Source organism: Gastrolobium bilobum, unplaced genomic scaffold, assembly GCF_033153095.1.
Source record: "Gastrolobium bilobum isolate Gb01-03AN ecotype WA unplaced genomic scaffold, APGP_CSIRO_Gbil_v1 utg87145, whole genome shotgun sequence".
Taxonomy (NCBI): Eukaryota; Viridiplantae; Streptophyta; class Magnoliopsida; order Fabales; family Fabaceae; genus Gastrolobium; species Gastrolobium bilobum.
Window position 1 is genome coordinate 1 of NW_026898839.1, and position 65164 is coordinate 65164.

Below are 65164 nucleotides of genomic sequence, written 5' to 3' on the forward strand. Positions count from 1 at the left end.
GGAAGACCGAAGTCTTCAAGGATACAGAATGAAATGGATTGGGTTGAGTCCCAACCCACAAGCAGTCAAACTAGATGCAGCACCTGCAAGCAAATTGGTCACAATAAACGTACATGTCCTATGAGGATTAATCCTAGCTGAAGCAATGTTGTGCATGTATTTAAGGTCTTTTGTAAGAGTTCATGTATTTTTTGTAAGACATTGTGATGTTACTTTGTGTTACTGTTTAAGTAATTATGTAATTTGACATTTCATTTCTAAGTCCATTATCTAACATTGGTCCATATTGATAGATTGAAACTCATAACTAATACTAGTATTACCAAAAAATGAAATCACCAAGTTTCGGGGAGCGTAAACAAACGGTTTGGGGTAATACGTACCCAATCGCATACGAATCCTGTACAATACTATTTTGTACCTGAAAGTGTGTTCCCCAAGTCATTATATGCGTGTACATTGATATTCGATCGGTTCCGTGCCAAAAAAAATCGTGCAAAATAGAATGGGGTGTCAAAACCAGTTATTTAGTCGAGCAACCCGTATTGGTTTAGTCGACTATACAGTTTAGTCGACTATACAGTTTAGTCGACTAAACCAGTACGGGTTGCTCGACTAAATAACTGGTTTTGACACCCCATTCTGTTTTGCACGATTTTTTTTGGCACGGAACCGATCAAATATCAATGTACACGCATATAATGACTTGGGGAACATACTTTCAGGTACAAAATAGTATTGTACAGGTTATAAACAACGAATGTGCATGTACTGCAAAAATGCAATAATTAAGGTTATCCGAAACTTGTGTTCTTATTTTAACTCTGTTAAGGTCACCTGTTCTGAATTTCATTGGACAGTTTAGACCCGTTGGACTGTGATTAGACACAAATTGAAAACATGAAGGTAAAAGATATTTGTCATTTAATAGGTAAACAAGAAAACAACAATAATTACGTAAACGGTTCACAACATGATGGGAACATCAAATAGTTCATTTCATAACCATAATATTACATAAGCTACAAATGTAAAATAGGAAGACCGAAGTCAATTACATTACAACATACACTAGAAACGTAAAATAGAAACATAAACCCTAAATCTAATCCTCATCCTCCTCGGATGTCGTCTCCTCGTCATCCTCATCTGACACATCAGCCCCCTGCCCTGCAACATCCTCAATCTGTTGTCCTCGTCCAAGCTCTAGGCGAGCAAGCCTATCTTCAACACCCTTGAACCGTCCCTGTATATGTCTAAATCTTTCGTTTCCCTTCTGCACGTGACTCTTCCTCCATTTTTTGTGTTTCAGCGCCATTTTTCCTATTTTCTTCAGCGTGGCGTTTATGCCCTTCATGACATCACGTAATGAAAACCCACCCTCAGGCTCAGCTATCTCCTGCTGGTCACCCTCATCATCATCGTCATCATCATCCTCCACCTCGGGGTCAACCATGTCTACAACTGGAGCAACATCAGGAACCTCAACATCAGCCGCACCTGTGAACTGCCACACTCCTGTTTGGGGGTTCTTTGTCATCTTGCACTGCTCCAGTAGACGTTTTCCAAACTTATGATTATACCCTGTGGTCTTCTTCAAGGTCACATTACCCATGGGAACATCAAAATGCTCCAATATCCTCTGAACAAGACAAGCAAATGGAAGTGCACCTTTGTGTTTGGCCTTATACATCATCCAACACACGTAGTGCCTCCAGTTCACCAAAGTACCATGTCGGATAGCCCACATGATGGGAATGTCATGCTCCAACACCCTGGAATGATTGAACGCTCGCGGAAACAAAATGTGGGTGATGACATAGTGTAGTATGCGGGACTCCACAGTAAGCAACCCCACCGTATAGGCAATGTGTTGCCCACGGACTCTCCTCTGCTCCTGCACGGCATCACCGCGTGTATATCCTGGAAGTATGATCCCGCTGTCTGCGTCATATTCCACAGTCTGCGCAGAATCAAAGTCATACCCCAGTAACTCCAACCATACCGGAGCCGTCATGATGATGTCCACCCCGCAGACCCTAGACCTCAGCTCACCGTGATGGTAGCTGAGATTATGGTAGAAGGCCCGTACATGCAGCTCAGAATATGAACACGACAGTTCAGCCAAGGTCCTAAGATGTGATTCCTCCAACCACCTCACAATGTTAAAACGTTCTTGTTCAAAAAAGGCTGTATCAAGTGATTTGGCCTCACAAATCGGTCGGTTAACAAAGTCACGGACAAAAGATTCATGAACCACCGGGTCATTCTCGAACAAGTATCCGAATGGGAGGTCCACAGCACCGGGGTCTTCCTCTTGTGGCCTTGACGAAGACGAATGGTCTTGTCGTAGCTTTTGTCGTCTCTCATTTCCAGTGCTAGACGATCTTCTACGGCCAGCCACGAGAACAACTGTACCTACAATGCAAGTGGAAACAAAAATCAATGAACAATAACAATATCAAAAAATTTAAAATTCAATATAAAAAACAAAACCTAATCCTAAAATAAAACAGAAATCAGAAACCCAATCCCTAACCCTAAAACAGAAACAGAAACCCTAACCCTCAACCCTAACCCTAACCCTAACCCTACACCCTAAAACAAAACACAAAAACCCATTCCTAACCCTAAACACTACAACCCAACCAAAACAGCAACGTAAACCCTAACCCTAACCCTAACATAACCCTAACCCTACGCCTAAGGCACCACATCAACCCTAACCCTCACCCTCACAACACACTTAGCACCCTACCCCTAACCTAAATCCACAAAACCGCAAACATAAATCAAATGCATGAAGAAAACCAAAATAAAAACTAAACTTAAAACCAAATGCAAGTCAGAATACGTTACCTAAATGTCGATTTCGCAAGGGTGAACCAAGGAAGCTTCAATCGCACCTTCAAGGGTTGAGATTCGGACTTGGTTGGAGAGAGGGGACGGAATGCAGCCTTTTAGTCGATTAGGGTTTGAAAATAACCCCCTTTGCGAAATGGGGGTTTTTTTAAAAAACCTGATCTGCGACATTTAGTCGACTAAATAATGTGCTTAGTCGACTAAAAGTGCAAACAATTTAGTCGATTAAGATGAGTTTTTAGTCGACTAAAATTCGCGTTTCATAATTTCTGAGTTTAGCCCATTTAGTCGATTAAAAGTGCAACATAATCGACTAAATGGGGGCAGGATGGTGGATAGTTCTGGGAGAGGGGCAAATTGGTTATTAATTATTTAATTAGGGGCAAAAGGGTAAAAAAAAACCTGTTCCATCCACTTTTGAATATACTCCTTCAATAAAAATTAAACACCAACTAATTAATAACGAAAAATATTATCTTAAATACATATATATGAAGGTGAATGGCAATAATACATAATAATGTTGTACTAAAAATGAACTCCACAACTTCACGATTTATTTACCTACCTCCATGAATGATCAATGGCCAAAGACCGTAAAAATTTTATGTACTGAGGGTTATATTATTTCATGTTACATATGAGTAACATAACTTTTTACAAAATCATTGATTTTTGTACCTTTCTATTTTTTTTTTTTTAATAAATAATGAAATTTACCACATAATTATATCTACAACATATCTCCTATTGCATGAGAGTAATATAATTCAAAAAAAAAATATAAAGTTTACGCTAGGTTTTACCTTAAAATTTTAGAAGTAAAAGATTACTGCCACATAATTTATGGAGTAAAATTATTAGTTTAATTTTTTAAAATCTTGTTTAATAATCTCTCATTCTTATTAGTGAAAAGAAAGGTCATGTTTTCAAGTTCTAATTTCAAGTTTTTCGTTCTCTCTAAATTATCATTTTTCATACATGCATTTAATGATCTGTCACTTTTAAAACGCAAAAGCTACAAAATGACATTGTGTTTGCATAGATGTAGTGTCAGTCTTGAACGTGCAGTTAGCTTACGAAGTGAAGTTGGGGCAGTGTTTAAAAATTAGGCGTCGAAGTCAGGGTCACGGGTTTAATTAGGGAGTCATGGGATGATTACGCTAATCCGGTTTTAAATATTAAAAAAATAAATATATATATATCCTATATTAAAATATTAAAAAACAAATCACCAATTATTAAAAATTTAAAATATACTTAACATAATTCATCAATTACAACCATAAGTCAATATTACACAACCTATTAAGGTATCAAGATACCAAAATACAAAACTCATATTCTAATGGGGTCACTACGTTGACCCGGTTCTGTCTCTTTTGAGAAGTTCTCTGATAAAGAAAAATTTAAAGAAAGTAAGAACGAGATTTTGGTTAATTTCCGTCAACGACCGTTAGGATTTCATTTGAATGGGTAAAATTCTTACCTTTTTCTAGAAGATTCACGGCAGCGAGGTGAATATTGAAAATGTCTAGGTCGCTAGGAGAGAAGAGAACGATTAGATTTAGGTTTGCAAACATTTTTTTTTATTAAAGTGATATTTTAAAAAAAAAAAACATGCAGTCACCCCCTTGACCCCTCTGACCCGGGAGTCACTGAAATCCGACAGGGTTTTGGGGGTCAGAAGGATCGATATGCATATAGGGTCCAACTTGTGACTCTAACAATCAGAGAAAAAAAGTCAAGGTTGATCCGGGTCAACTCAAGGGGCGGTGTGAGATTTTAAAACACTGAGCTGAGCTAATTAATAGACTATGATAAAAATCAAATGACAAGCAAATTCCCGTTTCGCTATATCTTACGTATCTACGTTGACACTATTTTTTTTTTATTAAGTTACACTCTCAATATTTAATAATTTTAATTTATTATATATTTAAATCGTTAGATATAAATAAGATAATAATCAAAATTTGAAATATAATTTCTTATTCTTATACTAATATAAAATATCTTACCCCTTAATATGAATTTGTTTAAACATGATAACTTTAAGTAAACAATAAAATAACTTTAAAACTGTTTATAAAAAAAAAATAACTTTAAAACTTTACCAGATGGACTCGTTAAAATCCCAAGGTTGTTCTCATTAAGTCTCAATTTCAACAGTTAACACTTATATGGAAAATGAGATAGTTCGGTTCAAGTCCAATAAAAACTAAGAAAAAAAAAAACAAACAAAAAAATTAAAATAATTGATTGAATTAGAGTCGTTTTCGAATATTTAATTCCACTTAAAGATTAATAAATTTTACTCTCATCTCACCCATTAATTTCAGTATATCTGACAGCTGTAATTTATTTAAGATTAATAGTTAATTAATAAACATAACATAATAAACTTTAATTGATGTACAAAAATCAACAGCTGATATGTGGAATAAAATTTATTAATTTTGTACTGGAATCAAAATATCCTTCTTCGTCTCTCACTATATATAATATTTTACTTAAATTATTTTTCATATTATCCGTATTTTTTTTCAGGATATTTTTATTTCACCTTAATTAAAAAAAAAATCTCTTAATTTGGACACGTGTTGTAGAATTCATAATTAGTTGGAAATTATTTTTAGAATTTAAACTTGTGTTTTGAGGAGTTTTAATGAATTTGTTTGAACTAGTATATAATTTATTTGGATAAATTAAATCAGACTTGTATTTGATGAATTTGATGCTTTTATATATAAAAGATTTAATAAAAAAAATCCAATTCAAACCGATTTAAATTAGATTGGATTTACATTTTGAATTAAATCGATTGGATGATATTATAAGAAAATTAATTAGATTGGATGGGTTAAATTTTGCAGTCATCATCAGTTAATTTCCTTTTGTTGTCATCTCAACAATTGTATTAATTCTAACCTAACCAACCATTAATCCAATCGTTAATTCGTTAACAATTTTCTTAGTTTTCGTGGTTGTACACTGGACCAAAACCAACCACCGTATATATATGAGGTTTAACGATCGAGGCTCAGCAGTCAGCACTGGTGCTCTCGAACGAAATAAAGCGTAGTCTTCGTCGTCCTAAAGTTTGGTTGGTTTCGTTTAATCTTCTGTCATGAATGGAGTATGGTCACCCACTTGACAAAAACGTCTTTCTATTTAAATAAGAAAATAAAAAATCCATTTTAAGTTATGAAAAATCATCCGGCGTGGCTCTTGTTCCTTGAGTTGGGCATCTGCTGTAGACTATTCAGAAATGCATTAGGTCAGCTAGATTGTGGATTTGCGATAAATTAAAGAATGACTACGAGGAATAAGTGTCACAAGTTCCTAACCTTAGCATCGACTTTCATTCTTTCTTTCTTTAGTTAAATCATTTATAATGATGAGGTAAAAAATAGAATAGAAGTTTGTAAGAATATTGGAGAGAAGAGAACCTACTCAGGATTGGTATAAAAAATAAAAATAAAGGGTTTGTTTTTTCTAAAGTTACTTTAGACAACTTTATCTGATGTTCGCCGAAACGACGTCGTTTTGGGGCGGAAATCATGGTGTATTTATAATTTTAATTTATTTCAGGGTTATAATAGTTTTTATCATTATAATTTTTTAAATTTTTAACCTCAAAACGACGTCGTTTCGGCAAACATTAGACAAAATTATCTAAAATAACATTAGATATTTTTTTTCCAAAAATAAATAGAGGAACATAAAATCAATTGTTTATTTTCTACAATGATGCTTTTAATAAATAGCAGCATCCACTTTGTATCAATATTAATACCTTGAAATAAATAAATAAAATATATATATATATATATATATATATATATATATATATATATATATATTACAAAGATAATTCTTTAAAAAAAATTACACACTTTTTAAATTTTAATGCAGTATAATTTTTTTTTAAAGGAAAACTTTATTTTCATCCTTTTGTTGTTATACTGTATATCAGTTGAACCCATCATAATTTTAATGGGTATCACTTTGACCCATCGAATGCAACAGAAAAAAAAAAAAAAAACCATCATTCTTAAAATGTCAATTTTATCCTTACTAAACAAAATAGTATGTTATAAATGAAGGCTTTAGTGTTTATAAAGTGAACCTAGATAAGTTAGGGCATGTTTGGTGCATAGTATAGGATAAAGTCTGATAGTATAGGACCTGATAGTATAAGACTTGATTGTATAAGACCTGATTGAATTTTAATACTATCCAGCGTTTGAGACGGTATTATATAAAATAATATCATCTAGTATTTGATAATGCACTGTATAATACTATATAGGATAAAAATAAATATCCTTTAATAAAAAATTTATATAATTTTTCAAAAAATGTCATATGATATTAATTTTTATAAAAATTTATTGATTAGTGTATCCAAAACATTAATTAATTTTTATAAAAATAAAAATATTCAATATTTTAAAATTAATATATTGAAAAATTAATTTTTATTTTAATATATTAATATTAAAATAATATATTAATTTTTGAGAATTACACTGGTCACTGGTCAATAATGTTAATGCACCAACATCTTATCAGGCCTTATCCCTCCCCCTTAGACCGAATTAAGTTATACATCGTTTTGATGTATTAAGGGATCATGTTGTATAAGCTTATACTATATGATGGTCACACCAAGCAACTGAAAATGTCATAACGTATAGTATAAGCTTATACTGTCAGGCCTTATACGTCACACCAAACAGGCCCTTATTTATATTGGCTCTCAAAATGACGACGTTTTGAATTGAAAAATTAAAAAATTACAAAGACAAATACTATTATAACCCTGAAATAAATTATAATTATAAAAATACCATGATTTCTACTTCAAAATGACGTTATTTTGGGCTCACTGTAGATAAATTATCTACATTAACTATAGAAAAAGCGAACTCATAAATGAAATGTGAAAGGTACCCCTAATTATAAATAAAATCCTAAAATATTTTATAAATTTAAACACATAAAATAGATATTTTTATGACATAATTGTTTTATACTCAAATAAAATTATATATAATTTTTTTATTTGTAAATAAAATATATAATATACACCTTTATTAATTACATAATAAATTAATTGAAACATGCATTTTAAATTTGTGGAAAAAAAATATCCATATAAATCAAGCATAAATCAAACAAGGAAATTTAACATAAACTAGAACAATCAGATAATTAATCAATCAAATCATAATAAATATTGAAGAGAGAAATTTAACATAAATGAAACATATATTTGCAATTTTTACGTAATAATTAAACTAAAATAACCTAATAATTCATAAAAATAAATATAAATGCAACTCATTTAAAATTCTGTAAAAATAATAATAAATTACTTATTATTATTAATAATATGAGTATATTATAAAATTTCCATAAACGAAAATAATTTTTAAACTATAAAATATAACATTTACATGCGTTGAGATTTTAACATGCCACAGTAACATGTTTTACTCTTTTAACTTAAGAATGACAATGAATTCTTACATTATTTCTCCTCCAAACCCTTTCATATGTAATATATATTATTTAACTTACTGTTTAGATTACGTACATATTAATTTAACTTGATGTTAATATAATATATTACATGAATATACAACGAAAAAAGTATTACGACATGTAAAATTATAATTAAACTATTATATAATTAATTTAAAATTATTAATAAATTTATAAATATACAATATTTAAATCAATTAATTTATTAATGTTTTGGCATTTATAGATATTTATGATTGAAAAAGATAACATTTTGATATTTAAATATTTGTCAATATATTGCTAAAAAATAATGGTCAATATGATAATTTTATATATGACATATATTTTCCTATCATTTAAATCGTCTTTTTTCATATATATATATATATATATATATATATATATATATCAATTAACATATATTACTTTATATTAGTTGACAGATTATGATATTTTCATAATGATATATACAAAATAAAATAATTTAAATTTTTATTAAATATTTAATTTAAACTATTATAATTGAATATTTCATTTGAAAATCTGTTTTATCCAAAAAAAAACCTTAAAAAATTTAATTCAAATATTTTATTGATTAGAAAGAGATAAAAAATATTTTGACCATGGTAAAATTTATTCCTACAAACAATTCACATACTAGAAGAAAAAACCTTACACATGTTGTTTGATATTTTCACATAATTATCGATCGGTCTATCATTAACAACTTCATAAATGAAATAATCACTAATAGAAAAGTCTTTATTATCAACGGAAAAAATTCCGTTGAAATTATTGACAGAATTTTTCATGGAATTTGTTTTCTGTCAAAAAATTTGACGAAAAACCGATTTCGTCAAAAGTTTTCGACGAAAATCAGATTTTGTCGAAAATTTTGGACGAAACATGAATTCCGTCGAAAACTTTTGAAAAAAATAAATGAAAAAAAATTATATTTGTAGAATTTTCGATGGAATTTAAATTTCGTCGAAAGTTTTCGACATAAAATCAATTCCGTCGAAAACTTCAAAAAAAATAAATGAAAAATAAAAGTTTTTTGATGGAATTTAGTTTCCGTCGAAAACCTTTGAAAAAATAAATTATATTTCTGGACTTTTCGACGGAAATTGAATTCCGTCGAAAACCTTTAAAAAATAAATAAAAATACATTTGTGGACTTTTCGACGGAATTACGATTCTGTCGAAAACCTTTTGAAAAAATAAATGTAAAAGGAATTACATTTGTGGACTTTTTGACGGAATTGAGAAATTATATAAAAAAATAAATGTAAAAGAAATGTTGAGAAAGTTACTAATTAGAGAAATATTGATAACCCTAGTGAATAATCAATAGTATTCTAATAATCAGTCTTGGTAACTTATGTTGATTTCTGTTGACTTCTTATTTCCACGATGCATTAAAACATACATCGTTGAAAGAAGTATGCATGTGCATGTGCATACGTCGAAAATCGTGATAAAAAAATAATTCAAAAAATAAATTTTATTTATGAATTAGTGATAGATATTATATTTTTCGATGTAATTATAAATTAGATTATCGATGTGATTATAATTATAAATTAGATTATCGATGTGATTATAATTATTATTTATAATTAAATTGATTGACTAATATATTAGCAAATTTATAAATAATATTAGGAAGATTGTTGACATTTCATTTTCTTCTTCCTCTTTTTCACAGTATAATAGGCTCTGGTTTGATGAAATCATATTTGTGAAATTATAGAACAACTCCGACTCAAAGAGAATTCTATTTGTCATATCAACACGGTCAGGGCTCACACACCAAAATGACGTAGTTTAATTAAAAATGACACAAAGTTATGTCATTTAAAATGAGACAAAATTATTTCATTTAAAATAACAAATAATTTTCCCTTTATAAATAATGGTCACGGAGGAAGTATATATTTCCAATGACCAAATTATGTTACGTCATTTATTAATAACACATTAACATTTATTTTTTTATTAATTAATATTTTTCATCTGTTTCATGTGAATCTTTTTAAGACTTTCAAATATGATTTTTTTTTTCATTTTAACTTAACATTTGAGAAATTATTTTTTCGAAATAAAATGAGGGCTCCATCTTAATCAACGCGGACAGAGTTTCATCTTAATCAAGCAACAATTAATACACTGGCATTGATATATATATATATATATATATGAAAAATATTTCTCAAACAGTTTGATATGTGTGTGTGTATCCACACACACACATATATATAATCCACACACACACATATCTGAATGTGTGTGTATGTGTGAAAAAATATTTCTCAAGCAGTTTGAGATATATTTATCTCCGTCCATCCAAAAATTATACAAAATATATCTCCGTCCACCGGATAGTCACGAACATGTCCAAACAGCGATGAACGTCATCCTTTTTGCATTTTCTTGGTCTTTTTCATTACAATTTAATTTGAAATACATCGAAAATATACAAAATTGAAATAAAATTCAAGGAGGAAACCTAATCATATGAGATTACCTTGTTACAACCCAGGAAAATACAATGAAATTTCTACCATGTATTAAAGTCAAAACCAAATAAAGGATTGATTTTTAATGAAAAAAATTATAAGATACACATGCAAGATCCATACCATAAACATAGAAACCCTTGGTGCCATATTTCATGAAGCAAAACTAATTACATGAAATTGTAAATTAAAACTAGATCCACATCCAGCCACGCAATTCGGCTTTGATACCAATTGTAGGAGCAATTAGATCATGCGGAAGCATTTAGACCATTGTGGTTTGGATGTAAAGGATCGTCATTGTTTACAATTACCTCTTGTAGCGCATATATTTCAGACTATGTCTCAAGGAAAAATGGAAAGTGTGTAGAGAGACTGATGACTATAAGTATAGAATATATATGGATTCCAAGAAACCCTAACCCTAAATAGAATAGGCTTTAAGTTTCTTGAGCTCTTCTTACATACTAAGCCCCATTGAGCTTTAGTGAAAGAGCAAAACCTAATAACACATTCATCATTCCATATACTCAAAGCTATACAGTACTGTCATTACCAAAACGACACCCAACCTTTGTATATCCCAAACACTTGTAACTCTTACCCCGTAGTTGGTGTTCACTCATAACATAAACAATTTTGTTTCTCATAAAATTGTAAAATTTTACACGTGAAATCATATTTGATTCTAGGTGGGAATAAATATTTTTTCCATATGGCGTTGAGACTTTATATGTGTATATTTTTTCAAGTGACACTTTTAGCAGCGCAAACAGACAGCAATGTTCAACACCACGGTTCTTATTGTCACCAAAGGAAAAATCTGCCATAAGAAAGAAAAAGGATAATTGAAACTAGCAATTCATCCTTTTTCAATACCAACTCGTGCCAAGAAGGAAGAAAAGAAAAAAAAAAGGGAACATTATTCAATGCTCATCTATCTAGTTGTCGGGTTGGTACTGTAGTGGAGTGGGTCTACTAGTACTAGTACTTGACGGAGATTAATGGATCTCAGATTTCTATTTACACTGCTCCATTTTGGGACTTGTCCACATCTTCATATTATATCTCCATTTTGAACCCGTTTTGAGTGTTGGCTTATAAAAGCAAACAAAGAAAAAAGGAAACACCGTTTTTAGTGTGGTAAAAACGAATTGAAATTGCTAGTAATATATAGTCAAACAACTTATTTTACAAATTCTATGGTTTTCCATATGGTCTATTCAAAGGTAGATGCCATGATGCCTTCAAAGAGTCCTGCCCTTGAAAATAATATAAGGTCAAGTGCATTGTAGTTGTGGGCATTAATTGTTTGATTAATGATAAGGTCCCTCGCCGAAAAAAGTAGCATCCCCTTTTGCCATGAAAATTTAGGTGGTAGAAACCCGTTGTACAACACACTGCAACCCCGTAATTGTAATCCTATCAATGCTTGAACATTAATATCTATCAATCAAAGCTATAAGAACTTACCGAAGATATTAAATACGTTGTACTAATAATATTAAGTACGCAGTACTAATAATGTTAAATTATATTGAATATGCCTCGAATTTTGGAAAGAAAATGATAGAAAGAGTATAAATGTAAAGTTAGTACAATAGGCCTACACTTTCAGGACACATACCTGTCCACAACTGTGTTTGTTGAATAAAAAACGATTTACATCAGACTAGATTGTGGAAAATTAATGCGGCAAGCTGGCACAAACACAAAAGGGAAGAATGTGTTGGTTTATAGAAATATATGTTGTGCAAATAGTACAAACTTTGAATAGCCAGTATAAGTAGCCAGGGGAGGAAGAGGAACAAATCACAAACGTGGCTTGAGGGAACACACCCCCAACAACAAAATTTAAATTTAGCATTTTATTAGGTGAACTAAAAAATCTACAAGATAAAGTGAGATAATAAGAAAATATAGGATGAGGACAAATATAAAGAGAACAAGTTGAAGTGTTACATAGCATGGATCCTATTAGAGAAAAAAAAACTGTTAAAATAAAAGATTTAGTATTGTCACTGTTAAACTAAGTTACCGTGATTTCATCCTTTATATTTTTTTGGTTTATGTTTTTGGGAAAAGTGTGTATCATTTTAAAGGATGTAAAGTTGTGTCATTTTAAGTGAGAGAAAGAGATAGATAAAGGAAGAGAGAGTGGACAAAAAAATATAAAGATATAGGTCTCACCTCTTTGTGAGAATGAAATGATATAAGTTGTGTCATTTAAAAGGACAAACACTTTTCCCTGAATTTTTATCCAATTTTGATGCAACACACTACAGAAAAGTAGTTCAGAATTTTAAGGATCTTACTAGAGATTTTTTGCCTTTTGTTATCAAAGCATATTAAACATGACTGCAATAAGCCCATCAAGCTTTTGTATATAAAATGCTTTTCAATAGGTCCATTTTGTGTCATCAATCATTCTGATTTGGAAGCGGCAAAAGAACAAAACTCAATTCTCAAATCTCGATGGTGAATAATGGATCAAATATTTATGGACACAGCCCAATTTGAGTGAGCCCAGTATTACTCAATCTGCCTGCCCAATAAGCAGAACTTGAAACAAATTTGTTAGAAAGAAGGGTGCAGGTGAACAAAAATGGAAGAGTTGGAATGATTGGATTCTCATTTGTATTGTCTTTTTGTAATGTCTCACATCGGTTGGAGAGGGGAACGAAGCATGCCTTATAAGGGTGTGGATACCTCTTCTAGTGTGAGGCATTTTGTGGGGTGTCCCAAGAAACAAAACCGTGAGCTCGACAATATCAAGGTTTTGGGGCTATTACACTTTTCAAAAAAGTAAGTTACAGCTATTTAGATTTTTAAAAAAAATATTTAATTTTTTAAAAAAATATTTGGCTTTTGACTTCTGCTTTTTTTAAAAGTAAAAATTTTTAGTTTCCGAAAAAGTAGGTTTTTGACTTTTTTTTATTACTTCTACTTTTTTTAAAAGCAGGCATCTAAACAGATTTTTTTCGAGAAGTGCTTTTTTTTTCTTAAAAAAAACAGCTTTTGAAAAAAAAAAAAACTCATCCAAACAGACTCTTAGTAGTGATGGAAAAAGCCATTCTTGTTCTATTTGATGTTTTCTTTTGCAACAATGTCATATGCATTTTAACCCACAAGGGTAGCTTAGTTGGCAACTGAGCTCCTAAGGATTTGTTTGAGTCAGGGATTCAAATCCTGCTAATGCACCCGCTGTTTCAATAAGGGACTAGCCTTCAGGGCCATACTCCGAGGACAAGGTGACCGGAAGAGATTGAATGGAAATACCTCCGGGTTATATCCAAAAAAAAAATGTCATATGCATTTCCTTATGAATCAGTGATCAATCGATAGGTAATTTTAATATCAGACATTAAAAAATATTTGACATTAATGCATCAATCAAGACATGCTTATGGAAAGCAAATAAGGTGAAATAATCATTAAGACACAAAGTGACTGTTTGAGAGATCAATTTTTATTTTTATTTTTACTCCTTTTAGTCAACTCGCGTGCGTCAAGTTATGCAGCCGTACTATATAACTATAATAACGGACTCAAACAGTTCATAAAACCAACTGAAACAGTTACGGTTAAAAATCGGTTCTTTCTTGGTTATAAGCTGCGCCTTGGGGCTCTAGAGTTTCTCAAAGCTCAAGAACGTGAATCATCGCAATCTCTCGCAGTGAACCAATTTTGAAACTTCAATGGAATCATTTTCTTCTCAATGGTTGCAAACTTCAATGGAGTCACCTCCTCAATGGTTGCAACCCTTGTTCGCTGTCATTTGCGCTTTCCAAATTGCACTCATATCTCACACAAGCAGATCCCACACAACTTCTGGAGCAGTTGCAGCCTTCATTGTTATGACCTTTCACATACTTGTTGGATTCAGGTACTTCGTTGTCTTTGTTTTGGTTCTTAATTTGGTTCGTTGGGAAATCCAAAGATGTAATCTTTTTTCCCTTCTTGTTTATGGGTCATCAAGGTTTTCCTTTATGCTGTTTGCCTTCTTTCTCTCTTTGTCTTGGATCACAATGAGGACAGAGGATAAAAAGAGAAAACTTGGTCTTGAATACAAAAAAGGTCGACAAAGAAATTGGTATGTGTTAATTTTTCTTTTCAAGATTCCCATTTCGCTGATTCACTCTTCTTGTTATTTAGAATTGTCTTTCATTAGAATTCAATTCAAACGTGACTGAATATCCACTACTTGTGTTTTATTTTTTCAGGGTACATGTTCTAGCCAACAGTGGCATTGGCTCTGTTCTGGTTGCAACTATATGGATATTACCAGAAGGGCTGGATAAGTGTGTGAACTTTAAAGACTCAAATCTAATCACCTCTCTCATTGGTGGTGTTGTCGGCCATTATTCCTGCTGCGCTGGAAACATTTGGTCTTCAGAGCTTGGAATTGTCACTCAAGAGCGGACTTTTTTAATCACAAGATTCATTACCCGCAAGGTAAATTTCTCACAAATGTTTGTCAATATTCGATTAATGTGTTCGGTTCGAATTTCACATTCTCAGTAATATTCCATGTTTTTTTTAAGCTTGAACTTCACAGGAGAGTTTAAGATTCCAAGCCCTCACATTCTTTTCTTATGATTTATTCTGTCTTGTTAGCAATTGACCCTATAAGATAAAATCCTTGGCTATTTTTGGCTTGTGCTACGATAAGTGGCTTATGGATTCTTTAATTAGAGAAAAGTCAAATAGAAAATTGCTACTAAATGTCAGAGATTGTGGTTACAAATTCTTTTCTTTATGATTATCAGCGTGTGAGGAAGGGCACAAATGGTGGTGTGACAACCAAAGGACTTAAAGCTGCTGCAAAAGCCGGAACTCTCATTGGAGCATCGTTTTTTCTTCAGGAACTTCTGACAAAGAGATGTGAGTTTGTTCTTAAGAAAGTACTGGTCATACCTATTGCCTTCATGGCAGGACTAGGTGGAAGTATCATTAAATCTCTATTGGGTGCCACGTTGCAATTTAGTGGATACTGCGCTGTTCTTAAAAAGGTAAATTTATATACACCAGCAATAAAGGATACTTTCTCTTCTATCCGCATATAGCTTGAATTCTTGTATTATATAGGATGGTTGTTGAACAAATCTAAAAGCAAAATTTAATAGTGTAAGAGATGCCATGATAAAAGGTACATAGAACCCTCCAATGTAAATGCTTAGATATTTGATTCTTAAGATTTCTTACTCCATTTGCTAATTTAGGATAAAGATGATGTTAATATTGATCTTGATTTTCTAGGTTGTGGAAAGGCCAGCACCAACCGTTAAAAGGATTTCAGGTCACAATCTTCTTGACAACAATGCAGTCAACCTTTTATCAGTACTGCTGACCACAATTTTAACTTCAATCATTTGTGTGTACATTTACTGAACTCATCGCAAGCAGCGGTTCTGTGACTGAAAAAAGGTTCAGACTTTAGTTCAAATTTTGTAGTTCAGTGATGGTTGATGTTCCTATACTGCTGTATAACCATCATTGAAAAAGTAGATTACACCAACATTAGAGTGACAAACTATATTTGGTTCTGGAGAATAATCAATCATATACCTTCTTGTTAATAAAAGATGACATTTTTACGATCTGTCTGACAGTTTGTTTGTTATTAATATAGTCAGTCACCCAAAAATATGTGCTATCCCTAATTGATTTTATTGCCGGCAAATCTTTAACCTAACCTGAATATAAAGTTAAAATAGGCACGCAAAGAAAAAGGGCTTTTTGTATTCAAAAAAGAATAAGAAAAAGGGCTTTTTGACTAAACAAGTACTTTTAACACACAAAAAAACTTTTTGACATGCGAGATTTGTTCCATTGCGAGATTGACTACATTGGTTTGAGATTTTTAAAAATAAATAAATAAATAAAAAATACATTGATTTGGTCAAGAAGCCCAAACAAAAGTTTGCACTTCAAGGTTGTTTAGTTGGAAATTGGAAGTGGAAGATTCCTTTATCCCTTCAAATAAAGGGTGAACATTTCGCAGACCAGTGAATCAAATATAATTCATTTTAACGGCTTTAGATTTGAGCAATAATTTACTCTTTGACTTCCATATTGTCAGCTATTAGTGCTTTATAGTATCTCTAAAACCAAATCCCAAAACCATAATTTTACCCTACATTCAACTCAGCTCCCATGTTTTTAATTTTCTGTTAGAAACCAGAAATCCCAGAACTGATTCCCTTCTTTCTTGTGCTCTTCCTATCTGCTGATCTGTAGGGTAATAGAGACAAATACACACCTAATATTTGATGTTACTTATAATCCACCAATTCGTATTTTTTAATTTACGAAAGAATTTCTATATTTAATTTATTATTTATCTGAATTACACTTTGGGATTCCTAATATAATGAGTTAACTAGTTCAAATGCATACAGATTCTAGACAAACATGACCATTTCCAATTATATTAATTTTATGATATACTTGCTAAGTGACACAAAATCCTATTAGGATTATTTGATTCCACGCTAAAATCTCTATGAAATCGATCTGCTCTTTTGTCTTCTTTACGTTATCTTTCCTTTCAGCGCAACATCTTGGTAGAAGGAAAAAAAAAATCCTGCACAATAAACTTCTTTTTTTAAAAAAAAATATGATTTTTTTGGAATAAGATTATATTTATAAATTTTTTTATTTATAAATATTTATGAATTATATATATATATATATAATTTATAAATATTTATAAATAAAAAAATTATAAATATAGCCTATCTATCCTTTTATATTAAATTTGTACATAGTGTCTGTTTGGATTTTTTTTAATCTAGAAGATACTTATAAGCATAAACTAGGTCAAACAGGTTATAGAAAAAACTCTTAGGAGGAGCTTTTTTTTATAATAAAGAAAAAAGCTAAAAACTAAAAGCTCTTAGGAATAGCTTTTTTTAAGCTCTTATCTGTTTTTTCTTGACACTTGTGTGCTTTTTTTTAAATGAAAAGTGATAAAGATAGAGAGAGATAATTTTTTTGAAATATGTGCTTTTAAATAATTTTTAAGCTAAAATTTATATATAATTTTCAAACAAGTTTTAGCTTTAACTTATAAGTACCTTCTAGCTCCTACCAAAAAAAATTTGTACATATGTTGATGAATTTCGTTGTTTTATAAGGTCCTTACTCCTTAGCATTGGAAGGCACCTGTTACCATTAAAAATCACGTGGGTCCAACAGAATATTCGTGTTCCAGTGGGGGAAGCTGCAACCTATAACATTAACTAGAATAAAACGAGTCAAACATTTCATCAAACAGTTATAGTTGCTGGTTAGTGTTGCCCCTCGTGGTGGTTAGCTGTAGGCTGCGCCTCAATGTTCAACGTTGGGGTTCAAAGCTCAAGAACGTGAGTGAATCGCATCGCAATCTCGCAGTGAATCAATTTTGAAACTTCAATGGAGTTATTTCCTCAATGGTTGCAACCCTTGCTCGCCGTGGTTGTGGCGTTCCTCATCGCATTCAGAGCTCACCGAAGAAAATCCCTCAGCGCTTCTGGAGCAGTTGCGGGCTTTATCGTTATGGCCCTTCACATATTTGTAGGATACAGGTAATTCGTTGTTATCCTTGTTTTCTTTTTTGTTTTGGTTCTTTGGTTCGTTGTGTGGCCCAAAGATGTAATCTTTTTGCCCTTCTTGGTTATGGGTCATCAAGGTTTGGGGCTATGCTGCTTGCCTTCTTTTTCACTTCGTCTAAGCTCACAAAGATGGGAGAAGATAGAAAGCGAACACTCGATCCTGAATTCAAAGAAGGTGGACAAAGAAACTGGTGTGTGTTCTTTCACTTTTTTCTTTCCTCTCTGCTTTTAGATTCCGCTTTTGGGTCTCTCTTTTTTTTTTAAAAAAGCTCACGTGGTTCTTTCTTCTTGTTATTTAGAATTGATTGTCTTTAGAACTCAAATGTTAAGAAAAAATCATAGCATTAATTGCATTCAGACCTGAGTTTTGTGTGTAACATCCCGGGCGCTGACGAGGGCGGGGAGTGATCGCCGGTGCGAAAGGGCATGGACAAGGAGCGGCTCCTGGCAGGCTTCTAAGGACGGGGGTACATCGAATCAACACCCGAAAGAGAGGGATTCCAGAGACTGTGCTGGTATGGTTCTCAACTGTGTACAGTTGGGAATGACTTATAAGAATTAATCGGTACTACTTATACTAACAAGATGCATCTACTTTTCGGTAGCCCGGAACGGAAGAACTCCATAGTTAAGCGTGCTTGACTTGGGGCAATTCTGGGATGGGTGACCTCCTGGGAAGTTTTCCCGGAAAGTGTGCGAGTGAGGACAAAGCACGCTGAAAAGTCTCGTGTTAGTGTGTGGGGACAGTCGTTAATCCTTGCAAGTTGCTAGGCGTTACATTTTGCATCGTCTTAAAAGAACCATACGGGCCAAAAAAATGTTATACATGATTCATATTTGGGCTTATGGTTGTAACTATTCATAACCTTGAAGCCTGCAAATGGCTCTTCACTCTTGCGTAGGCTGCTATTAAATTGATAAACCTAGTTTTCGATGAATACCATGATTGAGATGTGAATATGATAATGGCCATAGCTCTCACTTTGAGTTCATTTTAGTATCACTGAATTGAGGAATGAGTTTTTCATACAATTTTACATATAAAGCTTATCCTTGAAATTTTCTCCATATTGTTATGAGGACACTAAATTTACCCGTAATTGTCTGCTTCTCTCTTCCTTTTGACTAAATTTCCCCTGCTTGAGTTTTTTCAGGCTACAAGTTCTAGCCAATAGCGGCATTGCTTCTGTTCTGGTTGTAACTATATGGGTATTCACAGAAGGGCAGGATAAGTGCTTGAACTCTACAGACTCAGCTCTGATTACCTCTCTCATTGGTGGTGTTATTGGTCATTATTCCTGCTGCAATGGAGACACTTGGTCTTCAGAGCTTGGAATTCTCAGTGATGATCAGCCTCGTCTAATCACAACCTTCAAGGTAAATAACCGATTGGTCATGCTCTTTGATCCTCTATCCATATTTGGCATGCTCTTATTTAGTTCAATTTGAATGCAACTTGAAGAAAGTTTTATTAGCCTCAGTGTTTGGTGTTTAGCTAGCTAGAAGTATTCTCACCGATGTTTTGGTCCCTCGTTAATTTTTTTCCTCTGAATTCAGTCTTTCACAAATCACTTTTTGCAATGTAATTACTTGCTGATCAAAATTCGCCTATATTTAGTCCCTCCATGAACTGGTTGTTAGTGAGAAAGATGGAAAAATTTAGCATCCACCCTTAATATTTTATTTGAATAGTCTTTACAGGGCTAATTTTGGTGATAAAATGCTAAATTAGGTGACTTGTACTAGCTAGACACTGTGATGTCATAGGATTCAAATGATGACAGGTAATTGTTCCACCTGCCTCACTAACGGCTGGTTCATTGAGGGACTAAATTGAGGGGAATTTTGATCTGTGATTGATTGTTTTGTGTAAGTTGATATGTGAGAGACTAAATTGAGAGCAAAATAAAATTAGTGAGAGACCAAAATGGGATTTTTGTCAAAATTTTAACCCAAAGATACTGTCGTGGGTGGTGGGGGCGACAATGGCCGTAGGGGCGGAGGCTGTGCCATGGTGAGGTTTTGGGAGGGCTGGGTCATTAGAGGCGAGCAATGATGTCCTTTTACATTTTCAAAAACATTCCCATGAAATGGGAAGGTAACAACCCTGCCCAAACCCATAGGAAATATAAGTCATGAAATAGGAAAGTTGCGTTCCAGGGAATGATAAATTCTTGAGAATTTGTTTTTTGAGCTTGGAATTCGCTGGGGAGTTTAAGATTCCAAGCCTCCCTAAAATATTCCTCACATTCTATTCTTATGACTTATTCTGTCCTGTTAGCTGTTGACAAACACTAACTTTTCACTTGAAGTTCTTGACACTATGAGTATGAGCATCTTCGAAAAACACACGGCTACTTGGCTTAGTTTACCAAACACTGCCTTAGAATACCATGCTATGAGAAGTGACTTGTAACATCTGGTGGATTCTTTAAATAGAGAAAGATCAAGTAGAAAATTGATACTAAATTTCAGAGATTGTGGTTATGAGTTCATTTCTTGATGATTATCAGCCTGTGAGGAGGGGTACAAATGGTGGTGTGACAAAAGCAGGACTTCTAGCAGCTGCTGCAGCTGGAAGTGTCATTGGACTGTCATTTGTTCTTCTGGGGCTTATGACAACCAGATGTGAGTTTGATATAGTTCTTAAGCAACTACTGGTCATACCTATCGCCTCCCTGGCAGGATTATGTGGAAGCATCGTTGACTCTCTATTGGGTGCAACATTGCAATTTACTGGATTCTGCTCTGTTCGCAATAAGGTAAATTTAGATACACAACCAATAAAGGATACTTTTTCTCCTAACGGCATATTGCTTGTATTCTTATATAATATTGGATGGTTGTTGAACCAATCTCAATGCAAAATCCAATAGAACCCTCTTATGTTAATGTTTAGATATTTGATACTTGAAATTTCTTACTCCATTTTCTAGGTTGTTGGAAAGCCAGGACCAACAGTTAAAAGGATATCAGGTGTCAATATTCTCGACAATAATGCAGTGAACCTTGTATCAGTGCTGTTGACCACAATTTTAACTTCAATCGCTTGTTTGTACATTTTCTAAATTCATCACAGGCAGCGCGGTTCTGTGGCTGAAAAAGGATCAGACTTCTGAGTTCAAATTTTGTAATTCAGTGATGGTAGATGTTCCTATACTGTTGTATAACCATCAATTGGAAAAGACTATACCAATATTAGAAATGACAAAACTATATTTGGTTCTAGAGCATAATCAATCAAATACCTTTTTGTTAAGAGAAGATGAAGGGGTTGATACATGACATTCTGTCTGACAATTTGTTTGTTGTTGATAGTCAATCCCCAAAAAAATATGCGCTACCCGAAATTGATTCAGTTATCCCTGCATATGCTTTGACTCAGTTTGTAACCTACTTCTTTTTACTAAATTTGATGACAAATGTTGCTGTATTCTGTTCCAGACTGGATGCTGATATGTCCTTTTAACATTGATCAGATTCCATGTGCTTTACCTAATCTGACGTTCTTCTTGGGACACTATGTGCTTTCTCTCGTGAATTAGATTAGTCAATGTGGTGCAACTAATGACACGCTTTTCTTGATTATTCTTTGTAATTAGATAACTATTTACCAACGCAGATAGGTCTAATTAACACAATCTGATTGCATGAACCTTCACCCTGAATAACTATTTTAAGACTAGGCTAAGGTTGATCACTGGTTACTTAAAAAAAGAAGAAAAAGAAAAAGACCCATATTATTATAAGGCAGGCCCACGACGGGATACTTGTTGTAATCGTTGAGACAAAAGTGCTGGGGTCCGTCTAAAAGACCTGCCTCCAATAAGTCTCTTACGTGTTTCATGTTTGAACAGCTGGACCATTGCGGACGATTGACGAAAAGGACAAAAAGGGCAAAGCCTCTAATGAATCTTCATGATTACCAATTTTTTTCATTTTTCATTTTTTATTCATGTTTGAGAAATAATAAATAAAACTATAGCACATTTATTTCATTATGATTTTTTTAATTTATAAAGAGTCATATTAGTACATTATATAAATTGAAGGAAAATATATACTTGGGTCTCCTTCCTTCTTTCTTTTATTGTCCTAACTTAAAAGTTTGAAACTTGACCATTGTTGTACTTGCACCTACTCTTAACTACATTAACATGTTACTTCGTTCTGTATGTGTATGGTACTGTCCTAAAAATTTGAAACTTGACCATAGTTCATAGTATCTTCTAACTACATTACTCCCACACCAAACAGATGGAGACATGAGACGGAACAATGAATATAAATTCTGGATCAACTTTTTTAAAAAAAAAAAAACAAGCCCTTTTCTGTTTAGTGTAAACCCATTTGGTAAAGCAGGGTTTTCCTTTTTATTGGTCAAAAACAAATAAGAATTGTTGGTCCATTATATAATATAAATTCAAAGATAAACTCATAGAAACTGTTGAATACCATGGCCATTAAAATCTGGACCCAGAGAGGGCTCCAGTTCATCTGTGTGCACAAGAATCAGCACGCCTTTTGCCGACACAAGGCAAAAAAGGTAACGTTTATTATTCATTATTTCACCGTGTTATCATGACCAGAGTAACTGAGGCGGAATAAAAATATTCAAGGAGGAAAAAAAGAGAACCTGTTAGGCCTATGCCTCCTTGAGCATAAAAAGAAAATTGAATCAATAATACCACAAGTCAAAAGTAACATACTCAAAAAGTTACATCATCATTTGTAATTATTTATTTATATAGAAACATATAGAAGAGACCATTATTATTATTTTATTACACGACTACTTGTGTACTGAAAGATGATCATCCTTCTAAGTTCTAAGGGCAGCAGCAGCACACCATTTCCAAGCAACACTCGCAGGTCTCAACGCAACAGAAGCAGCAACACATGGCAAACAAGCTGAAAATCCCCACCAGCCAACAACAAATAAATAAAAAAATAAAATAAAATTGATGATTCACATGAATATTGAATGAACATGATGAAAGAAAGGAAATTATTACATGTCGAGAACAAAGAGAGCAAAATGATGAAAATATAAATCATTTATATGTTAGAACCTTTTTGTAAGTGGCAACAGCAATAATAACCATTAAAAAAAAACAGTTTACTAAAACATGAGCAACAAGGATAACTATACAAACCAAGCATAAAGACATCCTTTTTCTTCATGGCGTTTGCGAACATGTTCCACATAAGTTATCTGTTGGACTGGAGGTGCATACATTTTTTCTCTCTGTGTTGGGGAAATTATTTCCTTGGAATTATAAGGCGAAGGAGGAACCAATAGGTAGTTAATAACGAGAACAATCAAGTTCTGATTTCGTTGCAATTCAGGTGGTACTGAGGAAGGTATATTATATATTATGTATGGTAATATGTTAGTGGTTACAACTTACAATTCATTTATTATATTTGGACACGTTCATTTTATTTCTCCTTAGCAATTAAGTTTCTTCTCTGCCTTCTAATCTCTTTTTTCTTTGTTTGTTTTTCTGAATGGAGGACTTTTTGAACTTCGGATTTTCCTTGTTGAAATATAATAAAATAAATAGCAAAATATTTGTGCAGTTACTGCAAATAAATTATCTGCATTTACTCTTAAAACGACGTCGTTTTGAGATTGAAATATTAAAAAATTATAATTATAAAAATTATTATAATCCTGAAATAAATTAAAATTACAAAAATACCATATTTTTCATTCAAAACGACGTTATATTAAACTTACTACAAATAACTTATCTACAATAATTACAGAAAAAAAGGAACGCTCAAATAACACTATGACTTGAATTTCATGGTTTTTAGACATAATGCCGGCTCAGTTGATGCCGTTCGACTCCAAAAACCTTTTTTTTTTCTCTCCCTTTTTTAAATGTTTCCCTCGCATTCACTTCATCACATCATTCTTATCGCCTTACCAACTTAAGAAAAGAATTAACAAATAAAGAAGTTAATGGCTGTCCCTTGGATGCTTGAATACAAGCTATATCTAGATTCAACACATCCATATATAATTCAACTAAAAGAAAATTACATATTTTCATATTGGATCTGATAGATAAAACTGTTTAAAATGTATATTTAGGTATTTTTTTTTTTTTTTTGGTAAACAGTATATTTAGGTATTTTAAATATGGGATATCGAAGCATGGTATTGGTATATAAAATCTCAATATCTCCCTATCTAATATGGTATTTAAAAATAATAATAATTTTTCTTTACCATGAGTATATATATATATATATATATATATATATATATATATATATATATATATATATAGGGGAAGGATATTGTAACAACCAAGTTGTGTTACTACTATGTTACTACCAATCAATCTCACCATTAGATCGATTATGTTGATCCAACGGTTATATTTATTTTCATCTTTGTATGGTCATGATTTTCCAAATTTAAAGTGAAAGCATTAAATATGGAAAATCATATCTATACAAAAGTAGAAATAAATATAAAGTATTAAATTTGGGAAATCATGATCATACAAAGATAAAAATAAATATAATCGTTGGATCAACATAGTCGATCTAATGGTGAGATTGATTGGTAGTAACATGGTAGTAACACAACTTGATTGTTACAATATCTTTCTCTCTCTCTATATATATATATATATATATATATATATATATATATATTGTCATTTAACATAACATTTGGAAAATTTAATTATAGTAACAATTATACAATATGTCAAATTCATTAAATGATTCACATATCATTAAATACAAATGTAAAACTTTTTTATACTATCAATATATGAAAATTAAATTTTAAAGCAAATTCTTTCTTATTTGCTACGAATTACCAAACAATGTAAAGATTTTGCAATCATGAATAAAATTTTAATTTACACTAAGTGTCGATATACCTCACCAAAATGTGAACAGTCTTTCACATGAACCAAAGGAAATTACTGAATATCTTAATTTGCCATTCCTAAATCAAGGTCGTAAATGTCTACATCTACGATGCAAAATTTAAGGCATTGTTTATTAAAAGGGTAGTTGAATATTGAGTAGTCCAAAGGAAGGGGGAAAAAAGGGAAGGAAGGAAGGGTCTGATGACACCTGTGTGTAAACGGAACAAAAACAACTTCAGCAATTCATATAACAAATGCACTAAATATGAAGTAAGTTTTATAAAAGGGGTTTGCATTTATCATTTAACATGACACAATAAAGTTTCTTACAAACACAATATTTTGTGGGGTCCACACTTTTTGAAAAAAAAAAAAAAACTACGACACGCAAAACAAATCTCTATAACGTTACACAATCACTTTTCTTGCAACATAACTATTATAAAACCCTTTATAAAAAAAATATTTCATTAACTTTGCATGCACTTTTTATTCCTAAGAAAAGGCCAAAGTGAATTCTCTGGCTTTTTGATCCTTTTGTCCTCATTAATTAATTAAGAGTAAATATATTTTTTGATCCTCAGCAAATTTTACGATGCCCGCTTTAGTCCCTAGCAAATAAAAAGGCTCATCGTGGTCCCTAAGAAATTCAAAATGGATCCATTTAGTTGAAATCGTGGTCCCTCACAAATTCAAAAAAGACCCATATTAGTCCCTAAAATGAGTTCATTTTGAATTTCTTAGGGACCACGATGGGCCTTTTTATTTGCTAGGGACTAAAGCAGGCATTGTGAAATTTGCTGAGGACCAAAAAGGGTATTTACTCATTAATTAATAATCATTTTGCCCCTTACCCAAAACTATCTACCAATCTGTCCCTCTTTAATCGATTAACTTGAATATTTAATCGATTAAATGGTCAAAACAAACAAAAATGGTTGACTCCATATTTAATCGATTAAATCTCCCTCCTTAATCAATTAACTTGAATATTTAATCGATTAAAACTTATATTTAATCAATTAAATATTCCAAATGAACGTGAAAGCATTGATTGAATGAGACAAATAAGGAAAACTTGCTACTTTCAAAGGGGATGATTGAGATCTGTCTTGCTGTGAAGAAATACGAAATGGAAGTATTTCACCCCGGCCTGAACTGAAGTTTGAATATGTGAATAAGGACAGTGAGTACATGCATAGTGGTCATCCTCAACCAGTATATTGTGATTTAGGGACTTCAGAGGGTACTATTGAGATATATACTGATTGGAACTAATAGTGATGGAAGTATTAGATGTGCTCCAAAAGAAATGAAAGATTGTGGTGACTATATATTGAGGCTGAAGTCCATACTTTCAAATGGATGGATTTCTAAGTTGGAAAGAAAAACTCGTGACATACTGAAGAATTTTTGCAAAATTGAGCACAAAACTCTTTAGAAAGAAGTAATATTAAGTAGCAAATCTATGATAAGAGCTGCTTTTAGAGATGACGTGAATGATAATAACATATATTGTCAAGTGTCAAGTGACTTGTCAGAAGAAGCACTATTTCTCTTCCAATAGCATTGGATTAAAGGTGAACCAATCATAATTCGGGATGTTCTTAAACTAAGGACAGGTCTGAGTTGGGAGCTAGGGGTGAAACTGGGTCGGGCCGGCCTACATCAGGCCAGACCTGGCTTAGTATATTTTGTATAATAGGTCGGGCTTGGGCCTTAAAAAACCTGTTTAATAAAAAGGCCGTAGGCCCACTTTCAAAAGGCTGGGCCTATAAGCCTACAGGCCCAGCCTATATTATGCTATTGGGTCAGGATCATTTTACACCAGTGTAAGTTACACTCTCAATCTTGTCCATTGATCCCACTTATATCTAAGGGTTCTAATTTTTTAGTAATGTGAGTCATTGGATACAAGTGGATCAATGGTCAAGATTGAGTGTAAAACTTCTAACTCTTACACCGGTGTAAGAATATCCTGCTCCTATACTATTTATTTTAAATAAAATAAAATAGAGTAAGTATGCCTTGAAGGAAAAACAAAAGATATAAATTTAATCAATTACAATTATTTATAACTTAATTAGATTCGATTATATTTTAATAGAAATCTTACTTTATTTTTTATATAGGAGGAACCAACATCTGAACATGTTAGATTGTGTATATGAATATATTAAAAGATTTTTGGAAAAGGTTATACTTACTACAAGCAGCATAATGTGTTTGTTGGATTCGTGTAGTTATTTTAATTTATTTGTTTGTAGGATCTGATGAAATATATGTTATTTAGTTTGAGCATTTTGCTTTTGAAAATGACTTAAATACATATTGTATGAATTTTGTTATGATTCATGATTCTGTTTGGACGTTGAAATTATGATTTTTGGTGTAGCAACAGAATTTGAGTACTTCGTAAAGTTGATACATGGTTGTGCTTGGAAGTTAAAAATTAACAGGCTAACAGGTCAAGCCAGACCATTTGTTTTTTTATAAACGGGCCAAGTCAGGCTAACAGTTAGACTCATACTAGGCTTGGGCCAGGCCAAATTGAAATTTTTTTGCGTAAGCTTGGGCTTTTCGGGGCAAAGCTTGGCCCAGCCCAGCCCACTTTCACCACTATTGGGAGCCAAAGGTCACTTGGCGAGCATTATGTGAAAATTTGGATTCAGAGAACAACTCAAATGCGTTAATGAACCAAGATTGGTTCTCTACACAATGAAGTGGCGAGTTTTCCTTGTTTGTCTCATTCAATCAATGATTTCACTCTCATTTGAAATATTTTATCGATTAAATATAAGTTTTAATCGATTAAATATCTCTCTTAATCGATTAAAGAAGAAGATCTAATCGATTAAATCTCAAGTCAACCATTTTTGCCTGTTTTGACCATTTAATCGATTAAATATTCAAGTTAATTGATTAAAGAAAAACAGATTGGTGAATAATTTAGATAAAAGGGCAAAATGATTATTAAGTAATTAATGAAGGGCTAAAGGATAAAAAAAAACTTAAATTCTCTCATGTTTAAATTTCATATGACATAATTATATGATATTTTTATCTTAATCTCTCTTCGTATGCACTAAATAAGTGAAATACAATTATTATTAATGTGAAAAAAAAAATAGACAACAATTTCACTCATGTGAAATTTTAACGTGCCCATTGTTTTTAGCCATATATTCATCCCTCTTTCTATATCTTTTAATAGTCTGAAAATCCGTTGAAAAACAAAAAAAAAGGTACTAAAACCTGACAGGAGCAGGTAAAAATAGACCAGGAATTCAAGGAATGAACATACACGTAATTTTTCACTTGGTGGGAGAAGATAGAGATGCTTAGACATCCACGTAGCATATAACCAATGAGTGTAGCAAAACCAGCAATGACACAGCATTCAGGTACACAGTGTTGCAGATGGGCAAGGTAAGGGGCTAAGGTGGGGGCCATGAGGTAAGAAAACTGAATAAAAGAGTGAAGGTTACGGGTGCTGACCCTGCAAATAATTGCATGCACGAATAAGCCACCGACACACACAAACACCCCCCACCCCCTATTCCTCCAAACAAAGTAAAATATCACCCACTACTCAGCAGTTTTGTGAAAGAACCTAAGCAACACCCTTCAGCACAATTTGAAGGTATATAATATACTAGGTGATATGCATACCCTATTGGCAATGGCATCTTAACATGGCCAATAAAACTGAAGATCCACACCACTATGTAATTAGAACCATACATCATTACTCAAACCAATTAGCAGGCCACAGAGCATGTAGCAGATTTTACTGGAACTAAAATATCACCACCTACAGATTGGTCACTGGCAGCAGCTTCTAGGCGTTCCCATGTTATTCTTCTCCTCTCAGCTGCAGCACTTGACCTTGAATCTTCTTCCTCAATCTTGCGTTGGCAAGCAAGTACCAGATCCTCATCCATCTGAGACAGCATCTTCTTGATGTTCTGAGTCAAGTTGAGCACTGCTTGATTCCAGTGGTTTTGTGTGTTATGTACAAGCGCTGAGAAGACAAGAGGCAGAATCACCTGCCGGTTGTGCGTGATAAGATTAAGGATATGCTCATTGTTCCATAGCAAATGAGCTCTTTCGGCCACCTGAATTGGGACATGATTGTGAGCTGATTGATGTTCTTTATAAAGACATAAGCACCATAACCATATAAGTAACTAGAAATTGCATGGTATGATCTCCAGAGACCATATCATTGTGTACATCAGTAATGCTTGGACATTTGAAGAACACTACAGGATTCAGCTAAGTCTACAAGCTCAGGTTTGAGAAAGATAGATACTACAATCAATTACATTTGAAAGCCATGATTAAATAATCAATTTCCAATTCCTTTGAATTTTAATGTATATTCTCTTCATCGGGTGAAAGGTGAAATTTAGAATCAGACACAAAAGCAGATACTTTAATTAATAAAGCAACTAAAAAGAGGATCAGAGTAGAAGAAACTACCTGATAATGAGAACTATTAAGGCAGCAACCCATCCGTCGGAACAGTGGAACCATAATCTTCTGAAATTCAGCCATGCTAGTCATTTCCAAAATCTCTTCCAACTCACTTATGAACATTAGCTCCTTTTGGCTACTTGTCACGGGCCAGTACTTTAATAGTCCCTTTATCACAGAGCTAGCCAGTTTTTGATCCTTATCTATGAACTGTACAACACAATATGTTAGCTGCTGATGATAAATACCAACAGATTTAGGCTTGTGCAAAGGAATTAAAGCCTTCCACAAAAATACTTTGTGCTCTTCCTTCAATGGCAAGGCAAACCCACTAATCACACTCCCAAAAATCTCCAACAGCTCAGCAATTCCATTATGCCGCTCAGTCTCGAAGACAAACCGGTAGATGATATTACTAACAGATTTCCGAATAAAAGGCCTGTGAACCATGAATTTCCCATAGATTCTATGCAGAATTGTTTTCAAGCAATCTCTCTCTCTAGGGTCCTCAGAATCAAAAAGGTCAAGTAGTTTCAAAATAAACGCATTATCTATATGCACTTTTGCCAACTTCACATCAAGAGAGTTATAATTGATGAATTGAAGGAGTAGATCATAAACAATTTGCAGGTGAGACCAGGCAGGATCAAACATAGGCTCTTCATCTTCTGTTTCTCCACCAACAGTACTCGTACGAAACTTTGGGGGGAAAACCCTGAACAAATTAATTGCACACATTTTACACAATGCGGCAATTGCTGGTTCTGTGAACTTTACAGTTCCAGAAGAAACAAAATCAACAAGCTCTACTAATGTTTGACGTTTCAGATCTTGCTCTGCTGTGTTCTTATCAGGATCACTCATATCATAAACTTTGCAGCAAAGATTCAACTTACTAATAAACAGGCTTTGCTTCTGTGTATTTGAAACATCTTTGAAGGATAAACAAGGGTCAACTGCTTCTACTCCAGCACTCAAGCTTGCAGGGAAAACAACTGAAGATACCCGCTTCACAACATTTAATTTGCTTGAAATGGTACTTCCAACATTTGTACACTGAAAAACATTCCCAAAACTGGTAGTATTGCCAGATTCACTCCTTGCAGAATCTGATGATTCAGACTTTGGCACCTTCTTCGGCAATTTCCTAAGAATTTGCTTTATCATGGTGCTAGCCGAGAACACCTGCATCCAACTTATCACACTGTCAATTAAAAGCATAACTCTTTCAGGATGGAAAAGCTCAAATCCTAGGAAATCTTTATGTTAATTTCCCAATGAACCAGACAATCTGCCCAAGTTAATTTAATCATTCAACAGAAAAGCAAAAATGGAAAGCAAGGCATATGTGCGAGGCTTACACAGTGTAACTAAGACCAGTTTGGAGATTATACCAGAGAACCAAAGAAAGAATATGGACAAAGTCCTGTACAAGAAAGAATATGAGACCAGGAGTAATGCAATAAATGGGATATAAGCAGAGAGAGAGAAGATCAAGAGAGAAACATTACTCTTTGGACAAGGGGATGTGTAAAAGGAATTGAGGATAGTCAAAACCTATGTATTTCAAATATGGTATTTGGGATGTCCTTTGAGAACAGTATTCAGTCAGATCTACCAATTGTTTATGAATTTTTGCCAAGGGATACTACAGAGTTCAGTACATTTGGATGAATCTTAGTAATTCTTCAACTACAAACAACAAATAAGTACCAAAAGCTATGGCAGAATACAAAACTAGGCATTCCCTGTAGCACTAGGCAAATGCAAACCCAGAACAAGTTCTCTTCTTTAACAAATTTTGGAATCCATTAAAGAGAAAGCAGAGAAGCAAAACAGCAAAAAAATAAAATAAATAAAATGGAAAGGACCCGGTTCTAGAAAGAAATTAACAAGCCAATAATTAATACAAAATAGAAAAATTTACAGAAGCAGCAATAGTGGGTGGGAAAAACCGAGATCTGGGTCTGAAAATAGAAGAAAAGATAGAAGAATCTCAACCACTTGAGGAACCATTAAAGACCTCGTACTAGCTTACAAGATCATTACCAGAAAAAATAAATAAATTTTTAAAATTAAAACTTTTAAGTAAATAACAATTCAGTCAAAATCAAAGGTGACTCCAAAACAGGAACAACACCAAAGTTAGTATTTTTAAGAACAGCAGTTGAGAGAGAGAGAGAGAGAGAGAAGGAGAAGCAGAGAAGACCAACCTGATTTCTGTGAGACAAAAGCAAACCCACTTAAGAGAGAGAGAGAGAGAGAGAGAGAGAAGAAGGGGAGAGGAAGAAGCTAGTCAAAGAAGGTGTTTAACTTTTAACAGATTGCATATGAAGATGGAATGAAAGAGAAAGAAGAAGAAGAAGAAAAGGGCACAGGGTGCGGGTGGGTGTGTGGTGTTTTTTGTTGGGTGGTGAAGAAAGAGAGAAAATGGTGTTTGATCTGAAGAATGCTAGATTTGGGAATGGTTAAGTTGGAGAATGGATAGGGAGTGAGCATTTTCATGAATGACCTCCATGAATGCCTCGATTCAAGAGAATAAGCGATGCGACATGTTAATGTTGCTCACACAACACAACCGCAGGTACAACAACAACAGTCCAATCACCACCGAACCCAACTTAACCTTCATCCTTAAGCCTGAATTTACAGTACAATCCATCATGCACAGTTAACTGAATAATAATAATACATTTATAAACTTCACTACCAATATGCACATTATGAAATGGATTAAAGAAGACAAATAAATTTGTTAGTATTAAAATTTTCTAATTTCTAACCTCCTTTGGTTGAAAAACTAAGTTTTAACTTTATATAAGAGTATATATATCTTACGAAATATATTTCTCACATTGCATATACGAAATAATACAACGCACAAGAAAATGAATAGAATATATTAAGAAAAAGAGAAAGAGAAAAAAGTGAGTCTCACTGATTTTTTATGTATTATATAAGATAAAATTGTATCATGTGATAAACATATTTTTCATATACTTTTAAGCGATCAAACTAGCAACCAAGGATTAAAGAATTTTGCTTGTGGTTATAATTTTAAATTAAGAGAATTCGGGTATTGTTGACATATTATATGTAGATTTGCATAATATGTATGTGCATAACCTGAGTCTTAACTTTATTAATTATATAAATTATTAGATATAAGTGAAATCAATCATAGAGAGTTAAGATTTACATCTTGTATCGTATTCAAATATAAAATTAGATTTTTTCTGTCTTGTTTTTTTTTTTTAATTTCTTCTTCTTCTTTTTTGATATATTGGTGAAAACTAAATACATGATTTAATATAAATTATCCAAATTTCTCCGCATCAGACAAATCATATAGTGCCTTATTTTAATTTCTTCTATTGCTCCGGACAAAAAGGTGCATAGTCCGTAGTCTGCATTACGTAAAGGGAAAATGGGAGATTTTTCTTGCCTAATTCCGAGGCTAGATTTTTGGAGTATGAGAATTGGGGGGAGTAAGAGAGAGTAGAGAATGAAAAGGAAGAAATGGGAGGTGAATATGGGAATAGAACAAAATAGAGAATCACGAAAAGCAAGGGACAGAATCACCGAAAACACAGAGGGAAAGAAAACTAAAGAAAGGAAGGAGGGTAAAAGTAAAATGTGACCACAACTATCATCATTCAATACGACAGATGACCAAAAAAAAAAGTTAACTAAAGCCCGATATGAGTCATTAAAATTTAAGGGGAAAAAGAAAACATTTATAATTATTAACATAAGAATTTATTTCTTTTCATATGTCTTAAAAATAACAAATATATTAACTATGAAATAACATAATTATTATTAAATTTTAATTTAGAATGTTTAGTGTAAGATTTGACTCGATTTAATAACTCATAATATTTTGTAAACTATAATAAATTAAACCATGAAAAAACCATTGAATTATAACCATGTCTTTTAATGTGTTTTTTGCAGCATTGCTTGACTATGCCCTATAAGCATGGCAGGGGTAGATGAATAAATCACAATGAATAATGATAGCAACATACTAATGAAAGTGTGTGTCAGCCACGTCGTTGAAGTGAATAGACTCCAAAGACCAAAGGGCAAGTACCTCTTCACTAAGTCATATATATATATATATATATATATATATATATATATATATATATCCATGGCGATTTGGATGGCCAGGAGTTGTGCATGGATATTGGTAGTAACAACCACAAACCTATGAGAATCACCACATATCATATTTCCTATGTCATTCCTAATGATACCTCAGCTACCTGCTCTTGCTGAATTATTCTGATAGCTACAATTAAAATGTTCATCTCCTAGAAACCAATACAAGGGAACAAGAACTACAACTTAACAAGATGTGTGCACTGGAGACGGGGTAGCTCAAAGTTAGAAATATATGATTGTTAAATGCAATCTAACAAAAAAGCATGTCATAGTACCTAATATTATTAAAAGGGAGAATGATTTATGCAGTTACATCAGAAATCATTCCCTGTTATTGAAATTATTTTTTCTCTTATTTTTTATTCTCTTTCTTTTATTTTTGTATCAGTAATAGAAGGAATGATTTTTGTCGCAATGACAAAAATTATTCTCCCTTATTAGAATACTACATCCCTAGCTCTAAAAATTTTATACCCAGTACGATGTCCAAACATCATTTTGAACTTCTAAGGTATGCTTTATGTAACTATGATTGTAATTAGAATTTCAAGTTTCAAATATATGTCCAAACATTCATATTATTTTATAAGGATTAAATTTTCATGTTATAGGATATACTTTTATTTTTTATACACACATAAAAGTGTATAAAGCCCCACAGAAGAGAAGAGAGGAAAAAAAAGTAACCCACATAATTTTAAGCGTATATAAGAGAAAAATTATTTACTATAATATGAAAAATATTAATTTCTATTTTATAGTATGATAATTATAAGGGAAAAATAATTCTCTTGTTATAAGAAAATCATGTTCTCCTGAGTTGATTTTTGTGCCAACATTTCATTTCTTTTTCTTAGAAAAAAAAAAACCAATGTAGCTCACTATCTGCGGAAAAAGTTCTCCTCTTATGTTACAAGAGAATATACAACCCCCAATTATAATGTAACTATATATTGTTTTGTATGAAGCAATTACTCAAAAGTTAATTTCAAAATAAAAAAATAAAAAAATAGCAAATTAACAGCTACATTAAAACATGATGCATAATTTCATATAGCAAATAATAAGCATCTCTAAAATTTATAAGGAAAACACATTACTCGTGAAATTCCCCTGATCCTCAGTTTCCCAAAGCAATGCTAAAATCTTCCATTCGAAAATATCTACCCATTCGAAATGACGGTTCCAATTGTTATTGTCGTGGTTCTAAATAATTATATCTCTTGTCCATTAAACAGGCTGATTGGGAATATGACTCGTTTTCTTTTCTTTTCTATTTTTCCCCCCAAAAGATCTTTGATATATAGATAGGACTCCATCAAACCCAATATGATCATGACATTCTTCCTTTTTCATACTTAAAGCTGGGGTTCAAATCATGAAACTAGGTGAATTAGGAGAATATTACCGTCCGATAAATATAACAAAGTGAAGATCAGATGCTACTGCAGCTTATCGCTACACTGACCAAATCAATATAGGGAAGTTTAACATTCAGGAGTAACTTAGCATTTCATTATAAAGAGAGATTGAAAAAATATTTAAATTATTTTAAATAGTTATTCAAACTTTATTGAAGTCATATATAAAAAATGGTACCCACAAGGGAATTGAGTAGGTAGAGTGAAAATATATGTTCAATCCTTCCTAATATCATATTTGAGAGGAGTCAAAAGTCTTAATCTCAGAATCCGTCCCTAATTCAACTAGTCACGAAGCGATGAATCGATTGAAATATCTTTAAAAAAATAAATAAAAAATGTTGAAAAAATATTATTCACAAAAATGTAATTGCATGTTAGATTAGTGACCCATAAAAGAAAAATGTTTAATACTTTTCATATCGCCGAAAATAAAATTATTATACATATATAAATAAATATGTGAGGTATATACAAAATAATGTGAGAAGAAGAAAAGAAAAAAAAAATGAGACTCTATACTTTTATGTGTTTTATGTGTTACCCACCATGAGAATCATTATAGTCAAGAGAAAAATCCAAAACTGCTACCACTTCCATAAAAAAACTGTGAATCACAAAATCCAAGGCTTTGAACCAAATTGAAACTGATTGCAAAACACCTGGCACTTCCACGAAAGTATCCTAATGTTATGCGGTTGAGCCAAGTGTTGAGGGGCATCGTCCATCAAATTTCAAAATCCACTTTTCATTTTATATAACTATGGATTTTATTAATTTCATCTTAAATGAGATAGTTATCTTATGCCATAGAAACAAGCTAGTGGGTTCCTTGACTTGAAAAAATAAAAGAAAAAAAAAATGGCACAGTTATCGAAAGGTGTGTAAGAGAGAAAACTTATCTCATGTGACATGAGAATAGTTTTTCCCTATAACTATATAAGCAGAGAGGAAGATTATATTTATAAATTTTTTTTACAACTTTTTACAACCATATTTTAACACCGTTAATTTTCGTCAATCAACGATTATTATTTATTGTGAATTAATAATTAATTAACGAGCTAAATTTATAAAAATCATAATCATTAATTAACAAAAATTAACGAGATTAAAATATAATCGTAAGAAATTGCAAGTATAATCTCGTGTAAATATGTGTACATGTGCATTCAACTTAATATTTGCGGTGAATGAAAAGCCACGCAAAAGTTTTGAACCCGTAATTCGTGTCTGCCGCCAGTGACTGGTTTCTTTTATTGATGTCAGACATCACAATCCACAAAGTCAGTGTAACGTTGAAAGAGAAATTTACTGGCTCTCAACGCTCCCACCCCACGCCCTAAAATGACTTTTCCTTTTGCAGTTAGCCATCGTCCAACCCACCCACCCACGGGTGATTTACTTTTTCTTTTTTTTCTTTTTTCCCTTTCCTTTGAAGCGAATGTATAAATAAATAATGTATTGTTCTAAAATTCAGTGCTCTGTTCACTCTCAAACAAAAATTGACACAAATGGCTGTTTTTTTTCTTTCTTTTAAAATCGACTAGAAGAATTTTCCCTTTGGACTATTTTGGAAGTTGGAACCTTAGATTACTATATTTTACAGCTAGAATCATTCGGGTAAGAGGTGGCTCAGAATACAAAGCCTGTAAATATAATATTTTTATTCGAGCGGTTACACATATATGCATGTGAATTCTCGTAATGTATTTTTTTAGTTTAACAGCATCTTTTTAAGAGCTAGTTTTAAATTAAAATTTAAAAAAATAATTATAAATTATTTGATGATTATTTAAAAAAACACATATTCAAAAAAATTAATATAATTTTAAAAAAATTCATTCAAGGAGCTTTTGACTTTTGACTTCTTTCTTCGTTATAAAAGAAGATCTTTTATTTTAAAAGCTTTTATAAAAACCTGTTTGACTTAACTTCGTTAAAAAAGAAGACTTCACAAATAGACACTAATTTTAATTTGTTATAAAGTTATTTTACCCTACTATTCAATCCGATATAATTTTATTACTAAAAAAACTAAACTTCTTATATAAATATCATCACAATCAAAACTCCTATAATAATAATGCTAGACATCGATTTTTAAGCGCTTTCAAATTAAATCATATATATCTTATTCCGAACCATCTAATATTACATATAAGCTTTGGGGGGCAATGACTTTTTAAAAAAAATTATTCAAGCATACAACTACTCGCAAAGCTGAAAAGGCTAATATTATATGACACGGTAAAAAACATGTATTATCTAAAAGACAAAAAAAAAAAATCTCATTTTCCTAACTAGAGTAAGTAATAGTGTGAAAAATATATCAAAATTTAACAGTTATTTTTGGTAACAAAAAAGTAAGACATGATGTAATGAACAAAATGGTGATGACTTGTGCTACCTAATTTACAGCTCTTGGCTATAACCTTTGATATTCGGAGTCAAAAATCATTTTCAATTAACTGAATATCAGTCGACAGGAACTTTAGGCACATTCCGAATGGATCAAGGGGCAAGGAATTTCCATCATAAAATAGTTAAATTAAAAAAGGCATAAGTCGCGAACCCAATCATAAGGTCCAAACAAAATGCGGACTAGACAAATACGTAGGATAGCACATGTACAGGCCCCCACATATCCGAGATTCACTCATTAAGATATAAGTATCGTCATAACAGGCTTGAAGAGGAAGGGATTTTGTTCATCCAATAATTCCCATGTGGGACGCTGGCATACACACAAGCTGGAGCATACAATCACGGTTATATTAGACGCACAAGTCATTATTGCCTACAGGCTATACATAAAATAATAATTGTGCTGAGTTCACAAGGAAAAATTGCATCTTTATAAGAGCCAAGAGAAAAGAATAATAATATACATGCCTAGCTATTTTGATAAAGCAATTAAATATTGAAGACAGCCTAGCAGTAGCGCAACCAGAAATGAAATGAAATAGTGAGCGGAGAGAAAGAGAGAGAGAGGGGCGGGCAGGGGCTAATTACAATGAGAATGAGAATGAGACTTCCTGCTACTTTTCCCTCCCTTAACCACCGATGTAACACAAATTATGAGGTATATATAAAGACATGTAGATTGGACAAACACAAGCGAAACTCTCCAGAGGCCAGAATCAGTTTTAAACATAGCAGGGAGTCTGATGCTACTCCAGCCATTAACCATTCAAAATCTTAGGCGCTTTCTGCTGGAACATGATTCAGAGTACCAAAGTTGTTCACACGTTTGGGCCTCCACTCAGTCCTACCCCTCACAATTTCAGCACCATCTTCAAGTCGAAGCAAATGCTTGCACTCAACATGTCCACTGTGAGCTAGATTGCCAATGTCAGCACCAGATACAGCAGTCAGGGACTGCAGCACACTGTCCTTACCACACTCCCTCCTATACTCCAGAGTCATGGCAGACAGCTCATGACTCTCCAAGATTGGCTGGGGAGCACTCTGCAACAATCAAAGCATAATCATTTGGTTAAGAGGCCTGATCTAATCAACCCAATGCATAACAAACTAAACAATTAAACATATCAAGCTTTTTATCTCCAAGAATAAATCAACAAGTAAAAATCAATAAAAGGGGGAAATATAAGTGATTCACAAAAGATAAAAAATCACACCCTGCCGTTCTATTTTTTGTGTTCTCCCTGGTACTGCATATTACTATCAATTATATCACTTCAATTTTCAAGCCACCATGCTGCGTAACACGCTAGCTTACAAATCAATTCCAACGAAGCATTGAATGCCCACACCCACTACAGCTAATTGAATATTTTATATTAGAATGACCTCAACTTCGATATCAATCATCTTCATAAACCTGCAAAAGTAATAATATTCAAAGACCTAATTTCCTTCACAAAAGAGCACACCCTTACTTTGCAGACAGTTGATTAGTCTCACAGACCCAACAGACTGATAAGTAGGGTTCTTTTGTGAGGAAATTGGATGTCTGAGTATCATTACTCAACCATCTAAAGTCCTGATTCTAGCCAGATGGTGATTCCCACTAATAAATCCACCCAGAATTTGATTTCCGCATTTATGATTGGTATTTGGTAAGACTCAACGTAAGCTTGGCCACAAGAGACGTGCCCAATGAAGAAAGAAAGAGAGAAAAAGAGAAAACAAGTATGGAAGTCGATAAGAATACAATAGAAAACTACCTCCAGAATCCAGCCAATGTACTTCACATTGTTAACATGCTGATTGACATCTAGATCACCCCATCTAGGCTGAAAATACAGATACAATAAGTAACCTAATTAGAAAACATCATCAGAGGTGATTTGAAAAAATAAATCAATGATAGCAATTACAAGAAAGAGCTGACATACACTTAAACCCTTGCGAATATAATCTGCTGTATTGTCATCAAGTTTAGGCAGTTTTCTGTTATCCTCTTCCAGAATTGGAGCAGAATCCACAAAATAAGATCCTATCTCCCCTCTGACTTCTTCAGGAATTTTAGAGAGCCTCCTTGTCACTTTATTCATCATGACCCAAACACTGTAGATTATCGAAACCATAACCAACAGATCAGACAATGCTTACACGTTACTAATCACTAGCTCCAAGGCGATGCATGAGTAAAAGATGAAGTCTTATACTTGATAATAAACTAAGATACAAAGTTCTAATTGAACAATAAGAGGTTTTCACCTGCAAAATATGATATACTTAAATTATAGTTCATCGCCTTTAACATTTCCAAATGCAAAATAAATACTTCAAATTTCAGTTGTGATAAATTTGTTTCTTAAGAGAAAATAACTGTTCCCATAATTTTGCAAAAGATTGTAAGATTCAAAATTGTGCCCAATTACCACTCATGCACATTCAGAGACACATTTTAAAACATGTTTGTAGTTGGCAGCGGAAGGAATGGGAAGGGAAATTCCAGAAAATGATTTCTACCTGGAGGCTCTCGTCAAGATTTCACCAGTTTTGCAGTCACGTAAAAGCCAATCACGACGCATGCCATTCTTCCCCGATGCAGAAACCCAAGTGTCTACTTGAACAACATCACCCCTGAAGCAAATATAAACACTCAGTTTCAAGTGACTAGATTCAGAATATCCATAATAATCCCCACATAGTTTACCTAACTTCAATCCACATCAAGAAGCCAAAATAATTGAAAGCTTTAAACATCTCGTAGTCAAATGGAAGAGTTACAGAGGGTATATCTAGTAAACAAAACAGATGTAAAGTACACATAGTATCAGCTGCTTCTCTTTTTACCATAAATAATACTATATTACATCTTATATACAGATTAACAGCTCTATAGATAAGGCTTCCCATAGTTCATCATGCATAAAGCTTATGCATATCAGATCTATCATCATCCCAGAAGAATTTCACAAGTAATATGGCTTTCATAATTAAGTCTCAACTACAAAGCCAATTCTGAGGAACAAGATACATAATCTGCAGATTAAATGCAGAACTGTCAATAATTTACCGTGAGATATTTAGGGTCATCATTCCTCATAAAGATCACTAAAATAAACAGAGAAATAGCAGCCTAACATGTATAATGATGCAAATCACACATATAATGGGTGAGGGTGGGTGACTTACCATGTAGGATAACGATCAACCACAACCTGCATCCGAGTAACTACCCATATCAAATTTCTTTTGCACATTTCTGGCGTGGAACCAAATCCATCACCAAGAAGCCCAGCATTCTTAACATGATTAAGTGCAGTTTCCTGTTATGAAACAAATAATAGAGATAATCTTGTATGAAAAGTATTAAGGAAGAGCTATTATGAATTTCAATTCTACAGAGTGAGTAAATATACAAGCCTATCCTACTTATAACATGTTTATCTCCAAAGATTATAAATAAAGATTCATTTGTATGAGTACGGACATACCTGCAAATGGTTCATTACTGTCTCTATAGAAGCCGTTCGATCGGCGCCAATTTCATATGATCTAATAGAAAAGTTTTCACGAAACACGAGACCATCCTGAACAATTTTTCCTATCCCAAAGGGGTCCATAAGCATGTCAGGTCGCCTTGGCTTCCAATCAAGCATCATCCACTGCTTTTCTGCAGCCAAGAAAATTGTTGTGACAGCAGCAAGAAGCATGCTCCAATCAGGTAACTGATTGATAAAAGTTCTAGGGGCAGGTGAAGGCGAATCAGCCTCATGCTTCAAGCTTTCTGCAGAAGTAGATACTGAGGTTCCATTAATCTTGGGAGGGGCTTGGGCATTTGCCTTAACTTGCAAGCCACCAGAAGCATGTTTGGATTTAAGTCCTCCAAGGTTCGCAGGCCCACCACCAAGTTTGTTGCCTTTTGCACCAGAGTCCGGCGAGGATGAAGTAACAGGGAAAAATGAAGAAGTTGCAGCAGTTGCCACCATGATGAATTTCTACAGCGGCTGCATGCAAATTAGAAGCAAGTTAAAAAAAAAAACATACACATATCTTCTCTCCCACCCTCCATAAAAAGGGGGAGAAAAAATGAAAATAGGAAAAATTGGCAAACACTAAATGAAAAGATAACAAAATGAAGAATCCTATGGAAAATGAATCAACAGGAAACATCATTATACTTCACTCAAATAACAAACAAAAATAACATTTATATCACAAATACAAGAGTATGATAACAAATACTTTTTTGGCAAAAGCAAAAGGGCAAAAAAAGAGAGAGAGAGAGAGAGAGAGAAAAATAAAGCAAACTTGTTTTTAATACTAGTAAAAAGGAGAGCACACAAGGCAAGGCTTAGCAGTTATTTAAAACCTTTCTTCCTAAACTACAGACAGCAGTAACCCCAATATCAGAACAGATCCATAGAATTCTCTTTTATATATATATATATATATATATATATATATATATATATATATTTGTTCTCATTTGCAACTCCCGTTTAAGAACTTCAACCGGCATCTTTAACCAGTAGTGATTCTCAATTTCCATGCAGAACCAAAGAGCTCACAAGCATTATTTTTTTATTCCTATTATATAATCCTACAAAGCTTTTACCAGAAATAATCAAAGAGGGAAAAGGTTTATACCAAAACAAAAGAAGAAGCCCAATTCAATTCAAAACCAACCGCAGATAAACAATTTCGGTGAATGTAAAATAAAAAATGGTAAGTTAATTTTATCTAACGAAAGATTCCACCTCGAACACAAAGCGATCATTGAAAACTTTAGTTGATAAAATTAACAAATAAATAAACAGAAAAGACACAAAGAATAGCAAATTCGCTGGAAAAGCCAGTGCAGATCTGACTTTAGAATCTACAAAACAACGCAAACCAAGAAGAGTGTAAACAAAGCCAAAGCTGAAAATAACCATACCAAAAAAAGGCAAAAAATATAAATAACAAACATTGCAATACATAACAAATCAGAACCCCCATTGTGCCGAAATTCATAACGAATGCGATGCATCCATCCAGCCCTAATTTTTTTTTTTTTCGAAATTAAAAAAAAAAAATTAAAACTAAACACAAAATAACGAGAACCTTCACTCGAGTAGCGAGAAATGCAGAAAACACTGGTTTTTGTTAATAATTTGGGAACCTCGATCTTAGACGGTTTAGGAAAACCAAAAAAGATGAAAAAAAAAAAAATTCGAAACGAAAGAGTTTCTGGGGAAGGCTTGACACGTAGATCAGAGAGGGAATAGGGAAAACGAAAGAGCAGATTCGATTCGCGTACCTAAGTGAAGAAATACAGAGAGAATCGCTCAACAAACAACCCAAGAACAAAAAGCAAAAGCTCAAATGAGGAGAATAACAAGGGGCTATTGCGTCATTTCAGTTCCTCAACTCTCTCTTCTCCTTTCCCTTCTTCTTCTTTCTTTCTTTCCTTTCTAAAATTTTCAAATTAAATTAAAATAAAATAGAAAAAAAAAAAGCATACACAACACAACACAATTATCGTTTCGCTTTGTGAGTGTGATGTGTCACAGAATGGATTATTATGTGTAAGTGTGTGAGTGATAAAAAATTGGTGTTCCACCCACTTTATTTATATACTGTCTATCTGTCCCTCCCTCCCGCCTCTCTTTCAAAGTTCCCAGCTATACTTTTCCCACGTTTACCATTTTGCCCTCATCCATAATTTTCATTTTTTTTTAATGAGTTTGTCTTTATATATCATGTTCATGTACGTAATTAGGATTTTCTTTTTTCCTGTTATTTTAATTAGTAACGAAGATTGCCTCCTAAACGTTGTTGTTGTTGATAATACCACTATTATTATTATATATATTTTTAGATAACTCAGAGGTATATTCATACGACTATTTTATTCTCGAAATACAATTTCTAAGAATAACTCTTCATTGTAATAAATGTTGTATTAAATCGTTATTATTTGAAAAGAATGAGATTAATTCCTTTGAAACGAAAGCGATTTACTTTTGTCTTCAAATTTTTTTAAGAATTTACTTTGATCAGATTTCATTTTATACCCTGACTAAAGCAAACTATTAGACACTGAATTGCGCCAACTGAAATACCATTTGGGTTATTATTATTATATTTACTACTAAGCTAAAACAATATTTTTGAATTCGATTTATGTGCACGACAATTTGAAATTTTTAAAATTAAAATATGGGCTTTTAACTTTTCTAGAAATTGGTGATTTATTGCTGAGGGAAATTTTTTAGTAATATAGGAGTATTGAACTCGGTCCTTTTTTTTAGTACGAATGTATCTATATATGTTGCATCAAAAAATTTCTCCATGTTAGAGAGATAAAAGAGCTGGAGCTCATCTTAAAAAAAAAAATTGGCACAAAAATCAAATTGAGAGTGATCAGAGAAGAACTTCTCCAGCAAAAAAAAAAATATTTCTCTTAAAATATAAGATTTTATATTTATCATGTTGCATGAAATGAGTTTCTTATGTCATAAAAATAAAATCATGTGAAACCTTATGTTATAAAAAGTTATATGTAAGATTTATGTTATGTTAATACGAAGTAAGAAATTTTTTCTTCTTATATTACATAACATATATAAAACCCTAAAATATAAGCATGTCTCTTTTTCAAATTCATAAATATGAATATAAAAGCCAAAGTGGTTAAAGGTTTAGAAGGTAATGTAGGGCCAAGAAATCATTAATAAGAAATTAAAAAGGAAAGGACGTTGGTTTAAAGAATGGCTATGGTCTATGGACGTAGGATTATCTTCGAGGTCTGGTCAGTGGTCAATATTCATTTTTTTTTCTTTTTAAGTACAGAATATTCACTTCTCTTTGAAAAGAAAACAAATGGAAACTACAGAAAACAAAATCAAAACTTTCTTCGACTTACGTGACATCATAGTCCTACCAGTTCGGTGAACGAAATTTCCGCATCCCTTTGTGGAACTGTATTTTGTTAGGATTTTAAGGCATAAACGATCATAATTATAATCACTTTCTGGCCTTTTTTTAAAAAAATTAAAAAAAAAAGGAATTGGATTTTGTTTAGGTAACCGAGAAATAAAATAAATAATAAGATAATTGTTTTAAATTTAGAGTTAGAGTTTTGAAAGGTTTGGGCCGGTAAACGAACATATTTTTGTCCAGTGTATCTGTGTTTGACCCATGGGTGTTCAGATTCTAAAACTTCAAAGAATACATATTTTACTACATCTAGATGTTTTGATTGAAATCATGGTGAGAGAGGTGCCGAAAGGGCAACATGCACATGCAAAATTGCAATGTGTTTTTCTTTTTTGACCTTTTTCTCTTTTTGGTTAATCAGGCGGCTATAAATGTAGTTATTAATTGGATGGATTTAAGAAGGAAGGCGGATGACAGTTGGAAAGTCTAAGTCTTCCACAAAATGTATTAATACGTTGCCCGTCTCCGTTGGTGTGTTTTCCTTTGTGGTCCCCTTCGTTAGTGTTGATGTTAGGGGTGTTCATCAATCGATCTAAACCTATTTAAATTACGGTGATCAAATCAAAAATCGATAATCAAATTAACTGAAAATTGAAAAATCAAAAATAAGATAAAAATCACATATTTTAATTGGATTGTATCAGTTTTTGGTTTAGTTGGTAAAAATCTATCACATTCAAACCGATCCAATACATTATATATTTATTATTTTTGAAAAATGATGACTTTGAATTTTGTTATTTTGTAAACTTGGAATCTAGGATGTTATTGATAACAAATTACTTTGTTTTAGTTTTTTATTATCTATTAATTTATTTTAACTCTTCATAAGCTTTAAGACTTGTTTTAGTTTGAAGATTTGAGTTCTTCAGTAGTTTATAAATTTGTATGACTTTATTTTGATATAGCTAGTAATTTATCTGGCTGAAGTTTTTAAACTTTTCAAAAAATTAAAAAATCGATCAAATCCAAATCAAATAAAATTGGATTAGATTGGATTTTTAAAAAAAATTCAAACCGAATAGATGATTAAATTATGAAACCGAAGGGACTGAATCAGATAATTTTTATTTCTAAACCGATTTAATCCAGATCGCGAACACCCAACTTTATGTAAAATTTTCTTTTCCATATTAAGAAAAATTATATACCAATTAATTTTTTTTAAAGAATTTTATTGTTTATAAAATTACATGTTTATTTCACTAATAGAAAATCATTTATTGTGCAACTAGTGGAATTATTACGAAGAACAAAGTCATAGGTTAAATTACACAATGTTCTTTTTTATGACTGTTTCATATTGAAATCCCAACTAAATCATTTTGTTTTTGTTTTTAGCGGACGACCCTCAACTTGATCTCCTCAGTTCTGGTAGTTTACGCGGTGGGGGGGTATTGCAAATAATAACAATTTAACGTTTAAATCCAATTTCAACAACCAAACATATACGCATAAAAAATGTATCATTTTTCTAAGTTAGTTGATAAATTAAAGAGATTTCTGTCAACAACAAAAAAAATTGGAAAATCTCTCTGTCAATTTTAACACCCAAAAACACAAAAGAAAGAAATGAAAACAAAAAAGGGTGTTGGGGGGAAAAGGGAAATGAAAGGGCATTTGAGGCAAATGGCAATTAAAAACGTGATGCATTGTCGTCAATCACCAAAGTTGTCAGTATCTGAGAAGAAGCAAAATAAATGAGGGGCTGAATATATATAGGAGCGTGCATTACTTAGTTTGGTAAAAGCCCTGAAGCAGGTTATGGTTTTGTTTTGAACCTTTCGGACTTTGGTTATATATGTGGAGAAGACAAGGGGAGAGATGATAAGTTCAGAAATATAAAGAAGTATTGGTAACCAAAAGAGAAAGACAACATAACACACAAAACAGATTGAAGAACTATTTCAACGCTTCAAAGCTTAAGTTATTAGGTGATGATTTTTTAATGATTTATATTAGAGATAAGGGCGTTAACGGGCCAAGCCGAGCTTTGGTCTTACAAGGCTAAGCATGTGTTTAAATGTGTCATTCTGATCAAGCCTGTTGTTACCTGTTATAAATATAACTATCGGCCTGTGGCCTGACTTATTTACAAAAAAATAAAAGTCTTGTTTAGCCTGTTTATAAAAAATAAGACAACAAAAATTTATCCAAACAGAATATACAATCAACAAAACTAGTAATTCCATGAATATTCACAAATTCAATTTATATCCAAACAACATAATATAAAACAAAATCATTCAAAAAATTTGTTTAACCAATAAAATAGGGTGAAATGGATTGAGGAAAAAGATAGAGCTATTACAAGTAGTATAAAAAATATAAAATATAAATAAAAAATAATATACTAGACCTGCCTGAGAGACTTTAAGGCCGAGCTTTTAAATTGGAGCCTAAGGCATTTTTATTAAACGAGCTTTTATACAAGTCCAAGCATGATGCCAACAATCAATTTTAGACATGTAAGCTCAGGCATTCACGAGCCAAAGGCCTCTGAAAGGCCCCTAGTTTGTAGCACCCCTAATTAGAGGTAAGATTTTCATACTATCATTTTTTTTGTACTATCATTTTAATATAATTATGTAATCCAAAAAGTACATTAAAAATTGTTTTTTTTTCATAAACTTTTCAGAGATTGTCGGCTAAAAAGTAAAATCTAACGGTGATTAAAGTGATAGTAAATTGACAGTAGAAAAAATTAATAGTAAAAATATTCTACCTATTTATATTATTCTCAAACCCATATAATTCATTGTTCACTCTTCCCTTATGGTTTCTGGTTTCTAGATGGAGGCTGCATATAGAGACAACAGCATTGTAGCACTTAAAGAGGCCATTATTTATAGGTGATTATTTCCATAGGAACATTAGATACAGGGAACATGTGATTCCATGGGCGCTCTTTGGAGCCTTTAGATATTAAAATTATCGTTTTCAAATTTGTGTTCTCTTAATAATATATTATTAATCTAAGTTACACTCATATTGATAGGAACAGAGAATATGACATGACATGACATTCAATACGTTAATTTTAAAAAATCTTAGATTTTGACACGTTTTGATATTAAATAATTTTATTAATTTATATAATGTGTATTGTATTTAATATTCAATAATTTAACAAAAAAATGAAGCCAGACTTATAATACCCATTAATTTTGCAAAGAAATATAAGATATCCCAAATATTTATATTAAACTCAATAAAAATGGTAATCGTAATCTAACGAATCTAATAGTAACAACTAAAAGTGCAAAACAACTTAAATTTTGAACCCTTTTTTGAGTCTTTGCGATGCATGTTGGAGTATTGGGAAGTATCGGAGTGTCAGAGTGTGTCGGACACGATATGTCAGGATTTTGAAGCGTCAGTGCATCATAGCTGTTAATTATAAAAACCATTCCAATTAATATACTGTTAATTAGAGGGGTAGGATCATCTTATATCAATATAAGAATAATAAATCTTATATCAAATCATAACCACTGATTTTCGTACATCTAACAGTTATGATTTGGTGTATGACTTATTATTCTTATACCGATGTAAATTGATTCTATCTCATATATATATATATATATATATATATATATATATATATATATATATATATATATATAGGATAAGATAGGATCCTTTAACACATGTGTCAAACTTTGAAATTTGACACCAAATTCTATCCGTTGATTTCCGTCAATCAACGATTATCATTTGTTGAGAATTAATAATTAATTAATAAGTTTGATTCCCAATAAATGATAACCGTTGATAGGCGAAAATCAACAGTTAAGATTTTGTGTCAAATTTTAAATTTTGACACTGGTGTCAAAAGATCCTGCCCTTATACTTACAACTTTTTTTTTACAACCATATCTTAACACCGTTGATTTTCGTCAATCAACGGTTATCATTTATTGTGAATTAATAATTAATTAATGAGTTTAATTTGCAAAAATCATAACCGTTGATTGGCGAAAATCAACGGTGTTAAGATATGGTTGTAAAAGATTGTAAAAAGAAAAGTTGTAAGTTTAACCTTCCTCTATATATATATATGGAAACACATTTCCCAAGCAACTTTGTACGGTTATGATTTAGTAGTCGGAGATAAGATTATCTCAAGCAGCTTGAGAAACGATAAGCATATATATACATATATATATATCATTTCTCAAGCTGTCGGAGATAACTTTATCTCCGGCTACTAAATCATAACCATACAAAGATGGATCCGGCTACTAAATCATAACCATACAAAGATGGATCAATGGTGATAAAGGAAGAGAGAAAAAAAAAGAATCATAACCATTCAAAGGTGAATCAATTAATATAAGGAAATAAATAAATAAAACAACGTCGTTTTGGGGTGACCGGAGATAAACTTATCTCAAGTTGCCGGAAAAATGTTTTTCCCATATATATATATAGGACAAGATCATTTGACACTAATGTCAAACTTTAAAATTTGTCACCAAATCATAACCGTTGATTTTCACCAATCAACGATTATCATTTATTGGGAATTAATAAGTTTGATTCCCAATAAATGATCATCATTGATTGGCAGAAATCAACGGTTATGATTTTGTGTCAAATTTCGACGTTTGATAATGGTATCAAAGAATCTTATCTCTCTCTCTATGTGTGTGTGCATGCGTGTGCACACACAAATATACATATATATATATATATATATATATATATATATATATATATATGAGCTTATCGTTTCTTAAGCTGCTTGAGATAATCTTATCTTCGGCTACTAAATCATAACCGTACAAAGTTGGTTCAATAATGATAAAGGAAGAGAGAGAAAAATAGAATCATAACCATTCAAAGGTGAATCAATTAATATAAGAAAATAAATAAATAAAACGGCGTAGTTTTGGAGTAGCCGGAGATAAACTTTTCTTAAGCTGCTTGATAAATGTCTTTCCATATATATATATATACGGTTGAGATCTTTTGACTCTGGTGTAAGACTTAAAAGTCTTATTCCTTATTTTAACCGTTGATTCCCGTCCATTTAACAATTATTATTTATTTGAAATTAATAATTGTTGGCAAAACTTAAAAAAAAAATCATGTAAGTTTCTTCTAGAATCACTTACCTCCTCCTCGAAATTTTTAATCATTTACACCCCTAACTTAAAGTTTGTTTATCACTTAGGGAGGTAAGTGATAAAGAAACTTTAAGTTAGGGGTGTAAATGATTCAAAATTTCTGAGAGGGGATAAATGATTACGAGGAAACTTACAGAGAGATTTTGAAGTTTTTCCATAATTAATTAATTGGTATAACTCAACAAATGATAATTGTTAGATGAACGAAAATCAACAGCTAAGATGAAAAGTAAGATTTCTAAGTCTTATACCATAGTCAAAAGATCTCTCCTCATATATATATATGGTTTGGTGTTTCTCATGTTGTATGAGATAAAATTATCTCTTATATATACATAAAATTGTATGAAGCCATGTGAAGAGAAAAGAGAGAAAATAAAAATATGGATCTTTCACATTTTTATGCGTGTGTGTAGGAGATAATTTTATCTCCTATAACATGATGAATATTAAACTCATATATATATATATATATATTCAAAAACTATATTAGAGAAATATAATATAAAATCATTAATGTAACATTCACCTAAGAAATTAATTTTTTGAAAATCAACTTTTTTTATTGCAGTTTCTTAGCACGGTTAAAATAGAATTGTGGATTATTCACCTTTCAAGTTTAGTATATCCTTATATGGTTTACCTAAAAAAGAAAAAAAGAAAATCCTTATGTAAAAAGGGTATTAAATAAATATAATATAAAATTATTAATTTAGCTTTCATCTTTTGTATTGAATTAATTAATTTTTTTAAAAAAGATCTTTCTAAACAGAAAATATACAGGAGTCATGTACACGTTAAATTAACAAGAGTTTCCTTTTCCAAAAAAAACAAACAAACATGTGTTTCAGCCTTACAGCCGTGTTCCACCCACTAAATTGCGTATTCAGCCTGATACCTGCCAAATTTGCGTAATCAGCCTGATACCTGCCACCAACATTGATATGATATATAATATGTCACTGCATGCGGGAGAGAAAAATAGAAATACGTCAGGTCAGATTTGACGTATAGGGACTCACGATTCGGTCTATATCAGATCAGATTTGACCTAGTATATTTTATAAAATAGGTCAAATTCGAGTCTTGAAAAAACTTATTTAATAAAAAAACCGTATGCCCACTTTCACAAGACTTAGCTTATAAGCCTACAAGCCGGTCTATATTATACTATTTATTTTAAATAAAATAAAAAAGAGTAAGTATGTCTCGAAGAAAAAATAACATATATAAATTTAATCAATTGCAATTATTTATAACTTAATTATATTCAATTATATTTTAATACAAATCTGACTTTATTTCTTATATAGGAGGAACCAACATCTCAACATGTTAGAATATTATGTATATGAATATATTAAAAGATTTTTGAGAGAGGTTATACTTACTACAAGCATCATGATGTGTTTGTTAGATTCATGTAGTTATTTTAATTTACATAGTATGAATTTGTTTGTTGAATCTGATGAAATATATGTTATTTAGTTTGAGCATTTTGCTTTTGAAAATCACTTAAATGCAGATTGTACGAGTTTGTTGTGATTCATGATTCTGTTTGGACGTAAAAATTACGATTTTTGGTTTAGCAACATAATTTGAGTATTTTGTAAAGTTAATTCATGATTCTGTTTGAAAGTTAAAAATTAACAGGCTAACGGGCTAAGCCAGACCATTTATTTTTTTATAAACGGGTTAAATCAGGCTAACAGTTAGACTCATACTAGGTTTGGATCAGGCCAAATTGAAATTTTTTGAAGTAGACTTGGGCTTTTCGGGACAAAGTTTGGCCTAGCCCAACCCTCTTTCACCCCTACCCCTATAGAGATATAATTTGTGAATTCTATCATCTGAAAAAATAAAAAGGAAAGAAAAAAAAGATGGCACAATTATCTAAAAGTGTGTAGGAGAAAAAACTTATATCATGTAACATGAGAATAATTTTTTTCTTTTATTTAATACAAATATCTCGTTTTGAGGGCAGTTGTATTTATTACTAAGTGCGACCGTGGTATTAAAAATACACTCCAACATGCAAATGGAATGGAATTTTTAAAAGTAATTAACAATAAACCAGAGGGGGAGAAATTTGTATAATATATTTGAGTTTACAAGTTTAATTTATATGTGGCTAGTAGATTTTTGGTGCAATAAGAATATATACTTTATTATTAAAAAAAAAAAGAATATCGAAGAAAATAAAAATAAAAATATTGATAATATAAATATTTTTTTTCATAATTAATAAATAATGTATCGAGTACTCCGTACATTAGTAGCACCAAAATTATTTTGGTAGATATAACAGGTGAGGTTAAACTAATCAATGCTATTGTTGTTGATGTGATCGACGTTGTAGTGAATGTTTAGTTATTATTATGATGATGATGATGATTTGATCCTGTGCTTGCTAAATGGGAGGCACGAGAGTAGAAAGTCAGGATAATGCCTTTACAGAATTACAGCTTGTAGATAATGAAACATTGCGAGGAGAGATCCCAGCACGTTTATTTGGACGCCACAGTGCATAGATAATATAGGTCCATGATATGTCGCCAAATGACAGTTTTCAAATTGGATAAATGAATGGACAAGTTGCTTTTGTCTAATGTCATTGATATCACCAAACAAAGTTTCTTAATTTATAATTTTTTCTTTCTTTCTTTTATGAAGGAAATTTTAACAGTTTAAAGGAGGAAGGATTATACTTGCAAATTTCCTTTTTATTATTTTTTGTTTACTACGTATAGATGGACCCAACCCAACTCTATCAGAATTGAAGACGTTAATCATCTAAAGTTATTGAGTAATAACATAGACAAGCTGATTTAAAAGGATTGCCCAGTTGAGGCTTAGATATGGTGGATTTATGTCAAAATCACACAGGGTTGCCTGCGTGTGCTTATGAAAGAGATTGAATTGACTAATTAAATTGCCATTTTGTGGAGAAATTCTTATGTGTTTTTTGAAAGAATATGTAATACGTCAATTATAACATTAAAAATGTAATTACGTGAAAGATAGAATAATTATTACAAACCAAACATTATTATTAATTCGAGAAAAATTAAGAAATTATCCTATAACTATACATTAGGTCAACGGCGGACTTGTACTATTGCTCATATGGGCAAGTGCAGACACTAACTTGTAAAAGTAATTATTTTTTTCTATTAAAAAAATGATCTATTTTGCTTTTGGAGTTGCCAACTTATAAGCAATCAAATGTGTTTGGTCTCTCAATTACTTATAACTTGTATGTTTGAATAATAGATATGTTATACTACATTCTTGAAATTAATATCGTTGTGCTTATATTTGTGCCACTGTGCTTATATTAGTTTAGATTTACTAAGTTGTTACTTTCTCTTGTCTTAATGGTTGGTGTTGTGGTCATGTATCCAAAAGTCACATTTTTAATTATTATATCTAACATTTTGCAAATGCAAGATAAAACTATTCACCGTATATCCTTTCATGGATCATGTGCATGGCGAGAGATTTAAGAAAAAAAATTTGGGAACGCTACCCCCGAACCCTCGCCACTAAATGTGAAGACATAAATACAATTTCATGGATCCCGCCACTGCATTAGGTTAAAATTTTGATCCACGTGCTTGAATTAATACCATCATATTCAATTTGTGCCAAATCATTCAAAATCAAATATAGAGCCTGTTAGCATATTTTCCATAATTAGATTTGGCATATGGTAGAACCTGATATACATTTTAAAAATATATTTATAATGTCAATATTAAAACCTAAAAAATAGAGTTAAATTATTTTTAAATATGTCAATGTAATTATTACTTCAAAAGCGATTTAACTTTGAAATGCAGACAAATTTAAAATTTATTTCTCTATGAGTGATTTTCTTTTTCTTTTTTCTTTTTGGGATATCTCCCCTGCATTTCATATATATTGTGGTTAATCATTTCAGTGGAGTGTATAATAGATAACGTGGTGCAATTAACATAACCCACTTCCTATTTTTAACGTTAATTTTCGTTTGGTTGGGTGGTTATCTCACTATATCTATATAAATATATGATGTTAGCTGTTACACGCTCAAAATAAGATAAAAAATAAAGAAAGAAAATAGTTAAAACAAGCAAATGACTTTGTTCATAAAGCTGGAACTTTGACAAATCAACTTTGGTTCCCATTACTTTTGAATGTTGACAAAACTCTGATGGGTTCTCGAATATGGTAAAAGCCACGTAGAAACATAGCCAAATAATTTGTTGACAAATTCAATGATACCATTAATGAAAGACGGTTGAGAGAATGAAAAAAACCATTGATTTTTGGCTTCTAATTGAAACATCCACTAAAATCCAATCAAAAACAATAATGTCCTATATTTTCCCAAATACATATCTTTCTTATGGTTCTTCATCGATCAAGGGTAGGTTTGTTTGGTGAACCATATTCCACATCTCCGATAACTTGTTTCAGGCTTCTAATTTATATTTCTTCTTCAAGCCCCCTCACTTTTTAATAAGTGTCAAAGACATTATGTTTTTAATATTAAAATTACCTTAAATAAGGATTAATATGATTATTAATATAGTGCTAATTAATAAATCTAAAAGATATTAAAATACCAACAACAAAATAAGATTCTAATCCCTTTTCATATTGTTTCAGGTTATTTCAGGTTCGATGTAACAAACCATTAATCTCATGAAAAAGGCAGATAGGATCAGTTGGAAAATTAAAAATAAAGAAAATAAAGAATTAATAAAAATTAATTCTTACTCGCTATGTAGCTCGCTTCAGCGAGAGAATAAAATATGTTCGCTGAGCAGCTCGCTTCAGCGAACTCATCAGCGAGCGAGTCCAATAACAAAATGTCCAATTTTAATTCTTTAAAAAGACGAGACAAAGGCTGTGGTATTCATTCAGAAGGTTGCAGAAGGCAGAGACAAAGATGATAGTCTTGGAAGAGAAGATCAAGAAATCACCGTAGAGACCGAGTTTTATGTTTCTTTTATGAATTATAGTTTTTTTCATTTCTTTCTTTAGTTTTCCTGACTATGCCAGGCTAGATTTTTATGTAGTTAGGGCGAGATGAAACTAATAGATTCCTAAATGTTGTTTAATCTTTCTTGTAATTTATATTCACGATTTGAGTTATGCAATTAATCAATTTCTTCATGACTAGCTTTGTTTATGAACTGATCACTCATGGATAAATAATCCGGGTCCACCCATGCTCATCCTTAACTCTTAGCATAAAAAGTAGAAACTAAAATATACATGTTAGAATTTTTTAATTATTATGGGCTTCAATCAATTATATTTTTTTTTGTTTTAATAAAAAAAATGGACTAAGTCATGATCTATATGGCAGTATGAAGCCTATTAAATAAATAATCATTTTGTTTGGGTTTGAATATTTGTAACACATGTACCAAAAAAATAAAATAAATTTGTAACACTGATTAGTGTAAGTAATAGTGTAAATCTAATATATAGGCCCATAATGAAAAGGGAACTAGAGTTAATAAGTTTAGCAAGATACTCTTTGTATTCATAATATGTTAGAAAATAGTCGCTCCATAACTTCTCCATCAACAGTTGTGAATAAGAAGTGGTGTAAATTGCATAGAAAGATCTTGGTATTTAAAACCTTGCAAGAATACCAGAGAAAATAAGAAACAAGATAGCTTTTCAAGAAATTAAGAATTATGTCTTCAACAAATAAGACTAAATCTTTTATTGTTCTAATTTCATATAATCTTATTTTTGTTTTTCTTACAATACAATCCATGATTTATCTTCTTTTTGTTATAAAAAAAAGTTTCGCAAATTGAAAGTACAAAGTCCAAAGATGACCATGTCTTTAATCTTTTAAGAGCTTAAAACTTGGAAGCATCCAATTGGAAACATGAATTTACATATATATTTGACGTTTAAGTGCACACCAGAAGAGCTTCTCAATGAGACAAGCTAAGCTAGAGACACAAGTAAAAAAAGAGACCAAATAGGTTTATGCAGTGTCAGATTTGATAAGCCCTTTCGTCCACTAGTTCATCTAAAATTGTTCATCATGTTGATTGATAATAAACATGAAGAGTATTTCATTCGTCCTATTATTTTTTTAAAAACTAAAAATCTTATCAATTTTTCTTTTTAAAAAAGATAATATCAAATAATCAAAATAGAAACTAAAATAAAATGCAAAAAACATCATTAAACAAATTAGTATTGTTTGCACAAAAGTCACATGATGAGTAATTTTCCATTTAGCATACGAAAGCAATGATTTGTTAGAATGTTTTAAAATATTTAAATCCGAAAGTTCATCGTGACTACTTTAAAATTGGGGTAAACTCCTAGATGTTGGTATCCTTTTTTGTTATATATGTATTTTTTTAAGGGAAATATAAGTATAATGTTGCAGGAAATTTAGTTGGTCATAGGGGATATTAAAACAGGTTATGACACGTGAGTCGACCCACGACACGACATGAAAATTCGTATCCGGATTGACTTGTAAAACAATTAGTGTCATATTCGTGTTGGAAAAAATGACCAGCAAAAAATTTGTGTAGTCTCATATTTTTTAAATTATTTTTTATTATTAATTTTAATTTTTTAATAGATTTTTTTAGTTTTTTTTTTAATTTTGACCCTTTTTTTGTCAATTACCGTTTTGACTCATAGTTTGCATGTCATTCGTGTCGTGTCGTGTCAACTCGCATAATATGGTGTTCATGTTGAAGATTTTGACACGGATAAAAATCTGTGTCGTATTCGTGTTGTATGTATTCGTGTTGTGTCGTGTCAATCCGTTTCGACACCCCTAGTGGGTCATGCTACAGAGACATTGAAGTGTGGGGCCACCAATTTTATCTTTTTTGGAAAAAAAAGTACAACACTATCTTCCATGAGTCAGCTGGACAAAAATATATAAATGACCTGCAAAACATGACAAATAAAAACCCTTTTTTAAAAATAGGGTTTCATATTAGAATATGAGTACTCTTTACCTAAATTGGTTGCTACTATAATAAGTCATTTATAAAAATATTTATTTTTAAACTTTGAAGTTTAAGAATCTAAGTTCTCTGATGTAGAAGCTACACCAAGAAGTGTTAAAATTAATATTTATGTATAAAGTGCTTCACAAATAGATTGTGAATGTCTGTTTTGTTAATGAGTTAATTACACAGTGTTGGTAAATAAATGTAGGGTTTTGCTTTTATTCTTTTAAATGACGTATATTACACAGTGTTGAAAAATCTGTATTAATAAAGAAAATAATTAAATAAATATTCTAAACACTTGGTAGAATATTATATAAATTTGTATATATTTTAACAATTAAATAAATAACCTTGTACACTATTTTTTCAAACACTTGGTAGAAGTATATATTTTAATATGACATTAAGTATCCTTATTTATAGATGAGTTAATCCACTTTGGTGCCATCTTTATAGTATCATTGTTGCAAATTTGAATTGTGTTTGTGAGAGATAAAATATATCAAATAAGATGTCATTGCGTAGATATCGAAAAGTTATGGGGAATCAAAAAAAAAATTACCTCATTCGGATACCCGAGTCAAAAGTTATGGCTTTATAAAGTTTTACGGTTAAACTATTAATTTTTTGTGTCACGTGTCAACACCAGACGAGTCACGCCTAATTTGGGCGTGAATGAGTGCAATAGATTCGTATATAGGTTCGAAACATCAACTTATTCGTAATTATTTATTAAAATAGTAATATTTTAAAAAAAATTTCCCATGAATTCAATTAGTTGAATAATCTACCAAATATGTTTAGTTCTACTAAAAGAACTTAGCATCATATCATCAGGCAAAGAAGAACATATACTAATGTCATAAAGCATCATAATATCATGTTCATAAGCATCAAGCCAGTTTCATAAGTTATGAACAAGGCCTAAACTTTGATTTGTGAAGAGCCATCAACTTAAGTTTATTTGTAAAAGAATAACTATTGTCTAGTTTCAAAGAACAAGACCAAAAGTCAAGTCACTTACAATAACCTAGTCATGTGATATCATGTCTCAATTAAAAACAAAACCAATAGGCTTCTTAAGTAAACAGCTATTTCAATGTTTCAATTTGAATGTCACAATTAGTAATTTCTCAAAGTCAAATAATCTGGCATCAAATTTGGAATGAGATCATTTAACCAAAGGATGGTCCAACCAGCTTGGATTGTATCATCAAGTTTGGAATGACACAAGTTTCCCAGGTAGAACCTTCAAATTAGGTTCAAATTTTCTTCATCAAGTTTGGAATGAGACAACTTACCCTTTTTCAAATTGATCAGCAACTACGAATATCAATGAAACATATAAAATGTGCTTATCATTTTGGCCAACAAAAGGAAGATTCGATAATTCAACACACAAATTGAAGATAAGTAAATGGTAATTAAGACTTGTCGACATAACCTTAACCTCATTTCCCTTACTACTTTGAATAATCGGTCTTTAGGCATACCTTTTGTGGGAGCATCGACCAAGTTATCCTTCGACCTCACATCGATTAAGGTGTTAACTCCTTATTCTCTCAGACAATTCAACAACGCATGTCTTAGTCTCACATGTCTTTTTTTTTGAATTAAAGAGAGCATTTTTAATAACTTGGACGACTGCTTGATTATCACAGAACATGCTTAAATAATTAATCTTTAGCCAAGTCAAACGAATATCCATAATTAGATTCTTTATCCACTCTATCTCTTCGCTGGCTGAGGCTAAATTTTTTTTTTGATTTCATAGATGATAATGCAATACAAGTCTGTTTTTTGGATATCCAAGTAATAACAGCTCTACCTAAAGTGAATATACATCCACTGGTGAACTTACTATTTCTAATTTTTTAACACCATGATGCATCAGAATATCCATTCACAATTGAAGGATAACCAGATTAGTGTAGAGCATAATCTTTAGTACATTTAACGTATCTCATTAGCCTATCGAGGGTATCCTAATGCTCGTTACTAAGATTATTAGTGAATCGACTTAATATGTCAACTGTAAAGGCTATATTAGGTTTAATGCAACTCGCCGCATACATGAGACTACCAATCAGTTTTGAATACTTTAACTGATCCATATTGGTCCCTTCATGAGGAGTCGATCTTTTATTATAATCACATTGTGTCTCCCTGACACGAGCTGTCGAACTCGCGCAAATTAAAAATTAATTCTTTAGGGTTCAGAAAATTTGCAGTAAAGTGGAAACCCTAAGTCGTCTCTCAAGGAAATTGTTTTGGTTAAAATCGCTTATGAGAACAGAAAATTAAAAAGGGGGGTTTTGGATTTTGATTCAATAATTAAAAAGGCAGAATATAAATTTGGAATAAAAATTCGTAATTAAAAATAACCAACCTAAGGTTTGGGTTCCATGGGCGTCTTTCCTCGGATAAGAAGATATCAGAATCGTGATTGATTTGTCAATCGGATCAGAATCCTTATTTCCAATTGACAACCCTCTCTAAGCGATCGCTTAGCATTTGATCAAAGACGATGCTTCTACTCATACAATCGCAGAGTATCAGCCCGCTTGATTTAAGGTCATAGGGTCAATCAACCTAATCATCAAATCTGATGATTAATCCCTTTCCATAATCGCAATCGCGAACCTCAGATTGAATATCCACGATCGCACGATATCAATCTGAGTTGGGAAGGGAAACAAAACTGATTTGAAATAAGCGCAGATCCTCAAGACCAATCCATGGAATCCATTACCCTTAGGTTGATTAAAAGGTTCTTAGCCTCGCATGGCTAAGGTAAACATAATTGAAATAAAAAGAAGAAGAAGAAAAAAGATGAAGAACGCAATTGAATAAAAACTCAGAGAGAACTTCTCTGTTGTAAAAACTGACTACCAAGGGTTTCCTAGAGTCCCCTTTAAATAGCCGTCACGCAGGACGGCTAGGGTTTCATCGCTCCAGCCCAAACATAAAATAAAAAACCGAATAAAATAAAATGAAACAATAAAACTTGGCTTTGGGCCACTTAAGTAATTGGGTTTTAATTTAAATTACAAGCCCAATAGTCAAACAAAACTTCAGCAAAACGCGTCCAACTTGGTGTCCGAAATAGACCAGCTTCTAGTCCGAATTGGGCTTAGAGCTCTGCATAAGAATTGTATCTCTCTGTGTTATCTGAAAAACCCAACAAGAACGGAGTCAATCCGACAACTATGGACCGAGATATGGCCAAAATACAGAAGTAACGTAAAGCTGAAAAATTCTGACGAAAATAAATTAAACCCAATTAAAAACTAAAAACCTAAATTAACTCTAACAATCATTATTTTATTCAAATAAATCCTAAAAATACTAATCAAGAGTAACAAATAAGTGTAACAAAATATGTGTTATCAAATTCCCCCACACTTATCTTTTTGCACTCCTGGGCAAAAACTAAAATTGAAAGTAAATACTAAGATCAACCAATCCTTTCTAACAATTACCAAGCATACAGAAAATATACAAAGATCACAAGTCTTCTACAGATAAATCAATCAGGACAGAAATTCCCTAATCTCAAATCACAAGACCTGCTAACTTCAACTGCAACTGCTAACTGCATAAAAATGGTTCCTCACAAGATGCTCTCAGTTTTTCTCTCAAGTGTATCAGTTAATTCAGTATATCACTCAAATCAAATCAAGAAAATCATCCTACCATAGGCTTGCTCAAGTTCTACTTCTCCACTGCTCATAACACATGCATGCACAAATCAAGAGGGCTTTATGCAGGGTTGTAATGGGGCTGAGGTAAAGGTATGGATGAATATGGAAGAGAAAGCTAAACACCCCAGAATTTTACAAAGAGCAAAAGTTAAGAACTAAACTAAGAACATAAAACAAAGATACTGAAAAGATAAACACTTTTTTTTTCTTTTTTTTTTTTTTTTTTTTTTTTTTTTTTTTTTTTTTTTTTTTTTCTCTTTTTTGTTTTTTTTTGTTTTTTTTTTTTGTTTTTGTTTTGAAGAAGTAAAACCACATAGCAGAAATGAATCAGATGGTCACCCCCCACACTTAAACTTTTGTCCGTCTCGGGCAAACCCCCACACTTAAACACAACATCACAATGAAACCAATGCTCAGTAAAACTCCAGGGTGTGGAATTAATTGGTTTTTCACTTAGGCTTGTAATGCGGCTTAAGAAATAAAAGATATAAAGGCTCAAAGGGGCTCACCAAGGGATAATAATATAAGGGACGGCTATCTGGCTAAAGTGGGTACAGAAAAGAAAGAATGCCTCAATCATGTTCATGCATGCAAGTGAAAAATACAGTTTCAAAAAGAACAAGAGCAAGTTCTAGAGGACAACAATCAAGAGCAGAAACACACAAGAAAGAAAGCATGGCCAGAAGATATACCATGTATGCAGGCTCAAAACCTCACAAGGGTAAACCAAGTCATGCAATCAACAACACAGAATCAATCAATAAGTAGTTGTAATCCAAGAATCGAGATCAAAGCCCAACAGATTTATGCTATCAAACATTGTGATCTATGTCTACTCTATGTACCACTCAATAATTACCAGAAAGAAAAGGAAAATCTACCTATGAAAAAATCATAAACTAAAAGAAAGAAAGGAAAAGAAAAATAAAAATGCAAATAACAGAAAGAAAAGAAAAAGAGGGAAGAGAACTCCCTGAACTCCCTAAGGAGAATAAACAGCATCAAACAGCCTGATTTCTGCCTCACTGGTTTAACACCTTCAAGTAAAATGCGGTGCATGCACATGGAAGGGCTGATTCCCACATTATCTGCTAAAGTCCATCCAATTGCCTTTTTATTTTCTTTCAGCAATGTCAGAAGCTTTACCTCCTGCTCAGGTAGAAGGTTCTTGGCCACTATCACAGGTAACTGCTCATTTTCCTCAAGAAATGCATATTTCAAGTGGTCGGGCAGAACCTTCAACTCCAATTTCGGAGGCTGCTCACTGCATGGAAGAGGTGTAGTTGGTGGTGCAAGTTCTGCAGAAAACAAGTCAGCAGCAATGCCTGTAAACAAATTCTCAGAAATAGAATTAGGATCATCAATAATATCAGCAGGCAATTCAGAAAGTGCAGATTCACACTCAGAATCAGATTCATCAATAAGTGCATCGTTAAAACCAGAAAGATGTGATGCTATTTCAGCACACACAATGCACTCTTGACTATCACTACAATCACAGAAATCAGAACCATGAATAGATGAAAAATCAGTAAGGAATTCAGGAGAAAAATCCTCAACAACTTCATCTATCACATCAATGCAGAAAACAAGATGATCAGATGTATCAGTGCTCTGCTTCTTGGAGCTAGTGTCACTTCCCTTAGATGACTCAGCAGCAGTGTGGTTTGGCTCCTCCATATGCTTGCCAGACCGCAGAGTAATAGCACTCACATTTCCGCTTCCTTTTGGATTTGGAACTGTTTGGGATGGAAGGGAGCTGCCACTTGCTTGTTGATTTTGACTCATTGACGTTGCAAGCTGGCCAATCTGTGTTTGCAGATTCTGGAGGGAATACTCAGTAATCTGCTGGAACTGCAGATTGATAGTTGCCATCTGCTTCACTAAATCCTCCAAAGAAGGACCATCGCTACTGGCTTGCTGCTGCATTGGCTGTGGAGGTGCAAATTGTTGAAAATTTTGCCTCTGTTGAGAAGGTGCAAACTGCTGCCTCTGTTGGAATGGTGCACTTTGCTGGTTCTGATTCCAATTGAGATTTGGATGATTTTTCCAGCCATGATTATATGCATTAGAGAAAGGATTGTTTTGCTGCTGCTGCTGCATCTGCTGGTATTGTGGCTTTGCAGGAAAAACTGCAGCAACAGACTGATCAACTTGGAAACCGCTGTCAGGGCCTGATTCGTGAGGCAAAGCCTCACGACTTTTGACAGGGATGATCGTCTCCTTCAGCTCACCAATTTTCAGAGCGATCAGAGCAAGTTGAACAAGTTCAGAAATACCCGATACGTCCTGGAACCAATCGCTCAAACTGAAGTTTTACCGATTTCCCCAATTTTATTTTTTTTTTGATTATTTTTTTTTTTTTTTTTTTTTTGCTTTTTTTTTACAAAAACGAAAATTAAAGAAAAAGAATATGAAGATGAAAAAGAAGATGACCAAGAATCAGAAAACGATTTAGACCGATGCAATTTCCCCGGCAACGGCGCCAAATTTGACACGAGCTGTCGAACTCGCGCAAATTAAAAATTAATTCTTTAGGGTTCAGAAAATTTGCAGTAAAGTGAAAACCCTAAGTCGTCTCTCAAGGAAATCGTTTTGGTTAAAATCGCTTATGAGAACAGAAAATTAAAAAGGGGGGTTTTGGATTTTGATTCAATAATTAAAAAGGCAGAATATAAATTTGGAATAAAAATTCGTAATTAAAAATAACCAACCTAAGGTTTGGGTTCCATGGGCGTCTTTCCTCGGATAAGAAGATATCAGAATCGTGATTGATTTGTCAATCGGATCAGAATCCTTATTTCCAATTGACAACCCTCTCTAAGCGATCGCTTATCATTTGATCAAAGACGATGCTTCTACTCATACAATCGCAGAGTATCAGCCCGCTTGATTTAAGGTCATAGCGTCAATCAACCTAATCATCAAATCTGATGATTAATCCCTTTCCATAATCGCAATCGCGAACCTCAGATTGAATATCCACGATCGCACGATATCAATCTGAGTTGGGAAGGGAAACAAAACTGATTTGAAATAAGCGCAGATCCTCAAGACCAATCCATGGAATCCATTACCCTTAGGTTGATTAAAAGGTTCTTAGCCTCGCATGGCTAAGGTAAACATAATTGAAATAAAAAGAAGAAGAAGAAAAAAGATGAAGAACGCAATTGAATAAAAACTCAGAGAGAACTTCTCTGTTGTAAAAACTGACTACCAAGGGTTTCCTAGAGTCCCCTTTAAATAGCCGTCACGCAGGACGGCTAGGGTTTCATCGCTCCAGCCCAAACATAAAATAAAAAACCGAATAAAATAAAATGAAACAATAAAACTTGGCTTTGGGCCACTTAAGTAATTGGGTTTTAATTTAAATTACAAGCCCAATAGTCAAACAAAACTTCAGCAAAACGCGTCCAACTTGGTGTCCGAAATAGACCAGCTTCTAGTCCGAATTGGGCTTAGAGCTCTGCATAAGAATTGTATCTCTCTGTGTTATCTGAAAAACCCAACAAGAACGGAGTCAATCCGACAACTATGGACCGAGATATGGCCAAAATACAGAAGTAACGTAAAGCTGAAAATTCTGACGAAAATAAATTAAACCCAATTAAAAACTAAAAACCTAAATTAACTCTAACAATCATTATTTTATTCAAATAAATCCTAAAAATACTAATCAAGAGTAACAAATAAGTGTAACAAAATATGTGTTATCAAATTCCCCCACACTTATCTTTTTGCACTCCTGGGCAAAAACTAAAATTGAAAGTAAATACTAAGATCAACCAATCCTTTCTAACAATTACCAAGCATACAGAAAATATACAAAGATCACAAGTCTTCTACAGATAAATCAATCAGGACAGAAATTCCCTAATCTCAAATCACAAGACCTGCTAACTTCAACTGCAACTGCTAACTGCATAAAAATGGTTCCTCACAAGATGCTCTCAGTTTTTCTCTCAAGTGTATCAGTTAATTCAGTATATCACTCAAATCAAATCAAGAAAATCATCCTACCATAGGCTTGCTCAAGTTCTACTTCTCCACTGCTCATAACACATGCATGCACAAATCAAGAGGGCTTTATGCAGGGTTGTAATGGGGCTGAGGTAAAGGTATGGATGAATATGGAAGAGAAAGCTAAACACCCCAGAATTTTACAAAGAGCAAAAGTTAAGAACTAAACTAAGAACATAAAACAAAGATACTGAAAAGATAAACACTTTTTTTTTTCTTTTTTTCTCTTTTTTGTTTTTTTGTTTTTTTTTTCTTTTTTTTTTTTTTCTCTTTTTTGTTTTTTTTTGTTTTTTTTGTTTTTGTTTTGAAGAAGTAAAACCACACCCCCACACTTAAACACAACATCACAATGAAACCAATGCTCAGTAAAACTCCAGGGTGTGGAATTAATTGGTTTTTCACTTAGGCTTGTAATGCGGCTT

The 65164-nt window shown here is 32.3% G+C and overlaps 4 protein-coding genes across 9 annotated transcripts; 2 read left to right on the plus strand and 2 right to left on the minus strand.

The window, feature by feature from the left end:
- Positions 1–14650: 14650 nt before the first annotated feature.
- LOC133284622 (protein PGR-like) lies at positions 14651–16307 on the plus strand. The gene is made up of 5 exons (XM_061481684.1): positions 14651–14802; positions 14896–15009; positions 15140–15371; positions 15686–15928; positions 16176–16307. The coding sequence occupies exons 1-5, from the start codon at positions 14651–14653 to the stop codon at positions 16305–16307; spliced, it is 873 nt and encodes a 290-aa protein (XP_061337668.1).
- A 1871-nt stretch (positions 16308–18178) lies between these two features.
- On the plus strand, positions 18179–21949 carry LOC133284621 (protein PGR-like). The gene is made up of 5 exons (XM_061481683.1): positions 18179–18484; positions 18589–18702; positions 19666–19888; positions 21025–21273; positions 21448–21949. Exons 1-5 carry the CDS (start codon positions 18333–18335, stop codon positions 21577–21579), a joined length of 870 nt encoding a protein of 289 aa, XP_061337667.1. The 5' UTR covers positions 18179–18332; the 3' UTR covers positions 21580–21949.
- Positions 21950–28579: 6630 nt separating this feature from the next.
- Positions 28580–32544, minus strand: LOC133284620 (serine/threonine protein phosphatase 2A 57 kDa regulatory subunit B' kappa isoform-like). 5 transcript variants are annotated; one of them, XM_061481682.1, is made up of 4 exons: positions 32103–32544; positions 31251–31315; positions 29896–31074; positions 28580–29528 (listed from the first exon to the last, which is right to left on the minus strand). In XM_061481682.1, the coding sequence occupies exons 3-4, from the start codon at positions 31054–31056 to the stop codon at positions 29172–29174; spliced, it is 1518 nt and encodes a 505-aa protein (XP_061337666.1). In that variant the 5' UTR covers positions 31057–31074; positions 31251–31315; positions 32103–32544; the 3' UTR covers positions 28580–29171. The 5 variants fall into 5 exon arrangements, with proteins under 5 accessions (XP_061337666.1, XP_061337664.1, XP_061337662.1 ...); XM_061481680.1 differs by lacking the exon at positions 31251–31315; XM_061481678.1 differs by having other exon boundaries at positions 29896–31315.
- A 5666-nt stretch (positions 32545–38210) lies between these two features.
- On the minus strand, positions 38211–43462 carry LOC133284623 (palmitoyl-acyl carrier protein thioesterase, chloroplastic-like). Of its 2 annotated transcripts, none has more exons than XM_061481686.1 (7): positions 43008–43194; positions 41396–41908; positions 41094–41227; positions 40425–40538; positions 39845–40016; positions 39674–39742; positions 38211–38951 (listed from the first exon to the last, which is right to left on the minus strand). In XM_061481686.1, exons 2-7 carry the CDS (start codon positions 41888–41890, stop codon positions 38682–38684), a joined length of 1254 nt encoding a protein of 417 aa, XP_061337670.1. In that variant the 5' UTR covers positions 41891–41908; positions 43008–43194; the 3' UTR covers positions 38211–38681. The 2 variants fall into 2 exon arrangements, with proteins under 2 accessions (XP_061337670.1, XP_061337669.1); XM_061481685.1 differs by lacking the exon at positions 43008–43194 and adding an exon at positions 43204–43462 and having other exon boundaries at positions 38212–38951.
- Positions 43463–65164: the final 21702 nt, after the last annotated feature.

Coding starts and splice junctions, on each gene's coding strand:
- LOC133284623 (XM_061481686.1), bottom strand. CDS start 41,890: ATGGTGGCAACTGCTGCAACTTCTTCATTTTTCCCTGTTACTTCATCC. Junction 40,539..41,093: donor GTTGATCGTTATCCTACATG/GTAAGTCACCCA, acceptor TATTTGCTTCAG/GGGTGATGTTGTTCAAGTAG. Junction 38,952..39,673: donor ACATTGGCTGGATTCTGGAG/GTAGTTTTCTAT, acceptor TGATTGTTGCAG/AGTGCTCCCCAGCCAATCTT.
- LOC133284622 (XM_061481684.1), top strand. CDS start 14,651: ATGGAGTCACCTCCTCAATGGTTGCAACCCTTGTTCGCTGTCATTTGC. Junction 14,803..14,895: donor CACATACTTGTTGGATTCAG/GTACTTCGTTGT, acceptor TGGGTCATCAAG/GTTTTCCTTTATGCTGTTTG. Junction 15,010..15,139: donor AAAGGTCGACAAAGAAATTG/GTATGTGTTAAT, acceptor TTATTTTTTCAG/GGTACATGTTCTAGCCAACA.
- LOC133284621 (XM_061481683.1), top strand. CDS start 18,333: ATGGAGTTATTTCCTCAATGGTTGCAACCCTTGCTCGCCGTGGTTGTG. Junction 18,703..19,665: donor GAAGGTGGACAAAGAAACTG/GTGTGTGTTCTT, acceptor GAGTTTTTTCAG/GCTACAAGTTCTAGCCAATA. Junction 21,274..21,447: donor TCTGCTCTGTTCGCAATAAG/GTAAATTTAGAT, acceptor TCCATTTTCTAG/GTTGTTGGAAAGCCAGGACC.
- LOC133284620 (XM_061481678.1), bottom strand. CDS start 31,110: ATGCTTTTAATTGACAGTGTGATAAGTTGGATGCAGGTGTTCTCGGCT. Junction 29,529..29,895: donor TTAATAGTTCTCATTATCAG/GTAGTTTCTTCT, acceptor GTCCCAATTCAG/GTGGCCGAAAGAGCTCATTT.